Raw genomic sequence first — 71,042 nt, 5'->3', positions numbered from 1 at the left:
AGCTGAAAAAATATCTTATTGTGGCTCTCAATCTGATAAAAGTTCCTGTGACAAAATGACTGAAGATCTGGATAGAGATGAAAGAAATGAATATCACAGCAATGTGAACAGCATACATAAAGGTGCTTGGGGGATGATTACTCCTATTCCTCCCTCACCTTTGTTTGTGTGTCGTGATGAATGTACTTATGGGAATGCTTTTCCTCCTTTGTCAGACTATGTGGTTTGGCCTTCTCTTCCACATATTGTGCCTCTTGAGGAGGGAACTGTGGAAGGGGGAGACAACTGTAGTGTCTATACAGTTGAATCCCCTTCTGGATCACCAATCCATGACTGCATGAGTTGTGAAAAAGAAGTTCCACACAGACAGAAGCAGAAGCTGGAGAGGGTGGAGAATGTGGCGGCAAACAGAATGAGGAAGCGTAATTTGGAAGGTATGGATATGTCCGAGTCAAAAAATCAATTCTCCGCCTTATCTGATTCTGCTATTATATTGCGTGCTGCTCTGATGGGAGTGCAAATCCCTGATGATGACTTTGTTACTGTTGATATCCTGCGTGAATTAGAAATCTCTAGAAATTCGTTACATGAAAAAATTGATGCTAACTCACAGAAAATAACTGTCAATGATGGATTGGGTAATGATGTGCCCCTCTCTTTAACATGGGATGATGATAGTGGGAATATGGACGAACCATTCATCCTGGTTCAGTCTAAAAAAAAAGAAAGAAAAATCATCGCAGGAAATCGGTGATAGTAATATCCCCTAACAAGTCCAGTAGACCTGTGACTAGAAGTCAACATAATAACGAGATGGGTAGGGCTGCTATGGATCCTGGCAGACCTACCAGAGCGAGAGGAAAACCTGAAAGATACAAATGAAAGGGGTTTTTTGGAATTGTAGAGGAGTGGAAAAAAAAGGTATGTCCACCTGCCTGATTGACATGATCAATGTCAATGCTTTAGATTTCATTGGCCTTCAAGAGACTATGAAGAAGGTCTATAATCCTGCATTTTTCAGACAGATTGATCCGAATCATAAATTTCGTTGGGAGTGGAATCCCTCTAGGGGGAAATCAGGTGGCATCCTGTGTGGTATTAGCAAGGATAAGTTTGATATCCTTATGACCAAGTGTGGTAAATACATCCTACAGTTGACCCTGTTCGATAAGAGCAAGAACTGTAGCTGGGCTTTGATGATTGTTTATGGTGCGGCACATGATGAACAGAAGCCTGAATTCATTGTGGAACTGTCATCTATGTGTCACAGTACAAACATTCCGTATCTAGTTGGGGGAGATTTTAATATCATTAGACATTGTGGGGAAAAAAACCAAAAAACATCTATGTCCCATTTCTCGGATGTGTTCAACTCCGTTATACACCTGCTTGGGTTGAGAGAGATTTATATGACTAATGGTTGTTACACCTGGTCCAATAAACAAAAAAACCCGACTCTAGAAAAACTTGATAGAGTTCTCATGTCTCCTGAATGGGCAGATTTATATCCTCTCGCTTCTGTTTATAAGTTGACAAAAGAAATATCAGACCACAATCCTTTGTTGGTTGATGGTGGGAATGCCTCATCTAGATCGCCGGGGAGCAGATGCTTTAAGTTTGATAACGCCTGGCTCAGTAATCCAGACTTTCTCCCTCTGGTTGCTGAGATTTGGACCAAGCCAGTGTATACTTTAAACCCCATCGATTCCTTGAATATTAAACTTAAGAGAATTAAGAAATTCTTTAAGGGCTGGGGCTCCAATTTGTTTGGTCATAACAAGATCAGGAAGAACATTATTAAGCTTGAATTGCAGGAGCTTGAGAAACTGGAAGAAACTGATGGTTTATGCGGGGACGCTTATACTAGGAAGTTGGATATTCTAGTTGAGCTGAATAATATGTATGTGGAAGAAGAACTCCACTGGCATCAACTTTCTAATGAGAGGTGGTTATTGAAAGGGGACAACAACACTGATTTTTTTCATGAAGTGGCGAATAGTCGTCGTAGAAAAAATTCCATGATTTCCCTGGAGTGTGGGTCCACTCTTATTGAAGGTACTAAAAATTTACTTGCCCATGCCACTGAGTATTATAAAACCCTGTTTGGTCCGGCTCCTGGCAACAGGTGTCAGATTGATGCCACTTTGTGGTCTCAGGAAGAGTTGATTTCTCCAGCGGACAACGAGGACTTGACCCGTCCTTTCTCGTTGGAGGCAATAAAAAATGCTCTGTTCGACATGAAATCTAACCGTGCCCCTGGTCCAGACGATATTCCTGCTGAATTTTATCAACACTGCTGGGAGGTGGTGGCCAGTGATCTCCTATGCTTGTTCGAATGGTTTCATGCAGGCAAGCTAGATGTTCGAAGACTTAACTATGGCATCATTACTTTGTTGCCTAAGTCGTCAGATGCTAAAAGTATTCGGCAGTATAGACCTATTTGTCTTCTCTGTTGCCCTTACAAACTGCTCACCAAAGCTATGGACATTAGAGCTAGCAAATATGCGCATAAACTGTTTAGTATCCAGCAAAATGCTTTTATTAAGGGGAGACAAATAGTGGATGGAATCCTATCCCTCCACGAAATTCTGCACTATACCCATGTCAAAAAACAAGTGGGAGTGGTCCTTAAACTTGACTTCGAGAAAGCTTACGATAAAGTCAATTGGGATTTCTTGCTTGATTGTCATAAGAAGCGTGGATTTAACTCTAAGTGGTGTGGATGGGTCTCTCAAATCCTAAAAGATGGCACGATTAGTGTCAAGATTAACGACGAGGTGGGACCGTACATCCAAAGTGCCAAGGGGGTGAGGCAGGGGGATCCTCACTCTCCTTTCTTGTTCAATATTGCAGCTGATTGCTTGACCAAAATGGTTCTCGCTGCTCAAAAGAATGGTCTCATTAAAGGATTAGCTGCTGATCTTATTGAAAATGGTGTTAGTATCCTCCAGTATGTGGATGACACGGTTCTTTGTTTTGAGCACGACATTGACAAAGCTGTTAATATCAAACTCTTGCTATATCTTTTTGAACTTATGTCAGGGCTTAAGATTAACTTTGAAAAGAGTGAGATTTTCAGTATCGGGGGAGATAATGATACTGACTTGGTTTATGCTAATATGTTTGGTTGTCAAGTGGGCACTCTGCCTATGAAATATCTGGGAGTCCCCGTTACATATTCTGCTCTCAGGAATGCGGATCTGGACTTCCTTGATGGTAAAATTATCAAAAAGCTTGATGCCTGGGTAGCTTATGCGGCATCTTCTGGAGCCAGATTGACACTGTTAGGATCTAGTTTGGATGGAATTCCCTCCTTCCTCATGTCAATGCTCCTTTTCAAAAAGACTTTCATTGAGAAGCTTGATAAACATCGTAGACGTTTCTTTTGGAGGAGAAAAAATAAGAAACGTGGTTACCATATGGTTAAGTGGTCAAGAGTTTGCCGATCGAAAAAAATAGGAGGGCTAGGTATTAAAGATCTCCATAAGCAAAATGTTGCCTTATTAGTTAAGTGGTGGTGGAAATTAGATACGAGAGATGGGCTTTGGCAACGTATAGTCAAAGCTCGCTACCTCAGGAACAAAACTGTGGCTAACGTACAGAGTCGCTTTTCAGATTCCCCCTGTTGGAAAGCGATTATGAAAATCAATGACTCATATATGGCGGGTAGAAAAATTGTGATCGAGAGTGGAAACCTTGCTAGGGTCTGGCATGACCAGTGGATCCAGAATATTGTGTTAGTTGCATCCTGGGTGGCAAACAATTATGTTCTTGTCTTTAGGCGTAGATTGGTTGGGGTGTTGGGAGAACAGTGGGACTGGATGGTTACGGAAGCTAGAAAACTCTCGTTGAACACCTCTTCTGATAAAGTTCTGTGGGCCTGGGGCAACAAAGGGAAATTTACTACTAAATCATTATACAAATGGTTGGAAAAAGATCTATCAGGCCCTAATTATAAGATGGTGTGGAAAGCACCTATTCCTCTGAAAATTAAGATCTTTCTTTGGCAGTTGTTCCAGAATGCAGTTCTTACTCGTGACAATATGCGTGCGAGGAACTGGCCTGGGAATCCCATGTGCTCCTTTTGCACTAACATGGAAACTGCGAATCATTTGTTTTTCACATGCTCGCTTGCCCGTTCAGTTTGGGGGGTGCTGGGCATGACGGCTGGGGCGTCATGTTGCCCCCGCTCGCTTTGGCAAAGTTTCGCTTGGCTCTATAAGTTCTTTCCAGGCGGAAATCATTTTTATATGATGATTATTGCTGCGATATGCTGGGGGATTTGGATACTCCGCAATAAAGTTACCTTTGATAATCATACTGTTCGTTCGCCTTTAGAGGCTGTCTTCACTTCCTGTTCATTCTTGTTGTACTGGGCAGGTCTGCTTAAGGGAGAAGATAGGGAGAAGCTTCAGGCCGGAGTGAAGAGGCTAGCGCATGCGGCTGCTGTTCTGGCGGACAGATCGTTTCCTCGAGGCAGGCTCCTCTTAGGAGACAACGAGGGGATCCAGATTGGATGATAAAGTTATGCGTCCGGTCTTTTGCTTAGTCATCTCCCACTGGGGTTGGATGCCCGCTGGGTCTTTTGTCTCCTAGTTTTACTCCGTTTAGTTACAGTAATGTTCCAGCTTGCACTATCCTGGGACTTTTTGGGTTCTTAGTTTGAGCTGTGGCTGTTTGTGTCGTCAGGTTTTCGTCCCATGGCGGATGGTTCGTTCCAGAATCATCCTGCAGTGGGTTTCCTGACGATGCGCCAACTCGCTCTCCTCTTTCGGTTTTCATCTGCGCTCTGGGCGTTTTATCTCATTATGTTAGGTGTGGTGGTTGTACTGCTAAGACAGATTTGGATACAAACTGCTGTATTTCCGTTGATTGAAAAATTAATGGAAAGGGGTGAGAGCCCGGTTGGAAAAAAAAAGGAGGGTGATCCATTGACCAGGTTATGTACTATGTTATCATGCACTCTCGTGGGTAAATTCGATGCATGCAAGCATTATCATGTTTAATTTGTGGTCTTGTTACACAGGATGAAATGATTTGTGAAATCACTAAAGGAGTTAAGGTACACATAGATCTCGCTCTAATCTTATACGAGAGTAAATTTTTGAATGCAACAATCTATCAACGTCGTCCTACATAACTCTACTCCAATTTCTCAGGATGCAGCCGGACAGGACGGAGACGCCGGCCGGCGGCCACGCCGCCGAGCGGCCATGGTGAGCGAGTTCAATGCATAGAGTAATCCAATTGGCTAACTTCCATAGCTTGCACTCCGGCAGTCCAGCTACCTTGCGTCGGTTTCTGCTCTCCTGCTGCCGATCTGCCACACCCCACGTTGCAAGCAAGTCCTCAGTTGAAGAACACATCAATCGACGTCCTAGGCACCCATGATGCATGTACCTAGCGCATGTGTTATCATGCAATGTATGCATGAGAGGAATATTTAGCAACTTCCTTTGTACATATACAATCATCTTTTGTTTATTATACAGTAAAGATTAACAAATGAGACTATTTTTTCCTTCTTATGTTTAATGCAGTATCTGTTCACTCATGAAAAATAATGTATATACTTCTTGATATGAAATTTAGGATACCCCCCCCCCCCCCTCTCTCTCATTAAAAAATGAAGTATATACTAACTTCATATAAGAAAGGAGTATATACTTCTTCACAAATAATGTAGTATATACTCTTTCGTAAAGATGAAGCATTCATTTCATCAAAAATTGTGTAGTATATACTCTCCTAAAACAAACAAGTATACTCCCGCAAAGAAAGCAGTATATACTCCCTCGTAAAAAGAAGTATGCACCGCATCATGAAAAATCATCAGATACTCACTATAAAAATGTAGGAAGTGCATACTCCTTAAAGAGCATCATATACTCACTAAAAAATGAAAAAAATATGCACTATCATAAAGAATGAAAAAAATGCTACATATACTCTAACATGCATATACAAGCAAACTATGAGTATGTGCATGCATGCAAAATATACTGGACTAGAATGCTAGGTACTCCCTCCGTCCGGAAATACTTGTCATTGAAATAGATGTATCTAGATGTATTTTAGTTGTAGGTACATCCATTTCCATCCATTTTGATGACAAGTATTTCCAAACGAAGGGAGTAATAGTTAAGTGAATGTACTTCTGTTACCTCAAAACTAGGATCACACACGTACGCACCTAACTTCCAAGGAATATCTACGCATGCATTTTTTTAAATTAATTTCTAGAGTACTAATTAGGTGGGTCGCTTGGTTGTTGCTAAGGGTATACCCGTTTTATCCAACAAACCTTATCTACTAAGCATGGGAGTACATACTCTTGAGAGTACAAAAGATGAGTCATATATATAAATATATATATATATATATATATATATATATATATTAAAAATGGAAAGAAACAACAAATTGAATTAAAAAACACAGGGGAAAAAGGTCCCAAACTTGGTTGTGTTAGGATGATCTCCACCGCGTGGGCCCAACGGCCCACCGGGCCCTTAGATCCACGCCCTGATCGGGGGCGCTCAACCCACTATGGGTGACGGGCCCCTGTCACCTGCACTATATAAGAGGTGGGGGCCGGTGGCTCGCATCACGAGGTTCGTCCAGCGCCGTACACTCCACCTAATCCCCTACCGATCTATGGTTAGTGCAGTGCTGACGGGAAGCGCCGCCACCACTTCACCCACTACTCTCTGCCATCACAACCGGCCACCGTCGCCATGGCTGGCACCGGGAGCTCCTCGAGCCACAAGGTGAAGGTAGGACCACTGGAATATCTAGCCTACTAGATCCCAGAGGATCTAACAATGGTATCAGAGCCATCTAGGCTAAGAATTTCCGGACAAAGTGCATACACAGAAAGAAAATTCCTTCCTCCCCCCAAAGAACCCTACCAGGGCAAAGACAAACAACAACAACAAAAAGCAAAAAGTTCACCGGCAGAGGGCCTCGGCCCTCGCCGGCAAAGTGCGCCGCCACTCCGGCCGCGCCAGTTCCTCTCGATCCAAACGGGCATCGGCAAGCCGAGCTGTCCGGACGAAGAACAACCCCGCAAGGGGCAAAGGGCACTGCGACCAATCCGCTCGACGGCGGCGCGCTCACCGCAAGGTGGACGCGCAGCCAGCGAGGGGGAAGGCCACGGCGCCGCTGCCGTTCGCTCTGTCGTCGTCGAACTCGAATGGGAGCAAAGGGGGCAGCAGGTTCTCTCTCTCTGCCACAAGGTGTTAAGGATGAAAGAAAAGAAAATAACAGAAGGGGAAAGGGAAAAAAGTGGAGCCTCGCCGCGCCGGGGAGCCTCGCTAGCCGGCGGCAGCTAGAGAGGTCCGCTGCGAAGGGGATCAGGAAGGGCTCGACCCCACTGCTATCTCTCTCTCTGCCACAGAAGTAGGAAGAGGGAGGAAAGGAGGGGTAGAGGAAGGCAGATGCGGCGCGGTGGCTTCTCGCCGCCGTCGCCGGCGACCGGGGCACGGCGCACTGGCCGGTCGGCCAGAGAGAGCGCTCGAGCGAGACGAGAGCGGCGGGTGCGGGACGAATGGCCCAGGGTTGCAAGCGGCAGCGGCGCTAGCGGTTTTGTTTCAGCGAAACGCACGCTGGACCGTCCGATCATCGCGGACGGAGGCGATTGAAACCCTAGTTGGTGCGCTGGGCCGCTGGGCCGAAAGGGAGGCCAGGCTGTAGCCGGGTGCTGGCCGAGGCCACCGCAGCCGCGCGCTGGGCCGAGGCTGCAGCCGCGCGCCGGGCCAACTGCATTTTTTTTATTCTGGTTTGTTATTTGTCCAGTTTTCTGGGCAGATCTCAAATAGTTTTTCTATGCAAATTTTTCCACGAAAATTTTGTTTAGAAAATAGAAAAGTAAAATAAAAATAGAAAAGTTTCTGAAAAAAAATCAGAAAAAGAAATGTTCATAAATTTTACAAAGAAAATAATAAAGTTCATGCATTTTTTATTTGGTCAAAGAAAAGTTTCTGTAAAGAATAAAAGGTTCATGATTTTTTATTCATGTTTTCCGCTGAAAATAAAAATAAAAGTGATCTTTTTAAAGTGAATAGAATTAAAGTAAAATATTAAATTGTTGCTTCTCTAATGCATTTTTGAACCAACCGGTTAAAATTGCTTAGAGAGTAAAAGAGTGCAGAATTGTTTCTGCATAGAATATTGAAAGTTTCCGCTGCAAAGAAAAAGTTTTATCCTCCAATTAAATTGGAATCAACGGGAAAATTTAATTGGAAGAACTGTTCTTACCAATGTTTTCCCCTGTGGGTGAAATAAGATGCAGATAGTTTCCGATATGATAAAAGAAAGATATTTCTTTTAAAGTTAAAATATGGTATTGTTATTTTCTGACCAACGTTGATTATAACAGTACTATAATTCTATGAGTCTTATGTTCAAAACTTAAATCTCTGATAAATTTTGTATCAAAGTGATCACTTTTCAGAGAAGAGTTAAAGATGAAGAAATGCTCTTGAACTAGAGAAATGTATATTTCTTGTTTCCGCTGCAATAAAGTTGATGATGATGATTATTTCTGAGAAAAGTTGTTTAATATAAATATTATCATCACATTGTTTATGAGTTATATGCATTATTTCCATTTCCGCCCAACGATGATATGGAATTAATGTAGAAGAATGAGTTTTATTCTAATTCTACCACAACGGTGATTTAGAGTATAAAAAGGAAGTTTTACAAAAGTTTAATGTGCATATTTTTTAACCAGACCAACGTAGGGTTATTTTTATGCTCATTATTGTTGATTATTGGCTATGTTTTCTCAGACTAAAAGGTTTCATGCTTTCATTCGTGAAAGCGAATGGCTGGGTACTTGTGACCCGAAAGATGACCAGGGAAGGTCATAACGTGAGGGAGTATGTTCTCTCTAAAGAATGGCTTCAAAAGAAAAGAATTCTTGGATATTAATCCAAGAAAGAAAAGAGGTAGATCATTGAGAGTCTTGGTTGACGAATGTCTTTCATGTACTCTCTATGAAGAAGATTTCAGTCAACATGATTTGAGATAAAACAAGCAACATGTATGTTTAATATTTGACCAACGTCGGATCAAGCATGTGTGTCAAAGAGCATTCAAATTTATTACTGAATTTGATGATTGCATATGCGGTCAAAAGAGCCAATTCTGGCATTCATGTTCCTTACAGGGAATTACCTGCATAGCGGGAAAGAGGATTATGGTAAAACCCGCATGGCGGGGAAAGTCTGGGAAAATACCTACGTAACTGGGTAAAGTTGACATAGTATTATGTCAAAAAATACTATATGTCAGGAGAAATTCTGGCAAAGAACTTATCCTGTATGATAGGAGAAAGATATGATGACTCATGTGCTTAATGTGTCTCACTCTAGGAGAAAAGTATGGAGTAGCTAGTATGCTTTCCTAGTATCGACCGTACACCTTATGTGTAATGGTCATTAAGCACTCAATAAATCCAAAGAGATTAAAAGTTACATATGTACCTAAAGATAAGAATTATATGCAAGTGTGACTTGCAAAAGTACTAATCATAAAGAGATAACTTCATTTTGTATGAAGTAATCTGATGAATGAAGTAGATAATCGAAGTTTCCTCAATTCACAAGAGTTATCAATGGTTTTCGAAATTGTGGCAGAAAAGTTCTTGCCACATTTCGAGGGGGAGAAAGATATATGAGATAAATTAAGAATGATGAAACTCCCCTATACTTTAGATAATGTGATGAAGAATGTGATCGTCTGGGGAAGTATGACGGTCATATTAATACCCCTGAAAAAAAGAAATAGTTGTATTTCTGGATCTTTTACAGTTCCAAAAGCAGAGTAAGGAATACTAAGATGGTGCTTAAAGTGCCATAAAGAAGAAAGTTTTAACAGAATAAACCCAAATTATAAAGTTTAAAGATACGCCATTTTTAGTGAAGATGGAGTCATCTGGGGGAGCATGTTGTATGACCTATACAACACATGTTGTTAGCTCTATAAAGGATGAATGAGTAAACATGGATCTTGTGATACAGGTCCCTATAAAACCTATTGCCTCTTGGAAATGAAAGACTATAGAATTAGTTTGCCTCTTGCAATGACAGAGAAACAACATCCCCATATGAAAGAAGGGCCAGTACCTGAGACACTGATGGTCTCAAGGAATGAGAAAATCAGATACTTCTGATTACTATAAAGTCTATGTTAGTGAAATTCAAATGGAGGTTGATCCCACCTCATTTAAAGCGCGCATTCGAGCTTTGAGCAGTGTCTGCTTATCTAAATGATAAGAGACTATGTGAGATGAAATAAAATTGGTGAATCCCAACGATGTTTGGGACTCATAAGTAATTTCCAATGGAGCATAAACAGTAGGCTGTAAAGGGTCTACAAGGTCAATGTGACTCCAAAGGAAATATGTAAAGGTGTAAAACACGACTTAAATCGAAAGGTTTTTGCGCGTTTTGCACTGAATAGATTACAATGAGTGTTGGTAGCACATCATGATCTGAGTTACATCAGATGAAAGTAAAGAACACATGGGATACTGCCTGAAGAAGTCTTTTATGGACTAAAGCAATCAAATGTTGTTTTGGGTTAAAGAAAATGAGAGGACAATTGTATTCGTGCAAAGTTATAGAATGGGAAATTCATTTCCTAATCCCGTGCATGTGGATGACATCCTACTTGCTAGTGGTGATGTCAACCTACTGCAGGAGGAGAAAAGAAGTTCTTATCCTCAAAGTTCAAAAGAATGTTCTCGGTAGAGTGTCTCTCGTTATAAGTATCGAGATTCACAAAGAAAAGAATAAAATGGGGTATTAGGGATGTTGAATGGACATGCTAAGAAAGGTCTCTAAAGTATGCATGCGAGAAACCTACGCCTGTTCTTATAGTCAAGGGTAATGGAACTGGAAACTATGGCATTCCAAGAGTTGATGAGAAAAGATTGAAAACGGATATGGTACCATATGCTTCAGTTGTTGGAAGCTCAATACATTACCCTGACACAGTTCACATATCCGGGTTGTTTTGGCAATGTCCAGTCCATATATAGATCACTGGAATGGAGTCAAAGATATCGGCCTCAAGCTGAAAGAAATAAGTGCTCTCAAAAGATTGTGAGTACAAAGACATGACTTGTGAAATGTATAGCGGAATCCACAATTGTCGCTAACTTTCATACTTGGAGGTTTTTGTGTGGAAAAGCTCCAAAGAATGAAACAATTATCATCAATGTGATGCAAAGATATGTTATAGCTTGATATGAGGCTGGGGGACAGGCAAAATGGTTATGAAGACCTGTACCCGGAGTTGATAATGGTTGACAACAGCGATAACCATTTTAAGGTCTTCTCTCCTATGACAACGAGTCAAGTGTTGATGCCAAACACACTGACACAGAGTTATGCGTTGTAAAGGAGAAAGTCCGGAATTATGAAGAAATGCTTGAAGCATAAAAGCAATAGACAAGTATTTGCAGATCTACTTATTAAAGGCTTACCGCCCAGTGTGTTCGGAGAACACACAGTCGACATGGGTTTTATGGTATAGTCTAAAATTTCCGGACAATAAAAGGGCCCAAGGTTAAAGAATTTGTTTCAAAACAGAGACGTACATTGTGGCTGTCTGATTCTATCGGCAATTGAGCTGTGACGATGAAACATGTTCTATGTATTGATCTGTTATGAAACAAGTAAAGTAAAAGTATAAGGTCAAATGTAAAAGTTGAGATCAAAGGGGAGAATGTTAGGATGATCTCCACCGCGTGGGCCCAATGGCCCACCGGGCCCTTAGATCCACGCCCTGATCGGGGGCGCTCAACCCACTATGGGTGACGGCCCCCTGTCACCTGCACTATATAAGAGGTGGGGGCCGGCGGCTCGCATCACGAGGTTCGTCCAGCGCCGTACACTCCACCTAATCCCCTACCGATCTAGGGTTAGTGCAGTGCTGGCGGGAAGCGCCGCCACCACTTCACCCACTACTCTCTGCCATCACAACCGGCCACCGTCGCCATGGCTGGCACCGGGAGCTCCTCGAGCCACAAGGTGAAGGTAGGACCACTGGAATATCTAGCCTATCAGATCCCAGAGGATCTAACAGGTTGACCCTATACAGGGGATCATTTTCCTTTGCTTATGATCGGATAGAAAAGTGGGCTTTTGATCCAACCTAACATGCATCATTTTTTATGCTTCGCCGCATAACAAATCTATAATTTTGGATGAAATCCAGGGGATGAGGAGTCAAAATGTTTTTTTTTCTCACATGACAGCCTGTGTTTTCGTCTCATTTGAGGCATAGAGTTGTCAAAGGCTATGAAAACGATCCTGGCAAAAAAAAAAACGACTGAAAAAACCATCCATAGATGAATTTTATGCCTCTGCTATTCAACTGGAACCCTGAAATGTACTCCCTCATAGTGTCAAAAAATGCGTTAGATTTCGGGATGGAGGGAGTATGAGCGAAGCATGCAGTGAGTGGTAACATTCTCCCTCGTGTCCAGCAATAATGCATGCACCCATGCAGGACAAGCTAGATCATGCATTCCTCCCATGAATGAATTTTATGCCTCTGCTACTGCTAGCTTAAATCACAAGATCACTTGAAGGACACCACTACGATGTAAATCTGTCAAATCACACAATTAAGTCTCACTTGTACCAATTAGTCACTTTACTCTAGTCTGCAGTACTGTAGTGCCAGCACGCATGAACATCAGTTGGTTACTTGGTTTCTTGCTTGCTTGGTGGAGGTAGCTAGGACTAGACATTGAACAGGAGCAAACAATAGCGATGCGTTGAGCAACCGATATTCAGTTCTTAGCTGTCACTCAATAGTTTGGATTGCTATTCAATAGTCAAATTAAAAAAATATGTACTCCCTCCGTCCTAAAATATAAAAACATTTTTAACCCTACACTAGTGTCAAAAATGTTTTTATATTTTGGGACAGAGAGAGTAGTAAGGTAACACATCGCTCCATACTCCCTTCGTCCGGAAATACTCATCAGAGAAATAGATATGAATGAATGTATCTAGAATTAAAATATATCTAAATACATCTATTTCTCCGACAAGTATTTTGGGCGGAGGGAATATCTAGCAGACGTAGAGTTCTAAAGATCCAGTCCAACCACGACACCGGATCGACTATAAATTAAGTGGCAAATAGATGTGTGATCGATCCAATCCAAGAGATGGCTAATCAACATTGTCTTGCTTAATTTGACCTGTTGTCGTCTCTTCGATCAATCCACCCTCCCTGCCTGCACATGCAAAATATGTAAGCTGCTCTTTACATTGTGTCATCTCACATCAACCATTATACCCCTTGACCATGTTGAATAATTCTTAGTTAACTCCGGACCTCCTCTTCTTAATTCTATAAAGAAATGTTGTAGCTTAATTGTGTATAGATATTCCTCCATTCATCGATTGATGTACTTATACCTCTCAATCGATTGATCGGTCGATGTTTACAGATCCACGGTCGATATTTTACTTGACTTGTTAACTTGTAAGCAGTATTTCTTCCGAATCAACTAGTAGAAAAGTTGATACTATATACAAGTGAGAATGACACTACATCGATAGATACATGCAATTAAGGCGTTCTGGTATGCATATCGATCAGTCGGGGTGGATGTAAAAACTGACTAACCGAAGACCAATCCGATGCCAAAAAAACCAAAATTTCGGTTTTATTGCTGGCACAGGAGAATTCGGTTTTTACCTCTGCTGACCAAACTTACTTCGGTAGGGTCCTGTTTAGTAATAAGGTTAACCAAAAGAAGAACCGCGCATATGGCAGGAACGGCCCAAACAGAGAGCTTCTACTGCTACTGCTTAATTGATTGATGCATGTGTGTGTTTACAGATCCACAATCTGTTTTTTTCTTTGCGGGTCACAATCTGTATTTTACTTGACTTGTTAACTTGTAGCATAAATTCGAGCGTACTTCTTCTGAATCAAGTAGTAGAGAACTTCATATATACTACTCCTAGATTGATAGATACATGAACAGTAGTAGTGAGAACGATACTAGATCGATGGGAAAATATCTGGTGCTTCGGGCACTTAGATGCTACGGTGATACAGACTTTTGGGAACCGTCGGATCTCAGATCCAAGGGCTGCCAGGAGCTCACAAACTTTTTACAAAAAAGCCCCTCTAGAGTCTGCAAATTACGAATCGATCTAGCAGATTCGGCAGCTCCTTACCTGCCGTTCGATCTGAGATCCAACGGCCCAGGAGCCCGTATCACGGGAGCATGTGGGCCTCGGTAGCATGTGATACTCTCCCTCCTAGATCGAAAAATACATGCAATTAAGGCATACAAGTATGCATATCTATCAGCACATCAAGAATCGTATTCCCATCTTTATTCAATAGTAAATGATGACTATTACTAGCCGATGAGTACATGATTGATTGATGGACAACCTACCTACATAGTAGGCATACATCAGGCCAGCCACAAATCTACAATTTTGAATGAAATCCTGGGATGACGAGTCAAAATGTTTTTTTCCCACACATGACAGCTTGTGCTTTTATCTCATTGGAGGCAAAGAGTTCTCAAAGACTATGAATACAATCCCCGCAAAAAAAGGACTGCGAGATAAATCATGCATTCCTCCCTCCCAGTGGTTGGCTAGCATAAATCACAAGATCCCTAGAACGATAATCGAATGGCTTGTAGGTAGCCTACCAAATCACACAACTAGGTCTCACTTAAATAAAACAGTGATTGTGCTGTAGTCAAGGTTTTGGATTCCGAATGGAACATTTTTCTCGAGGGAGGGCGGTAAACTCAGTTACCACGGTAACCACGAAATACCGAAAAAAATTCGAGCGAAATTTAAAATCAAAATTTAAATTTAAATTTTTTAAGATGGGAATACATAAGACTTGAGCATGCAAATATCATCTGCATTAGTAGTAGATCCTTACGACTAGGACGCGAGTGTGCTTGTGTTTTACTTAGAGATATACATTATTTAACTAGGTGGTAGGAGTTTAAATTAAAAAAATTCAAAAGGTTCGAAATTTTCTGCTCGGTATACGCAATTCTCGTAGGGGAGCGGGAAACGCGGTTACCGGGCGGTAACCGAATTTACCGCCCGGTACCCAAAACCATGGCTGTAGTCTGCATAGCGGTGAGTGTATGTGCATTTGTATGAGTGTTTGTCGTCTGCACTTAAAAAAAAACTAGTGATTGTACTGTACTCTGCAGTCCTGTAGTGCCAGCACCCATGACTGTTAGTTGTTTTTTTGGTTGCTTGGTGAAGGTAGCTAGGACTAGGAGTGAACGCTGAACAGGAACACTGAGAGAATAGGGATGCGTAGACCAATGTGTATTTCAGTTTTTACCTGCCACTCAATAGTGTAGATTCCTATTCAATAGTAAAAAGAAAAGAAGAGTAAAGTAACACGTTGCTCTATGTATTTAGCTGATGTAGAGTTCCAAAGATCGTCCGATCCAAGAAATGGCTAACCAGCAATATCCTGCTTAATTGACCTGTTGTCTGATCGATTGATCCATCTTCCCTGCCTGCGCATAATATGTAAGCTGCTCTTTACATTGTGTCCATATCCCACATCACCCATTATATCCCTTGACCATGCTGAATAATTCTTAGTTAACTCCCGACCTCTTCTTCCTAATTATACAAAGAAGTGTAGCAGCTTAATTGTGTACACATATTCCTCCATACATCGATTGATGTGCTGCTACCTCTCAATCGATTGGTCCATCGATGTTTACAGATCCACAATCGATAATTTACTTGACTTGTTAGCTTGTAGCATTAATTTGAGCAGTACTGCTTCTGAATCAACTAGAAGAAAAGTTTATACGTACTATATACTAGTGAGAATGATACATATGGATAGATACATGCGTTCTGGTATGCCTATCGATCAGTAAGGGTGGGCATAAAAACCAACAAACCAACGACCGAACCGATGCCAGAAGTGAAAAAACCAAATATTCATTTTTATTGTTGGCACAAAAGAATTCGGTTTTTACCTCTGCTGACCAAACGTACTTCGGTCGGTTTTGTTTCAGTAAGGACAATGGAAAGAAAAACCAAGTAATACATCAGCAACGGCCTAAAAGATACCTTCTACGGATACTACTAGATTGATTGATCCATCAATGTTTAATTGCGGATCCACAATCGATATTTTACTTGACTTGTTAACTTGTAGCATTTATTTACACAGTATTTCTTCTGAATCAACTAGTAGAAAACTTGATACTATATACTACTCCTAGATCGATAGATAGATGAACAGTAGTACTAGTGAGATCGATCCTAGATTGATATATACATGAAATGAAGGCGTACGGGTATCCATGTCGATCAGCGTATCAAGAATCATATTGCCATATTTATTCAATAGTAAATGATGACTGCTAGCTGATGAGTACATGATTGATTGATAGACAACCTACCTACATAATGCATACACGTATGTTTGTATGTATACTCTGATTCTCCTACGTGTGTTTGTCTGTGTGATGATGGTGATGACAATGATGATGAATAGAAGCACACACAGTAGATGGTTGCATATATGCATGATCAATTTGATTGCTACATGCATGAGATGGATGGGTGAAGTGAACGAATGAAAAGTGTTGGTAGGAGGACCACTAGCGCGCGTGTTGAGAGCAAACACACATCAGTTCTACTTTTTTTTGCGGCAACCCATCAGTTCTACTTGTACTCTCTCGATCCCATTGCTAGCTACACAGATACGAATGAGGACTACTACACGTAACTCCAGCACTGAAGCCGTATAATAATTTGAGAGGGCCATCTAAAAACATTTTAGAGGCTTTAGAGTGGACTGCTATGCCAGACTATAAACAATCTCCATAATTTTCCTTCCATTTGTCTATGAGATACCAAATTCCTTTCCTTTTTCATTTTATCATATCCCCAATCATTTTCCCAATCCCCTCTTTCTTCTCCGCACACCCACTCGGCGTTGCAACTCATTACCGGCTCACGTGTTGCCAGAACATAGCAACTCTGTTGGTTGCCCCTCCAAGGCACCGAGCCCCTAGTCATTTGGGGAGGCCATGACCATGGCCTTCGCATAGTACACGACCATCAAGCGGCAACGCGGTGTGAGTTCTCCAAGTGTTGTATGTCGGCTGGGTAAGAGGAGGGGTGCACCAAAGGGGAGGGTGGCAGCGTGTAATACGATGAGGAAGTAACAAAGACCTCCCCGGGCACTATTCATGCGACATTGGTGAGGGGAAAGACGAGTGCCGTCGCAAGGGAAAGTGGAGGTGGAAAGTCCAAGAGGAGGTCGTGGGGGCAGTGGCAGGAATCGAAGCAGGCAGTGGCGTTGTGTGTGTGTGTGTGTGTGTGTGAGAGAGAGAGAGAGAGAGAGAGAGAGAGAGAGATTATCTTAGTGACATGTAGGCCTTTGCCACCTGGCCAAAGTGGTGTCATGTCAAGTCAAAAACAGGTTTGACCAAGGAATACCACCGATAGTGACTAAATCTATCCGGTATTAAGAGTTGTCGAACGGATATTGCACAAAATAATTTTTAGGGACAAGCCGCATTTCGCGATAAGTTGAGGCACCAAAATGGCACTTTGCTCTATTTACTTTTGTTATTATGCAGCGACAATGAGAAGGAAGAAAAGAAGGCACTCAATAAAAATACAAGCATAAACTGAAACATACCATAAAAAGGAACCATCCCCCCCCCCCACACACACACAAACCGTTTTCATGAAAGTTGCCTCAATTGTCCATCATCTTATTGGCTTATTGAATAAAATAATTTTTCTTTGGTAAGCCAACGAGTGTTAATTCAATCAATAGTTAAATCTTCTCTTTTGGCACACCATCATATTATTTAGTAGAATATTAATTCTCCCATTGCAACACACGGGCAATTGCCCTTCCGGGTTTAATCGTAGTTTATATTTTTGGTGAATCAACATCTGTCATATTATCAATGCAGTTTTTCGGCCTGTTAGTTGTGGTACTCATCCTTTCCGGTCAATGGACACATAAACTATGGATGACACAATAGACGCATTATTTTGTGTACCTCCACTCGTGGTTGTCTTACCACATATTGTGGCGGTCTCGAAGCCTCCAAGAGTCAAACATTTTATAAATATCCTTCTTTATCACAAGCTGTTACCATTTTTTAAAGTGGTGTTGGGGGTCACAGGTGGAGCCTGGTTTGGTCAAAACTGGGTCATGGCTTGCCCAACCCAGCTACAAATAATTTAATACATGGATAAATTGGGTCATAAAGACCATGACCCAGTTTTTCTACATGATGTGGTTTCCTTTAGATGGGTTGCATCTCCACCGTTAGCTGGGTATATGACATATGATTGGTTGTGGAGTTGCTTCTCCCACTTATCTGCACATATATATTGGGTTTATGTATGCTAACGTGGTTAAGCTTGGTTTCATGTTAATAGAAGTCTCCCACAATGATCTAAAAAAATGCTCTTGTTCGAGTCAACTATAGTCACACCTAGAGTATTACTAGCTACTTGTCTGGATATTTAGAAATATGCAATGTTCATCACACGCATGGTGCTCTCCTCACTATGGTTTCAATGTCTGGGATTAAGAAATTCATTTCAAACCCGGCGAGCCTAAATTTGGTGCCAACCATTCAAGTATGTTATTGGTCACTTATTTGTTATCAGTTTCTCTACATGTGTGCATGCATTGTCAGTTTATTTGCCACTAGATTTCATAATTACAAAAGTTTAAGACTTGGTTCTGCCGCATCATCATCACATATGCAAAAGAAGTTCGGTCAAACTCCCCTCCAGCAAATATGATATTTGTTGAGACCATAATGGTTCTCCTAACTTGAATTCCTATATCTAGTCCTGGTGTGTGGTTTATATAGCTGCACTCTTTATTTTTGATAGGTCGGTTTGAATTGATTCTGTATTGGATCAAGTTGTAGAGTCTTAGTTGGTTATTTTGTAAAATGCATAAAATGATGGAAATACATTGATGGTACGTTGTGATGATTTTGTGTTGTTGCATAATTATGTGTCTGTTATAAGTCATTATGTTCTTATGTTGTTGCTTGTTGCATCAATTGGGGATTTGCTGTGTACATACTTTGTTTTGCATGCACCTGTTCGAAATGCTAGGACATCTTTGCACAATGTGGGAATCTTATGTTCATCTGAGCGCCTGAAGGATTGAGCAAGGGGCATCGCCAATTTCAACTTTGCTGACTCATTTGAACCATAGAAGGATTCTAAGGGCAATGCCCCTTGCTCTTCCACTATAACAAGAAAAAAATGATTTACCCCCCCTCCCCCATCCCGGCGAGGCCGAGCCAGGAACGAGCCGTAGCAGGCGACGACGCGCCACTTTTTTTTGGATCTAGTAGTTGACTACACCAGTAACTTGGACTGGTACTTTTTTGTCCTTGTGCTGTCAATTTTTCCTTTTTCTTTTTTTTGTTTGTTTGAATATAGTACTGTGGCATGACTTGCCCCCACACCGAACCGTACCGAGGGGCATAGTTGTACTGACACATCTTTCTTGTATGGACTTTGCCCCATTATCTATCTTAGGGGTGTGGGTGCGTGGGGTGGGGTGGGGGGAAACAGAATAACCGCACTGCGCCTGTCAAACAAGCGCACTGCCGCGTTAGCGCGAGGCCGAGCCGGGGGGGAGGGGGGTCGGGACCCCCCCTCCCCTATCCCGGCGAGGCCGAGCCAGGAACGAGCCGTAGCAGGCGACGACGCGGCGTGCCGCGGCGTCGCATGCGGAGGCGAGTCCGTAACATGACTTGCCCCATTATCTTATCTTATGGGTGTAGGTGCGTGGGGAAACAGAATAACCGCGTTTTCTATCTTTAGGGGTGTGGGTGCGTGGGGGAAACATGACTTGCCCCCGCACCGAACCATACCGAGGGGCATAGTTGTACTGACACATCTTCCTTGTATGGACTTTGCCCCATATCAATCTTAGGGGTGTGGGTGCGTGGGGTGGGGTGGGGGGAAACAGAATAACCGCACTGCGCCTGTCAAACGAGCGCACTGCCGCGTTAGCGCGAGGCCGAGCCGGGGGGGGGAGGGGTCGGGGGGGTCGGGACCCCCCTCCCCCATCCCGGCGAGGCCGAACCAGGAACGAGCCGTAGCAGGCGACGACGCGGCGTGCCGCAGCGTCGCATGCGGAGGCGAGTCCGTAACATGACTTGCCCCATTATCTTATCTTTATTTTTTAGGGGAAAAACATCACCGTTATGAATTGTTTTTTCATTTGTACTTTTTTGATAATTTTTTTGTACTGTTGTGAGTTATTATTTGTACTTTAGCCGTTTGTTTTCACCATATATATTAATTTTTTTTATTTGTATTTGATTTTTGGTATTATCTTTTGTAACTGGCTAGAGATAGTGGGCTTCGCCACGGTTGTGGGCTTTAGGCGTCCGTTTTCTCCCAGTCATCTTTTAACCCTCCCACTCACCTTTTAACCTTCTATCTTCCCCGTTCCGCTCCTCTCCCGTCCCCAAATCGATTCCGTCTTCGTTCCCCTCTTCTTCTCTTCTCGGAGCGGGAGTTGTTACTCCTGTTCCGCCGCGGGAGCGTCGGCCGGAGGGCTCAACCCCAGGGGTGGAGGTCCGGGTGCTCTTTTTTGTTCTTTTTGCTCTGCCATTGACTTTGCTTGTGCCCTCTTATGTTCAGATTTTCTCTCTATTTCTAATCTCTTGCTCTCTTTACTGTCCTAGGCTGCACTCGCTAGGGTTCCTTTGCTGTTGAACGAGCGTTTGGCGGCAGTGATACTGGATTGCGTGGCGGATTTTGTGTTTGCTGGTAAGAGTTTTGCTTTTGTATGGCGTGCTTCGTTTCTGAAATAGTTCAAATCCCTAATTTTTTTTCATGTGTCTTGCAGATCTGGTTCGGCCGATTTTAGGACTGTAGATCTCAATGGGTACATCATCCAGTCCGGAGAAATTGAATGCAGGTGATTTTCCCTGTATTTTGGATGATGTTTTAATAGATCTGGTTTTTATGTTGTACAGTTGTTGTCTTATCGACTTTATAAGTTGTATGTATTTTGATATGTGTTAATTTTGTCCTGGGTTGTATGGCGTGTATGGTTTTGGCAGTTGATGCAACGTGCATACATGATGTAGTACTTATCACCATGTGTATTTTGAACTGCTGTCCTAGCATTTGAATAGGTTGTAGTAGTCAATGAAGAACTAGTATGGTGTTGAAAGAGTTGTGTTTTCTGAAGTTTGTTCTACAAGTGGTGGGTTCATATTGTTTTATTCGGTGAACTTGTAGTGTTCACATAGTTGAACTGATTGATTGTTCTTGTACTTTTTTTGCTAATTATGATGTTGTTGCAGATGTTGGAGTGCTGGTGCCTCCTGATTCTGACAAATCAGAACGCTTTCAAGATCTTGTGAATGTTATTTTTGAGACACCAAATCCTCTAGAAGAACTTGCGAATGTTGCTGGTGTTTCCCTTATATTTGCTCTATTTTTATCAGCCTTTAATACATATATATGCTTAGTTACATCAGTTGTTCCGTTTTGTTTTGTGTCTGATGCAATGCGCTTTATTTATCTTTTGTGTCTGCAATGTTAATTGTGTTTTAATTTTTTATGTGCGTGGTTATGTTATTGGTTTATGCAGTTAATGACAGCCATGGTGTTCCAGAGGACATTGCTGATGTTGTTAAAGATATTAATGATGGAATGTATTCACTTAACGTTGATGATGGTGATGGCAGCTTGCAGTTGTCTGTTACTCATTCTCAAAGTGTTGATGGCACTGAGCCTGTTACCCAAGCTGAGGATGTTCCTATGCAGTTACAGCTCGAGGATGAAAGGATAAGAAAGAAGAAGTATGAATTCCAGAAGAGAAAGGAATTGGAACAACGTCAAAAGGCTGCCTGTGTGCCAGAAAGTGATGTTGATGTTGCTCAAGCTCCTAAATGTGTAGGCGACGAAGGTGGTGACGCGGGTTTTTCAACTGTTCATGTCGGATCTCATGGAAGTGACATGCCTGTGAAGACAAACTTGATGCAAACTCGTTTGACGCAAGTGTTTGATCGTGATGGAGTTAAGGAGAAGAAAGCTGTTTTGAAGAGGAAGATGTCAGATCGAAATCCTGATGGCACACAGAGGCGTAGTCCACGTGTGAAAGCTGTTTCCCAACCTGGTAATAGCAAAGCTGATGCGGATAGTTTTGCTGTGAAAATTGGTCCAAGCAAACTTGGTGGCTCCTCTGTTCGTCGGAGTCCACGAGGTTTGACAAATAAGAAGCCTTCTTCATCTCCTCTTCAAGAGCGGTCTTTGTTGAAAGAAAATAAGAAGCGTAAAGTTCTTCCTGCAAAAGTGAACAAAGGTGTGAAGAAGCGTGCTCGTGTTGAAGCTGAAGATTCTGCATCTGAAGAAGATGATATTGAAGTTGATTCAGAAGATGAATTTGTAGTGGTATGTGTTTTGTACTGCATGTGTCTTGCTAGTTGTACTTGCAATGATTTAATTGTGTTTGGGCTGGTATGCTGGCCAGGTGAGGCTGGTTATTGTTTTGCATCTATTTTGATTGTGGTACTTATGTTGTTTTAATAGTTGAACTTGTGCAAACTTTTCTTTGTTTTACTTGCCTTCATATGCTTGTTTTGTTTCCTATACTCATTGTTTGCAGTGGTATGTGTTTTGTTGTGCATGTGACTTACTAATTGTAATTGTAATGATTTAATTTGTGTTTGGGGTGGTATGCTGGCCAGGTGAGGCTTGTCATTGTATTGATTAATTGAGGGTGGTATTGATGTTGTTTTAATAGTTGAACTTGTGCAATCTTTTTTTTACTTACATTCGTATGCTCGTTTTGTTTTCTATATTCATTGTTTGCAGTGGTTTGTGTTTTGTACTGCATGTGACTTACTAGTTGTACTTGCAATGATTTAATTGTGTTTCGGCTGGTATTGCGGCCAGGTTAGGCTGATCATTGTTTGCATCAATTGAGGGGTGGTATTGATGTTGTTTTAATAGTTGAACTTGTGCAATCTTTTCTTTTTCTTTTTACTTGCATTCATATGCTTTTGTTGTTTTCTATATTCATTTTTTAAGGTGTGGCTTTTTTGTTTTCATTTACAGCCTGTTAGCGTCATGAGTCCGGTCAAGCCGGTGGGAGGCAATGCCAGAAAAGTTGCCTTGGATGAAAGGTGACCAACGGAAATTGAACTTAACTATGCGATGTTCGTTGAGAGAGGTTGAAGATTGTGCTAAATTGCTCGAGAGTCGGCATGTGGCTAGGGTTCATGCATCTGGTTTTGGTTCTATCTTCAGGTGGAGGGTGAAGTCTAACATTTCCCGCCCTCTGATGGGAGTTTTGTACCTAAGGATAGATTGTGATACAATGACTCTTGACATGGGTGAGGCTAATAAGAAGCTTCGCATCACTAGCGATGGTATACAACAATTATTTGGTTTCCCTCGTGGTGGTCGTTCTGCGCCAAGGCCGTCAGAGGACGGATATGATGATGCTCTGATGAAGTTAAGATCGGAGCTTGACATTAGCAGGGACAAAGATATCAAGACAAAGGATTTGAGGAATAAGCTCAAGGTGCTCGTCAAGGATCCTAGCAAAGATGACCTTGCTCTGAAAGTGTTCTTCATTATTGTGTTTATGAAGGTTGTGTTGCCTGGATCTGCCCCGCGTGTTTCCAGAGAGGCAGCAATGTTTGAGGGTCTCGTCTTTGAGGACATGGCTAATATGGATTATTGCCAGCTAATGGTTGATGAGCTTAGAAGGGCTGTTGCCAAGTACCAAAGTGGTCATACCATGGGGAAGGCAATCACAGGCTGTGCCATAGGGCCTGTACTAATGTACCTTGACTGCCTTATCCGTGGCAAAACTACGGAGCCTGACATGTGAGTCCCCCGCATATGTTACATGGATCCTGCCAAGCTTTCTGATCTCGTTGATGCAGATTTGATAAAAAAAGGCAATGCAGATCCAAACACTTGGGTGTTTGGGAAGCTTCCGGTGAGTTTTGTTTGTTTTGTCTCTTGCAGACCTTTTTTTATTTTTAGGTATAGCTATTTTTTGCTGTAGTGGACATGTGTACTGTAGAGTTGTCTATTTATATTTTGTATGGTTTAGGTATGGATTTTTAGTACTGTTGTTTCGTGTTTGGTTGAACTGAATAACTTTGTTCAACTGGCCTGTTGGTAAATACTAACAAATTGGCAATAACAGTTAAAGTTTTATTAGTGGTGTTGATTTTAAATCTGTTAATATCATGATTTATTTCTCCCTATGTGTTGCGTTGATTGATTAACTATTTTTCCCTTTTGTTTGTAGTGGAAAACTCAAGAGGAGGTTGTTTTTTTCCGAGTGTATAAACGGCTAGTCCTGGAGATGCCGTCATCTCAGGTTCCGAAGTTTTCATCTTTGCCTGATGAGTTGAGGGATGGCCGTGGTGTTGAGGGTGCTGGTTATGCCCCCCTGGCCCTAGTAATGCTAGTGCTTCACAGAGGCAGGGTTTTGGTATTGATGTTGCTGTTTCAGCGTTGGAGCGTGCTGAGCATATCTTAAGTAATGTGTGTTCTGAGCTGCAAAAGGTCCCAACGACAGTTGAGCGTTTGAGCTGTATCAATGGTATCCTTCTGAAGGTCATCAATTTAATGCTGAGGAATCTGTTGACTACATTGAGATGGAGAGAATTTTAATCGGTGATATGCGCGACGGTGTCGCTAATCTAGTTCAGAGCTCGGTTCGCCTGTTGAACAACATGAAGCGTTTCAGAACTATGCAAAACTCTCACTGCAAGCCATATGAAGAAAGTGCAAATGTTGTTATCAAGCAGTTTGAGCAGGATGAGGCTGCTGCCACCGACAGCAGGGCTGGTGATGGTACTGAGGCTTAAGTTTTTGACCACGAAACGAATGATGTTGGCTTTGAGCGTCCTGATGTTGATGTGAGTCAGTCCTTGGTGTTTTGCAATTTTTATGTTGTTATCCTGATGTCAGTGTTGTAGTTGAACTTCCTCATGTTCATCTATTTATTAATAATTTTCTTTCATGCAGATTGATCACGATGAGGCTGCTGGCACCGACAGCAGGGCTGATGATGGTACTAAGGCTAATGTTTTTGATCAGCGTACGAACGATGTTGGCTCGCAGCACCCTGTTGTTGATGTGAGTCAGTCCTCATTGTTTGTATGTTTTTACTATGTTGTTCTGCTGTCAGTATTGTAGTTGAACTTCCTGATCTACATCTGTTTATTAATTTTTCTTTTCATGCAGGAGACCAGTCATAATGTTGAGGCTGCTGTTGACGGTGGAGTTAATGATCTATCCACTGATAAGTGCAAGGTTATTTTTATTTTCATTGTGTTTATTAATATTTTCTTAAAATTTCATGCGCACCGATGTGTCTTGCTTGTTCATTTTTCTATCCCACACCGTTTATTGTTGCTCATAATAGCATTGTTTTTTTGTCTCATTACATTTGAATCAGGGTCCTATTGTTGGCGATGAGCCTTGTTTGCCTGTTGGTGATGTCGCTTTGAATGTTAGCAGCAGCAAGTTCGATGATGTTGCTGTGAATGCTTCCAAGGTTTATTTTTCTGTGCACCTATTGGTAGCTTATTTTTTATTGTTAGTTTTGTTCATATTATTTACTTTTTTTTGAATTTTTATTTTCATCAGATTACTATTGTTAAGCGTGAGGTTGTCCTTAGTGGTGGAGATGATGCTCATGATGTTCCATTGAGTAGTGGGTGCAATGTTGGTACCAAAGTTGCTGATGAGGATGCTGGTGCTGCCAGCATACTTGATGCCAAATCGCCTGGTGTTGGTATTGCTGGGAATGAAAATGTTTCTGGTTGTGAAGATTTGCCGCCGGAGAATTTCCCGCCTGGAGGTCTTGATTACGGTGATGCATTGCAATATGCTTCTAGCGTGGAGGAGGTGCCATCCGAGGATGATGATTTACTTCTGTCAATTTCTTCTGACCCCTTGACGCAGGAGGCGCTCTTGTCGTCCCAGGATTTTCTTTCTACAGACCCTGAAAGCGCATCAATATTGGTGTCCTCTCAACATGTCCCATCGTCAAACCCTGAAACTGGAGGCATAATGGTCTCATCACAGGAACTACCGTCGTCGTCAAACCCTGATAGTCCAGGTAAGGACTTGTAAATGGGGTGTACTTCTCAATTTTGGCATTTTGGACATGTTCTCTTGTAGTTGTTGAACTTATTATTTTTCATCATTTTCTGCAAGCAGAAAGTGGTAATGTTGTTAAGGTTGATACGTTTTTCTTCGCTGTTACGAGGTTGCGCACGAACCGTACGAAATGGTTAGTTTGGGATTTTGCCCATACCATTTTTTGTCTCTTTTTCTTTCTCTAGTTTGATTATTGTTGTTGTTGCAGTAGTTTTAATTCATGTAATCTTTTGTGTTTTTCTAGTCACAAGCCGATGTTTCAAAATAAAGAATGTGATGCCAGTGTTGGTTCTATTGCTAAAGCGTTTGTCCCCACTGGCATGCTCAACTCAGACAGTGTTGATGTTGTTTTATATTCTCTACGTCAGAAGTACCGAGACACTGACAAGTTGATAGTTCCCAGATGGGTGACGGTCAGTATTTTGCTTTTTTTGTAAATAGGATGATAACTTGTTTTGCCAATTTTCTAACTATTGTTGTTCTTTTTGTACAACAGACCAAGATCCGTGATGGAAATATTGATTCCAATGTGCTAAATTGGTTCACAAGATCAGGTGCTGATGGTTTTGACCAAGTAGGTGAACTTGGACTTTTTGTACTCATTAACTAGAACTGTCATGTTTTCTTTGCAGTTTTGGGAGGTGTGGGGAATGAACTTGATCTGTGCTTCTTTTATTAAAGCTGTACTTATTGTTGCAAGGGAATTGAACTGATATGATTGTTCCTCAATTTTGGGCGGTGGATATAATTTCTTTATGATTATTTGATTTTTTGTTTGTACTTATGAATTTCAATTTCCCTCTTTTATTTTATTGTTTGGTAAATTCATTTTTCCTCTGCGATTTTTTTCAGCTTCTTTTCCCTACATTTGATCCGCCGTCATTTGTGGCTACCATGAAGCCTAGTGAAGTATCTGGGCATTGGTGCTTGGTTGTTCTGAATTTGAAGTTCCGTCGTTTCGAGTGTCTTGATTCACTCCGTGATGAAACCTGGGGTGATGCAGTTAGATTCTTAAGGAATATGACAGATAATATAAAGAAGCTTTGGAGGGAGTCCGGTGTAGACAGGGCCAAACTGTTCTCACCGGCGCATATTGATGGTTTCTCTTGCGAGTTTGTGCGGGTGCCTCAGCAGGAAACCACGTGAGTATCCGTTTTTAATGATTTTTGCTGGTTGTTTTTGTTGCTGGAGGATGTTGTTCCTGTATTTTTTGGATTTTGTGTTGTATCATTTTTTTGATTTTTCCTTTGTTTACAGGCATGATTGTGGATTCTTTATGCTACAAAACTGCAAGACCTATTATTGCCGGGAGGATGGTGTAATTGAAATGGCCGATTACAACCATGAAGACATTTTGGACATCAGGAAGACTTTGCTGTATACCTGCGCAACTAGCGATGTGTTTGATGTTGACTTCCAGGGTTTGTTTGGCATCGAACCCTATACGTGTGCATGGACTTTTGTAATTTTTTTGCAGCTTGTACTTCTCTATTAGTACTTTCATGAAAGATGTATTTGAACTTACGCTTTGTGCGGTCTTTTTTTTCCAGGTGAGTGGCTAGATCTTGGTGAGCCTGACTACAGGTTCTTTGGTAGCCAGTTCTTGGAGCTCGAGCGCGTAGCTATTGATCTTAGCCAGGGGCGTTCTCCCGAAAAGACAAGATCTGGTGTTATGAAGGGGCGGTTGGGAGCTCTGAGAGGTTTTACGGCTGCTTGTGCAGATAGCCCTACTACACCCAAGAATCCCATTGTGGAATTGATAGACAGTGATGATGATGTGTTTGACAAGATTGCTGGCGTTGGAAGAGTCACGAGGAGCGCTGCTGCCAAAGGTTTATCTCCCCTTGCTAGAATAGTGGCTCGTAGAGCTGGTGGTGCTAGGAAAGATCCCGCTTTGGATTCTGGCAATGTTGTAAGCACGAAGCGTGTGCCCAGAGCTCCTATAAAGTTTTGCTCCCCTGTGCAGCAGCTTCACCCTTATAAATTCCCTCACCTGGACAAGGCTCGCAGGTTGTATAATTTGTTGCTTAGTAATGAATGGCGTGAGAAGTATGGCGAGTGAGTATCTCTCATTATTTTTTCCTCTTCCTTTTCTTCTGTTGTTTGTAACTGCTAGATAAATATGGCCTGAACTGTTCCTTTTTATACAACTCGAACTGCTATGAATGCCTTATCTTGCTTCTCCTTCTTTTTGTTCTTGTGTGTGCTGCAGGAATACATTCTCAATGATACCTCAGCCTGATGGAAACGTAACTAACTTCACTGGGAATCGCATCTAGGAAGTTTTTTCACCTGGGCAAATGATGGAGGGTGATGTAATTGACTTCCTCATTGATGATTGGAAGCAAGATCCCGATAGAAATGCTGATTTCGCATCTGGGAAAAGGATATTGCTGAGTCCATATTTCATCACGGTAATCAATCAGATCGGTTTCTTTATGTTGAACAAGACTGTCTATTGTTTTTACGATTTTTAATAATACTTTGCTTGTTGATTCTTTTTCCGCTGTCTATTTTCTATTTTGGCTTTTTTGCAGGTTGTGCTTGACTGTTCGTTTTACGAGGATGAAAATAAAGTGTTTAATGTGGAGAGTGCAGCGAGAGATTTCAAGAGCTATGTTAAAGCTAATGAAGACTTGCTCAGTGCCGACCTTGTGAGATCTACTAGCTGATTTTTGGTTTTTATTTGTTTGTTGTGATGCTGGTTTTTACTTCGAATATTTAACATCTCTTTTTTGGTCATTTGTTTTTAGATCATGATGCCTCTATTCAAGCCTATGGTTTTATCAAAGGATAGGAAAGTGAGCCACTATTCCTTATATGTCATGAATCGGTACCGAAGTAGCATTGACATCCTTGACTCTTTACCTTATCCGAAGAACCACCATCCTTCGAAGAACACCTATCACAAAGATTGCGAGAAGATTGTGAGTGACATTTATTATCTGTACTGGATTAATATTTTTGCATCTTTGTTTCTGCTGTTTCTGAGACCTAAAACTGTGTGGGTTGTTTTGTTTTTTACAGATTTCTAGATTGGTCAAAGTAATGAAGGCTGTGTATGGTGATGCTCATTACAATGCGAGCAAGCAGCCCAATTGGGAGCTGTTTGCAAAGAAACCAACGTTTGTCAAGGTTCCACTTCAAGGGCCGAATGAGTGTGGCCATTATACTCTGAAGTATGCGGGATGCTATGATGGTGAAAATATAGTTGAGAACATTCGAGATAATGACGTGGGTTTCTTGTTGAGCTTTTCACTTTCTGTTTTTGGCTTATTGTGCATCCTTTTTTTATGTGTCATGATTTTTGATAATTTGTTTTATTGTTTTGCAGCCACGCATTGTTGATTGGAACGTTGAGGATCTGTATAGAGTTGTGTTCAACTGTAATAACCATATTATGGTGACGGAGCTTCCCGAGGAGGTTCAGGCTTTGGCTCCTGATGCATAGGATAAATGGTCATCATTTGCATAGTGAATTGGATAGTTGTGTGATATATCTCTTGAAAACATTGTAGGCTCTATTTTGTAGTGTTTGATGTCTTGTCGAGTACTATGTAATAACTAGTATATTTTATGTTGTGTTTCAAGTGTGGCACAATGTTTCATCGGGAATTCGTTTTGGTTAAGTTTTTTTTGTACTGAAGACTTATATAGTAGTTGAACTGAAAACAATTTTTTTCCAAGTGTATTTTCGAGTTGTTACTCAGAAAGTGAGATTTATTTTATTTTTATGTGATTCCATCCTAACTTGGACCTTTATAGTTTCTGTACTCTCGTTTTCTTGTACTTATGATATAGTTCTGTTAGTACTTATGATATAGTTCTGTTAGTACTGATTTGATAGACATAGGCAAACTTGTTCAAACCCTGACACACATAGCATAAGGTAGCTGGTTCAACATAACGAAAGCAAACTACAAATCTGAAACAACAATACTAAGGACACACACAGCATAAGGTAGCTTGTTCAACATAACAAATGCAGACTTTCATGCATCTTCATCCGCGAAGTTGCAGTGGTAGTAGGGGTCAGCCTCTTGCTCTTTTGAAATATCCCAACCTGTCACGATGTTGTCGATTGTCTTCCATGACTTGTACGTTGCGTACGCATCTATTCCTGCGTACGTGATGAGGTTGTCTGGCAGCGGGCTGTTCCCCCACAGTTTGTGGTCTGCCCTATTCATCTTCTTCTTCATGCCTTCGTAGAATGGGTGGATGACGCCGCCTGCAACATCGGCCAAGGAGTCGTAGTATTTTCTGGTCTTTGGATCTTTCCACTTGCGCTGCATGTCGATGAAGTTGTTGGGGTTGATTTCCAAACCAGACTCCTGCAGCATCCGCTTGTCACCTCCAATGCTGAAACTAACAAATGTGTACAATTTCTCCTCCCGCAGGAAGTCTTTGAGGCGCTTGGGCCTGCAAGGGGGGAGACATACATTTATAGATTAGTCTTCTTTTTTGAGGATTTAATTCTTCTGCTTTTTTTTGTTTTACAAGTGATAATCCATGAGGTAGATGCTTATATATTATGAGTCATGCATGAATGTAGTTCAGAAACTAGTACACAAAGTCCTGAAATTAAATTGAACTACACCGTGTTATTTTTTCTTTTTTGCTATCTTCTTTGCTTTACCAAATGCTTCACCAAATTAGAGAATCATTTTACCAGAGTCAACGATAGATGCGCTGCTTGATTCAAGTTTAGTTTTCTTTTTTGTTGAATAAAAGACCTATACCGGTGCTTGATACATCTTTGTGCATTAATTCTATATCAAGTTCAAAAATTAGTTTGAGAAACATGTGCATCAAGATATGGACCTATACCACTTCACCAAAGATCTTTTAATACATCAATTCTATAAACTATACTAGTGCATCAAGATCAGAATCTATGCTAGTTCATCAAGTTCAGAAATTAATTTGGTGCATAAAGTTCAGAATGCTATAAACTTTTTTTTTCAGATGCTAATCTGGTGAAACAATCCACTTCACAGTTTCATAAATGCATTTAACTTGATAAACATGTAATCGTGTATCCACTTCATAGACTATAGTAGTTCATCTAGTTGGGAAACAATTTTTAATTAAGTTTCTAGTGACTAGTACTGGTACAACAGATGAATGAACAGTAGTATGGGTTACCATTTTGTGGCTGCTGCGATGTGGTACACCAAGCAGAGTTCCTCGACGCATAACTGCAGGACTGCCGCCATCTGTGGAGGTTTTTCCTCGTCGGTGTACTCCACATCAACTCCGATGAAGCTCAGATACAAGCCGCCGCCCTTCATCCTGAGCCTGCTCATCATCTCGTCGGCCTTGTCTGGTTCGCTGGTGCAGACGATCTCCAGCGTATCCTTGCCGTGGAGCTCAACCCCTTTGAGCGTTCTGGTGTACTCGCGCTTCTCGCCGGGGACGTTAATGTCGACGAGGTTGCTCCTCTTGTCCGACGTCTCGGCATGATGATGCTTGGCGTACGGTTCCTCCGCCATGGCCTTCCTCCGGCGACTGTGGGCTTTGGAGTGAGCCACTGGAGGTTTGGGTGCAGTGGAAATGGAAGCGGGAATGGTGCTATGTGGGAACGAGGGAGAGATGGAAGACAATGGGGTTTTTTTGCAGTGCGCCGATGGTGGTGTGTGGGAGGCGGTTCGTCGGGGGCGTGTGTGTAGTGGTCGTGGAGTTCGCCGTTTGCAGTGCGTCGTGGCAACCGCCCAGTGGGTGGCGCGGGTGGTGGCCTGGAAGAACTAACCGTCCAAGACAAATGTTTTTTACTGGTGCAATGATTAGTCTTGTCAAGCTGTACTTACGATCTGCTAAATCCCACTTGCACGTCTTTGTGGTTGTGATGATGGCATTTTGCACTGTTTAGGTGACGTATGGATCTGTGATGTTTTTCCATGTGGATGTTTAAGTATTGTTTTTCTATTGAAGCTTTTATACACTAGTGTATGTCAAAACATTTTTTCAGTGCCCTGGGAGTTGTCGCTCAAAACTTGTACTTATTTTATTTTCATCTGTACAAACCTAAGTTAGGCCTTTATAATTTTTGTATTCTCATTTTTACTGCACTTATGTTTTAGTACTGTGTGAACTGAATTGTAATTTCAAACAGCGCATGGGTTTGAAATTTGATGTCACAGTGGTGCGAGTGGCCTGACTGATCCTGCTGTTTTAGTACTGATGTTGTATGTATGTTTGAACTGATTTTTTTATAACTTAGGTTGGGGGTGGGGGTTTGAGATTATTTTACGAGCAGATCGTTCGTTGTGGTGTGGACAGATTACATATAAATAATAAATTTAGCAGAATTGACAAATAAATTCTATTTGAACTTTTTGAATTTTAGTAGTTGAACTTGTCAGTTTTTATATAAATAAGAAATTTAGCATAATTGACAAACATTATATGTTTGAACTTTTAGATTTTTAGTAGTTGAACTTGTCAATTTTTATATAAATAAGATTTTTAGCATAATTGACAAACATTATATGTTTTGAACTTTTTTAGTTTTAGTAGTTGAACTCGTCAGTTTTTATATAAATAAGAATTTTAGCATAATTGAAAAACATTATATGTTTTGAACTTTTTTAGTTTTAGTAGTTGAACTTGAGAGTAATATTTAATTCTGTTTTTTAAATTATGTACATTTAACAGAAAGGCTATTAAGTTTTGTTCTTTTTAGAGGTTCATTGTTTTTGTATCATATTTTTTTCCTTTTTTCTTGTAGAGGTTAATTGACAAACATTTTTCTGGTGGTTTATATTTCTTTGTCCCGCCCTCTGGTTTGTATAGCTGGGCTTATTTGGTGGGGTGTTTTGTTGACGATGTAGAGGCTATTGGGCCGTTTTCCGGCCCAGATAGCTTGTCCGCGCGCCTGTGCAGTGTGTCGTGCGCGTGCGCTCTGGGTTTAGTCCCACCTCGCTAGTCGAGGGGGCTCCAAACCTGTTTATAAGCGCAGCCGACGCTCACCAGTCGAACTCTTCTGAACACTTACCTGAGTGCTTATACACGGCGCTCGCTCTCTCTTGACCTGTGGGCCCTGGTCGACGGGTCCTGCGTTGTGCGGATTACTAGGGATTCGCCCACGGGCTCGAGTTCAAGTATCTAGCATTGTCAGGGCCTGCTCCTGACCTTGGGCGGTCAATTTTTTTGTTTTGTTTGAATCTAGTACTTGACTCCTCCAGTAACTTGGACTCATACTTTTTGTTCTAGTTCTTGTCAGTTTTGTGTGAGTGTAATCTTTTTCATTTGAGTTTTTTGCCTTCTTTTTGTGTTTGTTTTTGTGATTATTCTCAAGTGTCTTCTGGTGTCATTTTCAGAACTATGGTACTTGCGTGTAGACTAAGTTGTACTGATAGTGCATTCATAGTAGCGCTTACGGCCTGATGCTTCTTTGTACTTTTTATTGTAGTAAGTATGTAATGTTCGATCAAGTGTACTGAGTTGTACTGACATGGAACAACGTTGTGTGATTAGTTGCATCGTAACTAGTACTTTAGAGCAACGACAACGTTCCATTCAGAAGCTACTTTTTCAATTTTGAAATGATGGATTAACAACATACGAAGCTACCAAACCAAACTTATATAATGAGATAAGCAAAACATTGTACTTGATGACATAACTAAACTTGTTCAAACATGACAAGCACGACATAATCATACTGGTTCAACCCAACAAGAGCAAACTACTAATTTGAAACAACAAGATAAAAGGCAAGCACAAGCGGAAGTAAAACTAAGGCAGACTCTGATGTATCTTCATCCCGTAAAGGGGCAATAGGGGTGGTCGTAGAAGTTGTTAGCCTCCCGCTCTTTCGCAAATTCCGAACCATCTGTGATGTAGTCGATCATGAACCATGACTTATACGTGGCGTACGCATCTACTCCTGCGTACTCGATGAGGTTATCTGGCAACTCGCTTGTCCCCCATAGTTTGTAGTCTTCCTGCGTGTTGATCTTGTTCTTCATGCGTTTGTAGAATGGGTGGATGACACTGGCTGCAACATCAGTCAAGGAGTCGTACTCTTTTCTGGTGTATGGAACTCTCCACTTGCGCTGAATGTCGATGAACTTGTTGGGGTTGATCTCCATACCGGACAATTTCAGCTTCTCTTTGTCGCTTTCAATGCTGAAACCGGCAAATGTGAACAACTTGTCATGCTGCAGCATGTCGGTCAGGCGCTTGGGCCTGCAAGGGCAGAGACATTTTGAATATTAGCATTACTTTGATGTTTGAATTATCCATTTTTGTTTTGTTTTACAAGTGATGAATCCATGAATTAGTTGTTTATGTAGGATAAACAATGGATGAATGTACTTCAAAAACTAGTAAAGAAAGTTCTGAAATTAAATTAAGTACATCATGTTATTCTTCTTCTTGGATTATACATAGTTTCAGTCAATGTTGTATGTTCCGCATTGGTACTAGTTTAGTCTACTTTTGTTGAAATAGGATAACACAGAACTAGTGCTTCACCAAGTCCTTAGTTTATTTTCTTACGAAAATAACATTACATCAAATTCAGAAAATACTTCACTACATCAAGTTCAGAAATAACTTTTTTAATACATCGAGTACATAGACTACTCTATTGTATCAACTCCAGAAACTACACTAGTCGATCAACTTCAGAATTTAATCTTCCGCAAGATTTTCCAAATAGTAATCCAGTGTATCAGGTTCAAAAATACATTTATAGTATATCTACTTGAGAAAATGCAGTAGTGCGTCCACTTTTCACAAACCACACTAGTACATCTAGTTGGGAAACAAGTGTGATTAAATTTTCAGGATACAGTACTAATAAAACAGATAAACCATATGCAGGGCAAATGAGTAGGATTGCTCACCATTTTGTGGCCGCTGCGATGTGGTACACCAAGCAGAGTTCGTCGACGCACAACTGCAGGACTGCCGCCATCTGGGGAGGTTCATCTTCGTTGGTGTAGTGCACACCAACGCCGATGATCCTACGAATCCTGTCGCCAAGCTTCCTCCAGAGCCTGGAGATCACCTCGTCGGCCTTGTCTGGTTCGCTGGTGCAGACGATCTCCAGCATCTCCTTGCCGTGGAGCTCAACCCCTTTGAGTGTTCTAGTGTAGTCGCGCTTCTCGCCGGGGACGTTAATGTCGACGAGGTTGCTCCTCTTGTCCGACATCTCGGCATGATGACGCTTGGCGGACGGTTCCTCCGCCATGGCCTTCCTCCGGCGACTGTGGGCTTTGGAGAGAGACGCTGGAGGTTTGTGTGCAGTGGAAATGGAAGCGGCAATGGTGGTTTGTGGGAACGAGGGAGAGATGGAAGACAATGGGGTATTTTTTCAGTGCGCCGATGGTGGTGTGTGGGAGGCGGTTCGTCGGGGGCGTGTGTGTAGTGGTCGTGGGGGTCGCCGTTTGCACTTCGTCGTGGAAACCGCCCAGTGGGTGGCGTGGGTGGTGGCGTGGAAGAACTAACCGTCCAAGTTAAATGGTTTTTACTGTTGAACTGACTAGTCTTGTCAAGCTGTACTTATGACCTGCAAAACCCCACTTGCACGTCTCTGCGGTGGTGATGATGGCATTTTACTGTGGCACCGATTCGTATAGTCAAGCTGTACTTATCAGCTGCTTATCCCACTTGCACGTGTCAGCGTCGGTGTTGGTGGAGGTCTGAACTCCTCTACTGTCGTACTCGGACTGGTGATTGAAGTGTAATTGAACGTACCAAATACCAGCGATACTATGTGTGGTGCTAATGTTTTTTTAAAACAATTTTCGTATTTTTTTAAAAGGATTGTTTATATCAAGATAACCTGTGAGTATTTTTTACAGATAAATTAGATTTTCACCAGTACAGGATGTATTATATTCGCATTTTGCTTGAGGTAATTATTTTTATGTACTGATGGTATTTCTGAATTGGGACTGGTAGGAGCAGGCATAGCTTTGTTTTTTCAAAATGATGTTTTTTTCAGTCGTTCACTGGTGTGTTTGTTATTACTATGCCTTTTGTACTGCCGACTGAGAGTTATCAGTACTGATGTAATACAAGAGTTTAAATTTTTCCTTGACATTTTTTTTGCTGAGTTACTGGTTGACAGTAGCGTTTTGCGTCAGATATATCAAGATAAGTTTTTTCAATTTTATTTTTGACTGCATTCAAAAGGATTATCAAATGGTTTAAATAATAATGTCACTGCTTCACCAGGCACAAATCAGAAATTATATCAGTACTGATGTGTACTCTGCCTTGTACTGACGACTGAGAGTTATCAGTACTGATATGCTACAAGAGTTTAAAATTTTCCTTGACATATTTTTTTCCTGAGTTACTGGTTCACAGTAGCCTTTTGCGTCGGATATATCCAGATAAGTTTTTTCAAACTTATTTTGTGACTGCATTCAAAATGATTATCAAATGGTTTACATAATAATGTCACTGGCGATGACTCCACATGGACTCCAAGGAAATAATGCAAGGGGCCCAGATCCTTGAGAGCAAAAGAGGCTTGAAGATCGGCAAGTAGCTTGGTAGTAGCAGCAGGAGAGGAGCTGGCCACAATAATGTCGTCGACATACACAAGCATGAAAATGATGACACCACTCCGGTTGTAGACAAAGAGAGACGTGTCAGCTTTGGATGCTATAAAACCAAGTTGTTGGAGCCGAAAACTGAGCCGAGAATACCACGCTCGAGGAGTCTGTTTGAGACCATATAAAGCCTTGCGAAGTTTGCACAAATGATGAGGCACCGAAGGATTCATCGTCAGTTTCAGTTTCCTCGCCCCCGACACTGTCATCTTCATTGTCTTCGTCTGATTGGCCGTCATTCTCATCAAACTCTTCTTCTTCATCGTCTTCATTTGATTGCTTGGAACTCTGTACCTTGCCTTGTTTATGTTCAGCTCCACTGACCTCCTTGCCCACTTTGCACGTGCGGGCATTATGTCCGTCAGTTCCGCCACACTTGCGGCAAGTGTAGCTGTTACGTGTGTTGTCTCCATTGGTAGAAAGCTGGGTGGCTCCAATCTGCTTGTTCTTGTTGACAGTGGCATCTGTGCGGAGTGGGCATGTGCGGTAGTTATGGTTTCTCACGACGTTGCAGAATCCGCATGCCCTTACCCCGAGGGGTTTGCCGTCCGGGCCAAATTCCACGCGCTTGATGGGGCGTGGTGGCTTTTTGGCTGTTGCTTTCGCAGCTTTCGCTGCTTGCGTCTTGCTCTTCCTCCCCATTGTGTTTGAGAATATTGGGGGTTTAATCACCCTTTCCTGCTACTGCTGGTAGGATGTGCTATTGTCATGTCGTTCTCCTACAACACCATCAAGCTCATGATCTCGCATGTGAGTTTGTCGGTGCTCTTGAGTGTGCACACGGGCAAGCTCCGGTTGCTGCTGCTCCTCTTCCTCGTTCTCAAACGGGTCAATAGCTCCCATATGGTTCATCTCGAACAACATTGTAGCAATATCCTGCTCAATGGCTTCATTGTCCGCGACACCTCCATTTTCAGCAGAATGCATGGCGTCGAGTTCTTGTTCAAGTTTGTCCATGACGACCCGCGTCCTTGCCATTTGCTCTTGGCTTCTCAAGCTTTTTCTGTGCACCCTCATGTTCAGCGTCAGCAGTGAGCTTTCAATGCAGTATTGGGATGCCTTGTTTGACGCTACTGTCCTCAAGTCATTTCTGTCAAATGCTGGCTGGATGTTCGGGCGTTTGGTGTATCTCTTGAGTATGTATTTCTCTGGAACGCTTTCAGCCTTAATTATCTGCATAATGCACAGGACATGCACGCAGAAAAGACCTGTATTTGTTTTTGGAAGAGGTGCATGTTTTTTGTCATTTCATTCGAACAAAAACTTTGCAAAAAAGTAGTACAGTATGTAACATCTTTTTTGTAGTCCTCACCTGTGTGGTCCCATAGCCTGCACTCGCACTCATATGTTTCTCCCACGGGGTCTGCAACCACCTGGAACGCGTGCTGAGCCCACACAGACAGTTTTTGCGGGTGGTTGTAGCGCACTAGGTACTTTGTGGGCTCTTCCGTCTCTGTCGCCGTGAAGAGAGTGCTCAGTTTTAGCCTATCTCTGATCTCGCTGTACATAGCTCGCGTGTACAGCTTTGCCATCTGGGTGTCAAACCCATAGAAGGTCAGCGTGTTTTGTTCCTTCTGCAGATGCAAGAATGATGACCAAATTGTTAGTTTTCTCGCAGGAAAAACTTCTAATAAAGTTTTTACTTTAGTAAGCATGTAATTTTTTGTCTTACGACAAGTGATAGAGCTATACCCAGTTACCCATCGTCTCCTGGTTCTCTGTCTGCCTCCTGGTTTTGACGCAGGAGTTTACCTGGCTGACAAACCGGTGTAGGTTATGTCTCTCATTTACATAGTTCTTCTTGAGCACATAGTTCATGCTCTCACTTTGCTATGTGGATGTCATTTTGGCGCAGAAAATTTCTTTGAAGTAGGCTGGTATCCATTTCCCACGCTCGTTCCACATGCCCACCATTGTGGCATCATTGTGGAGGTTGTACTTATCCATGAGTCTTTTCCAGGCATCCTCAAACTCAGTTGGCATGAGGGGCCAGTTGAGAATTGATGTGAATTCATCCTTAAGGTCCTCGTGCAGGAAATACAGGTACGCGAGGTGTTCCCTGTACTTCTTCATAATGTGCCAGCGGCATAGCTTATGTACTGTGTTCTTGAAAACATCTGCGATCGCCAATGAGAAAATAGACTCGGAGTGGTCAGCGGATGGTTGTGCATATATACCAATACAATTGACACAACATTTTTACTGTGTTATTTTCCTTTTCTTTTTTGGTAGGGGGTGGTGGTTGGGGGTGGTTTTAGCGGGTGTACCTGTGAGAATGCATGTAGGAGCCTTCCTTCTCATGCACCTTAAAAATGTCCTGAACAGCCACTTGAATGAATCTGCATCCTCATCTCTTATCAGGGCAAAACCAAAGAATGTAGTCTGTAAGTGGTTGTTAGTTCCGACAAACACCCCAAGTGGAATATGGTACTTGTTGGTCTTGTATGTTGTGTCAAACGTTACGCAGTCCCCGAAGTCCTGATACGCTCCTCGGCAGGTTGCGTTCGCCCAGAATATGTTCTTAACTCTGTCAGACTCATCGAGTTGCATGTCACAGAAGAATTCCCTGTTTATAGCTTTCATCTCCCTAAAGAAGTTGACAGTCTTTAGGACATCATCCACATCATCAATCCTTGAATTCTTTGCTTTCCTGCATATAAAAAGTTCATTGAAAAATGCATGTTGAACTGGCGTCAGGTCATGCGTTGCTTGATATGTTTGTACTGACAGAGGAAAAAAGACGTAGGCGGTTTATGGGAGGAGAACAAGTTTGTACTTACAGGTTAATCAGGTCTTTGGCATTCATTTCGAGGAAGTAGCTACCAGGGTCATCACTGCCCAGAATGCTCATGATTTGCGCGTGTTCAATGCCTTTGAACTGCAAGTACTTGACGTACTCCAAGATTGTTTTGTCAAAGTTTTTGTGGGAGTGCAAGAAGACAAGCATTTCTGCGGTGAGCTGTAGCCTGTGGTTGTGTTCCCAGACTATATCTTTTACGACAAATGTTTCATCCTTTTCCTTCTTCAGCCTCATTTTAGCCCCGCAGTTAGTTCTGGCTATCGTCTTGTTACGCTGTCTATTTGCTTCAGACACCTTTGATTCATAAACTCCATGGCACGTGCAATAAAGGTAGGCTCTGGTCTTAAACTGGGGGCCTTCCTTGACAGCAAAACCAGCGTGCTTTGCATATACGTTGTAGAAGTTCTTAGTTTCTTCGAAAGTTTCAAACCTCATCTCTAGCCTTGGCAGAACATAAGCTTCAATGTCAGGTGGCTGCACACAACAGTGACAAAACAAAAATGTTAGATGGGGTGGTCACAGCACCATGGTATGGACTGTGCTTGTATTTTTTTCCTATATGGATACTTACATGTGTATAGCTCTGCGCTGCCTCTGGTGTTTGTTGTTCTCCCTGGTTTATGGGCGCCGGTGGTGTCACCCTTGGCACATGCAGCAATGCATCTCTTGGAGGGAGCAACGATGACGAAGATCTCCGTCTCCCGTTGTACGGACGTCTCTCCTCAGATTCATTGTGATGTTGCTCCTGTCTATATGGCTCATATCTTATACTTCTGAACCTGCTAGAGTGGCCAAAATTTCTGTCTTTTTGCCCTGGTCTTCCCATCGCAACTGCTTTTGCAGCACGGATGATTGATGTTGACGGAGCGACTGGTGGAAGCCTTCTTGTCCTTGGCTTTTTGCATGCGCTGGGGAAGGAAAACATTTGTTGTTGGTGATATTGTTGGCCTAGTTGCAACCCAGTAGCGGCAAAGCTTACATTCCCAGACATTGATGTTTGCTGTATAGAAGGACCTGTCCGTGCTTCTGATGATTGCGGTGTATCTTCAAATCTGCCTGTACTGTTGAAATATCCAGGCGGTATTTCTGGTGTTACCCAACCAGGTGGTGCCCCATATCTGTTTTGCTCATGAAATGCTTGCTGCGTGCGCCGCCTTGCATGCTTCTGCAAACAACATTCAAAAGTTTTTGGGATTAATCTGGTTTCGTTTTCAGTCGAACTGATGAACGTTCATGTTCAAACACGGATGTACTGTTTTTTAGCACTGTTTTGTAAACTGGACATTGAACTCATGCATGACTTCTCCTTTGTTCTTCTGTAACTTATGCAACTACACTAGAAGTACTCCTAGTTTATGTATCATTGAACTTACTGTGTAACTGTGGCACTCTCTCGTCACTATCTACCTGGACTGACGCATATGTGCTATTTTTTTTAACTTGAACTGAAGATAGCATATTAGATGCACTGACAGTAACCTCGACATCCTAATCGTGCATCAATGCACATACATTACAAGTACTGCTAGCTTATGTATCACTGAACTTATTGTGTAGCAATTTTATATTATTTTTTTGTAACAGTTTTGTTACTCGTTCGAACTGGCGCAATTACATGACTTGTACTCTTAGGAATAACAACATACAACTCTCAGCGGTAGCTGAACCTTGTCACTATACCTGGACTGACGCATATGTGTTATTTTTTTTAACTTGAACTGAAGATAGCATATTAGATGCACTGACAGTAACCTCGACATCCTAATCGTGCATCAAGTGGCAGGGGTGTCAATGAACTGATGCTAGCATTTGCAATGTACCATCGGGTTCTTCATAGCAGGACTGACGAACTGATGGAGTGACACAAACGTGGGGAGCAGACATTACCTCCAGTGTACTGTCTTCTTCTTCTACATCTCGTGGGCGTCTTACTGGCATGTTCTTGCGAGGCGGCACCATTGACGCATCACCTGCTTGTGGTGGACATCTGGCGAAGAGGTTCGTAGAGGAAGCACCTTGTGGGGATAACTGCCCCGGAGAAGGAGACCCGGCGACGGAGGGAGGCAGGAGGCGGGGATGACGGCTCCGACGATGGATCCGGCGACGGAGGGAGGCAGGAGGCGGGGATCACGGCCCTGTCGATGGATCCTGCGGCGGAGCGAGACAGGAGGCGGGGATCACGACCCCGACGATGGATCCGGCGACGGAGGGAGGCAGGAGGCGGGGATGACGACCCCGACGATGGATCCGGCGACAGAAGGAACGAGGAGGCGGCGGCGGATCCGTCGCCGGCCAATCACGGCGCCGCGGGCTCCCTCGCTCCGGCTGCCGCCGTCGCTCGCTCGCCCGCGACGGCTGCCTCCGGCGGTAGGAAGCGAGTCGGATTGGGGCTGGGTATTCTGTTACCGGTAACAGAATAGTCCAGCATATATATATATATATATATATATATATATATATATATATATATATATATATATATATATATATATATAGGGTCGCGCTATTCGTCACCCAGGGCGAGGAATTCTTATTCCTCACCCCAACCGGACCACACACTTCACGAAAGACCGGACTTGCGGGGTAAATTTACCTCACGCATCTTTTTTTTCCAGGGATTACCTCACGTGTCATTATACTGCTAAAATAATCGGGAGAAACCCCACTATGGATCGTGGGATGGTGGGAGACTGGGAGGTGTCTGCCATTTTCCAAACCGTCTCTGTCACACAACCTGTGCACCGCCGCTAGCCCCGACCTGCTTCGCACTAGCCATGGCGGCTCCTCTTCTCTAGAGACCGGCAGGGCAGGCCACTCTATCCCTGCGGTGGTGGCTTTGCAGAAGGATAATAGGTCGTCCCACCAGCGGGATCCAATTCAGCGCAAGCGACGGAGCCAAGTCTGACCTCGACTTGAGCGCCAGGGCAGCGCTCGCCCGTGCGGAGGTGCTCCGCGAGCAGCTCTGGGACTATGTTTCTCTCATCTCCCATCGTCATCTCCTTGGTTGAAAGGACCTGGGATCTCGCTGGCCGCCAGTGAGCCATCATGGTATATGTATCATCGACCTCCTCTTCAATTTGTTCACGTCTCCTTCTTCATGCGCTCATGAGCTCAAGCTTCGCCCCTTGCCTCTCTCGAACATCGAACATGGCCGCTTCCATCTACCCTGGTGACTTTCCTACCTATTTTTTATAGACTAATTTTATTTTATTTTTTTGATGTCGTCAAGAGTGCATCAGATTATTTGTGTTATACGTTTGGCATCTAAACGGGGTTGGTAAGTTGTGATGGGGCAATCACTTGTCAAGAAGTTACTCGTGCCTGTTGTGATGACAGCAGGACGAAATTACCATGCCATGTGAAATTTAAAATGCTTATGCTAAGGTCTCAGATTATGAGAATTTCTCCTGCCACGTCTGCCACAAAGCTAGCATGGCTGCGACCGCATCATGTAGCTACTTAGCAATTTTTCTTCAGCTTGTAGTTTGGGTACTGGCTAGATGGTAATTTTGTTGTCTAAGTTCTTCTCTTGTTTCCTGATTTTCAGGGAGATGCCAATACGCAATCCCAAAGAAAGGTACTTGTCTCCAACTAGTGTTGTTTCTTGATGTTGTTTCCTTAAATTGAAGCACGACTAATTCTTTAGTTCAAGAGTTCAATATTTTTGTTGTAGGGATCCAACTGAGCCTCACCTTATAAGTAAGCTCTACCTGCTGTCATCAATGATGATGAACTCCATCAAAACATCTACTTTTTCCTCTGAAGAATTCCCCTTTTGTGAATCAACTTTGGTTCTATGGCCTGATTGCCTTATCAAACTAATTAATTTTCCTTGCCCTTTTTTTGGGAAGCTATGGGGAGAAAGAACTTGCTCTAGAATATAGGTTTGTACCACGTTACATGATGTGCAAATCTCACTGCAAATACGCTTGTATTGTTTAGAAAAGTCCTTGTTCTTTTACTTAAGAGTCATAACTATAGAGCTAGTGCTCCTCCAAACATTATTGTAATGTTAGTACTTAATGTAGATCCTGGAGGTGCTGCTAAAATTTCCTACTAGAGATAAAAGAAATAATTTCTGGGATTTCTGTCTGTTTAGAGTGCATATGTGACTTTCCTATCATCCAGGTATGGATTTAAAGTAGATGTACCTCATGTTGGAGTTGAAGTAAATACTGCACATACTTTTTGTAGAGTTTCCTATCAATTTTGAGCTCCTTGTGTGTCACCAGTGATTTTTCACATAAAAATTACGAACTTATGTCATTAATTTCAGGTAAAAATTATATCACCAAAGGCATCCCCAGGCATGCCACTTTTCACAATTGAAAAAAATGATAACCTTTTAGTCCTCAACAAACATATTGATGAACTTTCACAATTAATAATGCAAATTAGCGGCTGCTTTACTTATCTTGTTTTCTACTGCAATCTGCAAGGAACTCAAAAGATAGTTGTACATTTGCTCACCTGCATCCTGGTCCATATATTGTTTGGGCAATGTAGAATGTCAGAACTTGCTGTTTTTTACAGGTTTGAATAGAAATTCATCAACACATTTTTTTGGGGACTAGAAAATTATCAATCAATTGGATGCCGAATTTTGTAATTCAGGAATAGATGACTCTCCATGCTCTCATATGAACGTGTTTCTAGATCTTCTGGCTCTGTTATGCATGGATCTAACTAGAAGCTTCATTTAGTTGGCATGCCATTGTCTTCAGTTTGAGATTCATGATGTTACTACTTGTTCTATACAGATAAAAGAAATTTATGTGTATATGGGCATTTCCAGTTTCTACCTTAAATATTTGTTTTATTTTCAACCTTAGAAGTTGGTACTTTGAATAATTCTTATTTCCATTTTTCTGGCTGGGTTGTTGTCTTCAGAATACCATTTTTTGTTTAGAATGTTTTCACTAAAGGAAATTTTAATGAAAAACCCCACAGTTTTATTTCTTACTCCAGTTATCTATGTGTTGATTTCTTGTTTGAAACTGTTGGGTATTCATATTAACAAAGCTCCAGATGTTTGACCCATCAGCATTGTGCTATAGGGTTTTCAACTTTTCATGCATGTTCCTTGGCATAAGATGAGATAAGCACTCTTTCATTTTAGGTGGTAACTTAGTAAAGTGATTCAGTATGAACTAATGGAGTACATGGGTGTTGTACAGATGCAGAAGTATCAAGAACTGCGCCCGGAGGAAGCACATGGTGCTATATTGCGGTAATAGCGGGATCATGTCACCTATGAGAACAAGCACAACCACAAGCACGTGCAGCTGCTCAACCTGTTGATGATCGCCGCGAATTTAGAAGCCCAACTGAACCTGCCAGTGCCATAAGATGTTGAAGAACTCTATATTTCTATGCCATGAATTGAACATGTCATTCAGCTCTTCTCTGGTTCTTCAGTCTGACAAATAGAAAAATTTGTAACAATATGGCAAAGATTTCACCGCCATCTTTTTCATGATGTATAGTGAATACTTGATTGGGGCGCAATGCATTTACCTATTGAAATATTCTATCGATAAAATCGTTCCGTGTGAGAGCTTGTCGAATTTCCTTGTAGAAGTACCACTGGAAATTTGTTCTAATTTGTATACTTCAGCAGATTGTGATAGGCTTGTCATTGTCAACAAGTATCTTTGTTGACTGTATCCGAGAAAATTTATGTTTATTTCTTGGATTAAGATATTCTTCCTGTTTGTATCTTCCTCTAGTATTTTGCCTGATGGTTGTCTACCGAATCATCTTGACAGTTATAGACCACAAACAAAAAGATTGCTGATATGCCAATTCAGAATGCACGATATTCTCTTAATACTATCAATGTGAAGGAACTCCTTTCTTCTCAGTTCTCGTCTTCAGCATTCTCCGCGAGGTAAGTTCTATCCGTTTGATTCTGTGGCTCTATTGGAGTAATTAGAATATGACAGTATGTTTCTTTATTCTGCTCTGACATGATAGTATATGTCTTGGTAAATACGTATCTCTGAATCTTGAAACTCTGAAATTCTCGGATTCCAGTGCAAATTCAGTGAAAAAAGTGCATGCCAAAATAAGATGCAGTACACTATATTAAGAAGTAAAGTTCATGCATACACCAAAATCCATCCAAATTAACTCAGAAATTCTCTGAATTTTTAGTATACCACGTAAACTACAGTACGCAAATAACTTAACAAATTTCTTTGAGCTGCAAAATAACTCAACTAATCAGGATTTCCTCTAGCTCAGAAACCTCCTATCTGGCAAAAGAATCATCGCCGGCCCCAATATCAATCACCTCTTCTGTCCTGGTGGGATCATCTTCGGAATTCTTCGCCCCTGCAGGGGTCATCTTTAGTCTTTTCACATATACACACAGTAGGGTTGGCACAGAATTCGCCTCTTTGTGGCATGATTTCCATGGAATGTCCCATAGATGCTTTTTGGACTACTCACACCTGTGATGAGAATTCGCCCCATGACATATATCCCATGTTTGTAAATAAGGTGTAGAGTTTTTTAACATTTTTCTGTGACAATATATCTCAAGCGAAAAGCAGTGTCATAATTCAAAATGAACCAAGAGATATAGCTAACAGGGATTTGCAATGAAACAACAGAAGCATCGGAGCATCACCTTGGTCCAGCAATAGCAAGTATTCTGGCCATGTTGCCATTATTGTCAGAATCACTTCTATCGCAGAAAATGAAATCAATTGAAGTCATGAGAGATGAGTGTGCCCAAATGGAGTCAACTCATCTTTACTTGACAATGATCCTTCTGTATGGAAATATGGAAAGAGTGCTCTGAGGGTAGGTAAAGTATCTTCTTCACCTCGCTACAAGCAGCATAAATATGGACATTGCTTCTGTGGCCTAATGCTCCCAACAGCAGCCCTACCTCGTTAGGAGTTAGTGGGCAGGGCACATACCTTGCCTTCTTCCTTTTCTCTTGGTTATTTGTCTCAGATCTGAACACAAAAAGTTGGCGATAGGTAGCTTTACCTCACTATCAAAGTATTGAGACCTGAAATTGTTCATACATGCAAGGTTTACATCGCTTCCAAATGGCACCTTGATCTCAGCTCTCCTTTTCTCTGCCATAGTAACACCTTAAAAGGCAAGCATATCACTTCAAATCTGCCATAAAGCCATGGAACATATATTGATAAAAAAACAAAAGCATAATGATGCATGCTGCAATATTTTACAAACAAAATATTATTCATTTCTTCTTTATTTTTAATTAATTAGCCTTCATAAGTTTGGTGCTCCATTATCTTTTAGTTATAAACTGACAGGCTCTGAAAGACAACTAAATAGTAATCACTAAATTGTACTGGCATTAGCTGCTCTAGGATAAATAAAATCCATGCTTCATTCTTTCCAAAAGAGTGAAGTGGGGAGTATTCTCAAACTAGAAATGTTAAAACAAAGTTTCTTAGTGGAAAATATTTGGCGGTGATCACAATTAGCATATGAGAAGAAAGTAAACATTGAGACAGAGTCCATGCCTCTTCTATTTTCGGATGAACTAATAAGTCAAACATTGTTTATAAAATCAACTAGCGCGTACAAGTAGTTAAACACTTTTTATACGATTATGTACACACACATAAACCTTCAGCTGCAAAATAATGACCCTCAACATAAAAGCAAATATTTTATCCCAAAAACATATGAAAGAACATACAGTCAAGGGATGGGTGGTTTTAGCCCAAAAAAGACAAAAATAATACTGAATTAATTTTGATAGTGCATCAACAGGAGGTAGATTGAGATGTAATCCCATGGAAACCCGTAGTCAAATACTCCCTCCGTCTCAAAATTCTTGTCTTACAATTGTCTAGATACGGATGTATCTAATACTAAAACGTGACTTGATACATCCGTATTTAGACAAATCTAAGACAAGAATTTCGAGACGGAGGGAGTAGTTTTTGAACAGTCCAACAGTACAAATGCTTCTGAAACCAAAGAGAAACAATCAGCACGACAACAATTAAGCACTAGGTTAATGTCAAAACTCATGTAAATTCTCATTGGTAGCAGAAACCTGAATACCTTGGATCACTTTATTTGTTGCAACGTAGAGAGTTGGTGCATTTAATCACTTTCAACTCATTAGACAAAATTTGTATCTCTCCAGTAGCAGTCCACTTTTTTCACCATGAAAACACTATTTCAGAGCAGCAATAATACTGAACTTTGATACCCAAATAACAAAGGTACCTGCAGGTTTTTGAAGCAAAGATCTCATGTTTTCCCAACTCTAACTACATTTACACATTTTGCAGAAAAGGGAGGGGGGAATATTGAAGTTACTACACGACAATAATCTTAGCAGTGGCATGGTGCCTAAACAACAATTTTTTTTTTACAAAATACTCTTGTCAATTCTACGATCATCTAACATAACCCAACAAAAGAATCATGAGGAGGGGAGCCTGGGAGAGAATTTTCAGACGAGGAAGAGGAAGAGAAATAAGAGGGTGATGGAGGAATACTTACAGGAGAGAACCAAGCAGTCCTCGTCCTTGATGCAGGCGTCACTGGCGATCGTGTATGCAGAGGGGAATGTGGGGACAAGAACATCTCGGCTTGAAACAAGTATTTAGCTTGTAGGATAGCTATGCCCTAATAAACAAAAAAAATACAGGGCTGAGATCAAAATCAAAAATACAATGCTTCACCTCTGCATATGGGCAATCTATATAAATTCAGATAACTGAAGTTCTTACTAAATGTGACCAAACTGGAGCATGGAGCAAATACTTCCCATGGGAGAATAAATCAATACATGCTCCTGGCATGGAAATCAGATCAGTCCACAATTAAATTTAGCTAACAACAGTATACCTATAACATTTTTTAAATAACAACATAAAGAAGAGAAGGTTGCTGTTTTTGCGTGACATGGAAAGAAGATCATTCTACGATTAAATTCGGCTAACAACAGTACACCTAAGTTCTGAGAGAAATGCACCATCAAAAATAAGGGAATAAACTGAATTTAGATAGATAGCCAAGCACAAATGCAGATTTAGGACAACATGTATATGTCGAGCCTATGAGAAACATTACATGGCATTTGAAATATGGAAACATCTAGGTTTGCAACCATCAAATCAACAAATTTTGTTTGATGATTCTCCAACTATGTCAGAAATTAAATGATTAATATGGGATTTCTAAAATACTTTTGAGATTCGGAATGAGATAAATGCTACTGTGGTACAGTAGTGGATTCAAGTTGGGAATAAACTTATACACAGGCCAAAGTCAAATCACAAACCTAAGAAATAAGGAAATATCTAAGATGGTCAGATAAGATGTAAATTGACGCCTGAGCTTCCTGCACAATACTCCTCCTGCATAACACCAATTAATCTAAACATCAGTAATGACTAATAAGAAGAATACAAACGCACGTATGCACACATATACAGAGGGAGAGAAGGAAAGAGGAAAAGAGAAAAACTTGTCCAGAGGGTAGCAGCTAAGACACGAAGGCCATGGAGCCTCGTCCAGCTGGTTGAAGAAGTAGGGGCGTGGAATAGATATTGCTGCTACAACCGCGCATCTTACGCGGGGTCTGCTTTCGCTGGTCGTAGGAAGGGGGCCGCGAGCCTCGCTCCAGATGGAGACCTCCTGCTGTTGTGCGCAACAAAAAAAGAAGTGGGATGGGTTCCGGCGCCGGTGCGACGACGACAGGATATGGCACGAGCTCGAGATCGGGGAATGGCAAGGCAGGCCGGGCCATCGCCAGCGCGATGAAGGAACCGGAGGGTGAAGGCGGGTGGTGGCACGGCCGCCGGCCGACAAGGCTGCCACCCGCAGGGAAGCCTCACGAAACGCTGCTGCAGCAAGCCAACGGGGCCACCATCAGCGTCGCACACACCCGAATCCACCCGCAACTGCCGTCCGCTCGCCGCCGAAATCTACCGCCGCTCACCTCCGAACCGCTCGCCGCATCCGCTCCCAATAGTTTCAGAAATTGCGGGGAGTGGGGTGAGCTCCTAAACGGCTAAAGCCCATGGTAGAAAAACAGTTGGTAGGGGGACTAAATTACCTCGGCTGGAGAGGTACGGGCGGGTGTGTGATGGAGTCAAGTTGCCGCCGGCTGGCTGGGTCATTCGACCGGGGTGAAGAATTACTTATTCTTCACCCTGGGTATTAAATAGATTATATATATATATAGGAAAATGGGTTAGTACTCCTAGGAGTACATACTCCTATCCACGAGTCAGCTTTGAGGCTATCCGATATCCAATTACTTAATTAATTATTTAATTAGATGAAAATCTCAGGGAAGGGATAAAGTGGACTTTGAAAAGTTGTTCCGGAATACTAGGGATAAACACACGTACTGTTGCACGTTTGTTGCCCCGTATATAATCTCATTATTAGGATCTTGAATCTTCTATCCGCACCATGCCGGGCGGCGGTGATACGATGACGGCGGCGACAAGAGGATGAAGTGCGGCACGTGCCTACGGGGAAAACGCACATAGAACGATGCGACGAGCCTCCCTGGCCAACGCAAGCTACAGGAGGGTGATCCATTGATGACGCACCGCGCGTCGTGCTCACGCGACTCACAGGGCGACACATCTGACGAGAGATGGCGCGTTTTGTACGTTGCCGATCTGTAGCTGCGCTCGCTCACGTTCCATGACGGCGAGCTGGTGCTCCGGCGGGATGCTCTCCGTATTATTCTGATCGATGACCGTGGAGTCACGGTGGATGCGCGTTTTCTCCGGGCGGGGGAGTTCATCGACGTCGGCGACATTGTCTCGCTACCGTGTCACTTTGCGAGAATTCGGGCGCGATCTACGGAGACGTGCACGGTCCATGGCGAGGTGCACGAGGGGCGTACGTAGATTCAGGCGAGCGTGGACCGTCCCGGGGTGGCCCCGTCCCTCACCAACCATCCGCTAATGGCGGCAGGACGCGTGGGAACAGCTCCATGGCTACCTGACCGCCAGGCGGGACCCAGCACCGGATCTGGCGTGGAGCCTTCTAGTGCGGAGGAGACAAGGGGAGCTGCTTCACTTTCCCCACCTACCCCAACTACGCGAGACGCACACCTCGCTCCTCTCTTCAAGCACCTATGGGAGCGTCCTAGGGTTTGCATCCCCAATCCATCCCCTCCTGATTCCTTTGGCTGGTGGAGGGGCAAGGCCGGCGGCGACGTTCGATCCTTCGCCCAAGTTGCTGGGGCTGAGCAGGCAGGGAGCGTGCCGCGCATCGTGATGGGAGATCTGGCGGATGGCGCGACAACACTGCGCGGGGTGGATTCGGTGGCGGTCGCAAGGCTCCGTTGCCAAACCAGTCTCGTCATATGGTATGGCATTGGCCAGATCCACCACCGGCGACGTCGGGGGATTCGAGATCTGGTGGTGGTGAAGTTGCGGACAGATGGGAAGCTGCCGCTCGGGCCATGAGTGATTCGAGCAAGGAGAAGATGGCGGGCGCCAAGGAACCGCCTCCACCACCAACATCTGGGCATGTGGCGACCAAGGGCAACACCGAGCTCTGCATCAATTGCTCCCTCCCAGGTCATTTCGCTCCTCGTTGCCCTACCATTCGCTGTGATAAGTGCAACAAACTAGGTCATATGGCCCAACTTTGCCAAGTTCTGAGGCCTTGGGAGTGTACCCCCTTCATGTGTGGTTTTCAATCTCCTGGTCAGGGTTTCTTTTATATACCTGATATGTGTGCAGCTAAGCATAGTGTGGAAAAAACCAATAATGTGGTGATTACTGTAGTTGAAGGGGATGCTACTGTTAAGGATATTGAGCAGGAATTTAATGCTATATTTGCCAAAAAACCTGGGAAAAAGAAATGGCGTTGTACTGCCCGCTCTATTGGCCCTGCTCAATATGTGATGCGATTTCCTAATGCCAGTGAAGTTGAGAGAGCATGCTGTTATGGGAAACGCTTGCCGCTGAAAGAGGGGAATATTGTGGTATGCATTACTCCTTGGACCGCTTCGATTGGAGCTAAAGGCATGCTGGAAAAAGCGTGGGTTAGGGTTCGCAACATTCCCATGGAGAAAAGGTGCACTGACCATGTGGCTTATGCCGGGGCTCTAGTGGGGATTACATTAGAGGTGGATGAATCGACTGTGCATAAACCAGAGTATGCTAGAATTCTTCTTGGATGCATAGATGTTGAGAAAATCCCTCCTTCGGCTGAAGGAGTGCTGGGAGAGAAAATATATGATTTCTTTTATGAAGTAGAAAAAGTTGTGACTATGGGTACTGGAAAAAGTCAAGCCTATACTGCTGTGGACAGCAGTGCATCACCTTCTGTCCCCAAGAAATTAAGGATGGATTCATATCCTGCTTCTTCAACGGGGCAGGGGGAGACTAGTGCTTCCATGGCTCTCAATCTGATAAAAGTTCCTGTGACAAAATGACTGAAGATCTGGATAGAGATGAAAGAAATGAATATCACAGCAATGTGAACAACATACATAAAGGTGCTTGGGGGATGATTACTCCTATTCCTCCCTCACCTTTGTTTGTGTGTCGTGATGAATGTACTTATGGGAATGCTTTTCCTCCTTTGTCAGACTATGTGGTTTGGCCTTCTCTTCCACATATTGTGCCTTTTGAGGAGGGAACTGTGGAAGGGGGAGACAACTGTAGTGTCTATACAGTTGAATCCCCTTCTGGATCACCAATCCATGACTGCATGAGTTGTGAAAAAGAAGTTCCACACAGACAGAAGCAGAAGCTGGAGAGGGTGGAGAATGTGGCGGCAAACAGAATGAGGAAGCGTAATTTGGAAGGTATGGATATGTCCGAGTCAAAAAATCAATTCTCCGCCTTATCTGATTCTGCTATTATATTGCGTGCTGCTCTGATGGGAGTGCAAATCCCTGATGATGACTTTGTTACTGTTGATATCCTGCGTGAATTAGAAATCTCTAGAAATTCGTTACATGAAAAAATTGATGCTAACTCACAGAAAATAACTGTCAATGATGGATTGGGTAATGATGTGCCCCTCTCTTTAACATGGGATGATGATAGTGGGAATATGGACGAACCATTCATCCTGGTTCAGTCTAAAAAAAAGAAAGAAAAATCATCGCAGGAAATCGGTGATAGTAATATCCCCTAACAAGTCCAGTAGACCTGTGACTAGAAGTCAACATAATAACGAGATGGGTAGGGCTGCTATGGATCCTGGCAGACCTACCAGAGCGAGAGGAAAACCTGAAAGATACAAATGAAAGGGGTTTTTTGGAATTGTAGAGGAGTGGAAAAAAAAGGTATGTCCACCTGCCTGATTGACATGATCAATGTCAATGCTTTAGATTTCATTGGCCTTCAAGAGACTATGAAGAAGGTCTATAATCCTGCATTTTTCAGACAGATTGATCCGAATCATAAATTTCGTTGGGAGTGGAATCCCTCTAGGGGGAAATCAGGTGGCATCCTGTGTGGTATTAGCAAGGATAAGTTTGATATCCTTATGACCAAGTGTGGTAAATACATCCTACAGTTGACCCTGTTCGATAAGAGCAAGAACTGTAGCTGGGCTTTGATGATTGTTTATGGTGCGGCACATGATGAACAGAAGCCTGAATTCATTGCGGAACTGTCATCTATGTGTCACAGTACAAACATTCCGTATCTAGTTGGGGGAGATTTTAATATCATTAGACATTGTGGGGAAAAAAACCAAAAAACATCTATGTCCCATTTCTCGGATGTGTTCAACTCCGTTATACACCTTCTTGGGTTGAGAGAGATTTATATGACTAATGGTTGTTACACCTGGTCCAATAAACAAAAAAACCCGACTCTAGAAAAACTTGATAGAGTTCTCATGTCTCCTGAATGGGCAGATTTATATCCTCTCGCTTCTGTTTATAAGTTGACAAAAGAAATATCAGACCACAATCCTTTGTTGGTTGATGGTGGGAATGCCTCATCTAGATCGCCGGGGAGCAGATGCTTTAAGTTTGATAACGCCTGGCTCAGTAATCCAGACTTTCTCCCTCTGGTTGCTGAGATTTGGACCAAGCCAGTGTATACTTTAAACCCCATCGATTCCTTGAATATTAAACTTAAGAGAATTAAGAAATTCTTTAAGGGATGGGGCTCCAATTTGTTTGGTCATAACAAGATCAGGAAGAACATTATTAAGCTTGAATTGCAGGAGCTTGAGAAACTGGAAGAAACTGATGGTTTATGCGGGGACGCTTATACTAGGAAGTTGGATATTCTAGTTGAGCTGAATAATATGTATATGGAAGAAGAACTCCACTGGCATCAACTTTCTAATGAGAGGTGGTTATTGAAAGGGGACAACAACACTGATTTTTTTCATAAAGTGGCGAATGGTCGTCGTAGAAAAAATTCCATGATTTCCCTGGAGTGTGGGTCCACTCTTATTGAAGGTACTAAAAATTTACTTGCCCATGCCACTGAGTATTATAAAACCCTGTTTGGTCCGGCTCCTGGCAACAGGTGTCAGATTGATGCCACTTTGTGGTCTCAGGAAGAGTTGATTTCTCCAGCGGACAACGAGGACTTGACCCGTCCTTTCTCGTTGGAGGCAATAAAAAATGCTCTGTTCGACATGAAATCTAACCGTGCCCCTGGTCCAGACGATATTCCTGCTGAATTTTATCAACACTGCTGGGAGGTGGTGGCCAGTGATCTCCTATGCTTGTTCGAATGGTTTCATGCAGGCAAGCTAGATGTTCGAAGACTTAACTATGGCATCATTACTTTGTTGCCTAAGTCGTCAGATGCTAAAAGTATTCGGCAGTATAGACCTATTTGTCTTCTCTGTTGCCCTTACAAACTGCTCACCAAAGCTATGGACATTAGAGCTAGCAAATATGCGCATAAACTGTTTAGTATCCAGCAAAATGCTTTTATTAAGGGGAGACAAATAGTGGATGGAATCCTATCCCTCCACGAAATTCTGCACTACACCCATGTCAAAAAACAAGTGGGAGTGGTCCTTAAACTTGACTTCGAGAAAGCTTACGATAAAGTCAATTGGGATTTCTTGCTTGATTGTCATAAGAAGCGTGGATTTAACTCTAAGTGGTGTGGATGGGTCTCTCAAATCCTAAAAGATGGCACGATTAGTGTCAAGATTAACGACGAGGTGGGACCGTACATCCAAAGTGCCAAGGGGGTGAGGCAGGGGGATCCTCACTCTCCTTTCTTGTTCAATATTGCAGCTGATTGCTTGACCAAAATGGTTCTCGCTGCTCAAAAGAATGGTCTCATTAAAGGATTAGCTGCTGATCTTATTGAAAATGGTGTTAGTATCCTCCAGTATGTGGATGACACGGTTCTTTGTTTTGAGCACGACATTGACAAAGCTGTTAATATCAAACTCTTGCTATATCTTTTTGAACTTATGTCAGGGCTTAAGATTAACTTTGAAAAGAGTGAGATTTTCAGTATCGGGGGAGATAATGATACTGACTTGGTTTATGCTAATATGTTTGGTTGTCAAGTGGGCACTCTGCCTATGAAATATCTGGGAGTCCCCGTTACATATTCTGCTCTCAGGAATGCGGATCTGGACTTCCTTGATGGTAAAATTATCAAAAAGCTTGATGCCTGGGTAGCTTATGCGGCATCTTCTGGAGCCAGATTGACACTGTTAGGATCTAGTTTGGATGGAATTCCCTCCTTCCTCATGTCAATGCTCCTTTTCAAAAAGACTTTCATTGAGAAGCTTGATAAACATCGTAGACGTTTCTTTTGGAGGAGAAAAAATAAGAAACGTGGTTACCATATGGTTAAGTGGTCAAGAGTTTGCCGATCGAAAAAAATAGGAGGGCTAGGTATTAAAGATCTCCATAAGCAAAATGTTGCCTTATTAGTTAAGTGGTGGTGGAAATTAGATACGAGAGATGGGCTTTGGCAACGTATAGTCAAAGCTCGCTACCTCAGGAACAAAACTGTGGCTAACGTACAGAGTCGCTTTTCAGATTCCCCCTGTTGGAAAGCGATTATGAAAATCAAGGACTCATATATGGCGGGTAGAAAAATTGTGATCGAGAGTGGAAACCTTGCTAGGGTCTGGCATGACCAGTGGATCGAGAATATTGTGTTAGTTGCATCCTGGGTGGCAAACAATTATGTTCTTGTCTTTAGGCGTAGATTGGTTGGGGTGTTGGGAGAACAGTGGGACTGGATGGTTACGGAAGCTAGAAAACTCTCGTTGAACACCTCTTCTGATAAAGTTCTGTGGGCCTGGGGCAACAAAGGGAAATTTACTACTAAATCATTATACAAATGGTTGGAAAAAGATCTATCAGGCCCTAATTATAAGATGGTGTGGAAAGCACCTATTCCTCTGAAAATTAAGATCTTTCTTTGGCAGTTGTTCCAGAATGCAGTTCTTACTCGTGACAATATGCGTGCGAGGAACTGGCCTGGGAATCCCATGTGCTCCTTTTGCACTAACATGGAAACTGCGAATCATTTGTTTTTCACATGCTCGCTTGCCCGTTCAGTTTGGGGGGTGCTGGGCATGACGGCTGGGGCGTCATGTTGCCCCCGCTCGCTTTGGCAAAGTTTCGCTTGGCTCTATAAGTTCTTTCCAGGCGGAAATCATTTTTATATGATGATTATTGCTGCGATATGCTGGGGGATTTGGATACTCCGCAATAAAGTTACCTTTGATAATCATACTGTTCGTTCGCCTTTAGAGGCTGTCTTCACTTCCTGTTCATTCTTGTTGTATTGGGCAGGTCTGCTTAAGGGAGAAGATAGGGAGAAGCTTCAGGCCGGAGTGAAGAGGCTAGCGCATGCGGCTGCTGTTCTGGCGGACAGATCGTTTCCTCGAGGCAGGCTCCTCTTAGGAGACAACGAGGGGATCCAGATTGGATGATGAAGTTATGCGTCCGGTCTTTTGCTTACTCATCTCCCACTGGGGTTGGATGCCCGCTGGGTCTTTTGTCTCCTAGTTTTACTCCGTTTAGTTACAGTAATGTTCCAGCTTGCACTATCCTGGGACTTTTTGGGTTCTTAGTTTGAGCTGTGGCTGTTTGTGTCGTCAGGTTTTCGTCCCATGGCGGATGGTTCGTTCCAGAATCATCCTGCGGTGGGTTTCCTGACGATGCGCCAACTCGCTCTCCCCTTTCGGTTTTCATCTGCGCTCTGGGCGTTTTATCTCATTATGTTAGGTGTGGTGGTTGTACTGCTAAGACAGATTTGGATACAAACTGCTGTATTTTCGTTGATTGAAAAATTAATGGAAGGGGTGAGAGCCCGGATGGAAAAAAAAAGGAGGGTGATCCATTGACCAGGTTATGTACTATGTTATCATGCACTCTCGTGGGTAAATTCGATGCATGCATGCATTATCATGTTTAATTTGTGGTCTTGTTACACAGGATGAAATGATTTGTGGAAGCACTAAAGGAGTTAAGGTACACATAGATCTCGCTCTAATCTTATACGAGAGTAAATTTTTGAATGCAACAATCTATCAACGTCGTCCTACATAACTCTACTCCAATTTCTCAGGATGCAGCCGGACGGGACGGAGACGCCGGCCGGCGGCCACGCCGCCGAGCGGCCATGGTGAGCGAGTTCAATGCATAGAGTAATCCAATTGGCTAACTTCCATAGCTTGCACTCCGGCAGTCCAGCTACCTTGCGTCGGTTTCTGCTCTCCTGCTGCCGATCTGCCACACCCCACGTTGCAAGCAAGTCCTCAGTTGAAGAACACATCAATCGACGTCCTAGGCACCCATGATGCATGTACCTAGCGCATGTGTTATCATGCAATGTATGCATGAGAGGAATATTTAGCAACTTCCTTTGTACATATACAATCATCTTTTGTTTATTATACAGTAAAGATTAACAAATGAGACTATTTTTTTCCTTCTTATGTTTAATGCAGTATCTGTTCACTCATGAAAAATAATGTATATACTTCTTGATACGAAATTTAGGATACCCCCCCCCCCCCCCCCCCTCTCTCTCATTAAAAAATGAAGTATATACTAACTTCATATAAGAAAGGAGTATATACTTCTTCACAAATAATGTAGTATATACTCTTTCGTAAAGATGAAGCATTCATTTCATCAAAAATTGTGTAGTATATACTCTCCTAAAACAAACAAGTATACTCCCGCAAAGAAAGCAGTATATACTCCCTCGTAAAAAGAAGTATGCACCGCATCATGAAAAATCATCAGATACTCACTATAAAAATGTAGGAAGTGCATACTCCTTAAAGAGCATCATATACTCACTAAAAAAGCGCTATAATATACCCTCTCGGCATAAAACAATATGCACTATCATAAAGAATGAAAAAAATGCTACATATACTCTAACATGCATATACAAGCAAACTATGAGTATGTGCATGCATGCAAAATATACTGGACTAGAATGCTAGGTACTCCCTCCGTCCGGAAATACTTGTCATTGAAATAGATGTATCTAGATGTATTTTAGTTGTAGGTACATCCATTTCCATCCATTTTGATGATAAGTATTTCCAAACGAAGGGAGTAATAGTTAAGTGAATGTACTTCTGTTACCTCAAAACTAGGATCACACACGTACGCACCTAACTTCCAAGGAATATCTACGCATGCATTTTTTTAAATTAATTTCTAGAGTACTAATTAGGTGGGTCGCTTGGTTGTTGCTAAGGGTATACCCGTTTTATCCAACAAACCTTATCTACTAAGCATGGGAGTACATACTATATATATATATATATATATATATATATATATATATATATATATATAGTAAAAATGGAAAGAAACAACAAATTGAATTAAAAAACACAGGGGAAAAAGGTCCCAAACTTGGTTGTGTTAGGATGATCTCCACCGCGTGGGCCCAACGGCCCACCGGGCCCTTAGATCCACGCCCTGATCGGGGGCGCTCAACCCACTATGGGTGACGGGCCCCTGTCACCTGCACTATATAAGAGGTGGGGGCCGGTGGCTCGCATCACGAGGTTCGTCCAGCGCCGTACACTCCACCTAATCCCCTACCGATCTATGGTTAGTGCAGTGCTGACGGGAAGCGCCGCCACCACTTCACCCACTACTCTCTGCCATCACAACCGGCCACCGTCGCCATGGCTGGCACCGGGAGCTCCTCGAGCCACAAGGTGAAGGTAGGACCACTGGAATATCTAGCCTACTAGATCCCAGAGGATCTAACAATGGTATCAGAGCCATCTAGGCTAAGAATTTCCGGACAAAGTGCATACACAGAAAGAAAATTCCTTCCTCCCCCCAAAGAACCCTAGCAGGGCAAAGACAAACAACAACAACAAAAAGCAAAAAGTTCACCGGCAGAGGGCCTCGGCCCTCGCCGGCAAAGTGCGCCGCCACTCCGGCCGCGCCAGTTCCTCTCGATCCAAACGGGCATCGGCAAGCCGAGCCGTCCGGACGAAGAACAACCCCGCAAGGGGCAAAGGGCACTGCGACCAATCCGCTCGACGGCGGCGCGCTCACCGCAAGGTGGACGCGCAGCCGGCGAGGGGGAAGGCCACGGCGCCGCTGCCGTTCGCTCTGTCGTCGTCGAACTCGAATGGGAGCAAAGGGGGCAGCAGGTTCTCTCTCTCTCTCTCTGCCACAAGGTGTTAAGGATGAAAGAAAAGAAAATAACAGAAGGGGAAAGGGAAAAAAGTGGAGCCTCGCCGCGCCGGGGAGCCTCGCTAGCCGGCGGCAGCTAGAGAGGTCCGCTGCGAAGGGGATCAGGAAGGGCTCGACCCCACTGCTATCTCTCTCTCTGCCACAGAAGTAGGAAGAGGGAGGAAAGGAGGGGTAGAGGAAGGCAGATGCGGCGCGGTGGCTTCTCGCCGCCGTCGCCGGCGACCGGGGCACGGCGCACTGGCCGGTCGGCCAGAGAGAGCGCTCGAGCGAGACGAGAGCGGCGGGTGCGGGACGAATGGCCCAGGGTTGCAAGCGGCAGCGGCGCTAGCGGTTTTGTTTCAGCGAAACGCACGCTGGACCGTCCGATCATCGCGGACGGAGGCGATTGAAACCCTATTTGGTGCGCTGGGCCGAAAGGGAGGCCAGGCTGTAGCCGGGTGCTGGCCGAGGCCGCCGCAGCCGCGCGCTGGGCCGAGGCTGCAGCCGCGCGCCGGGCCAACTGCATTTTTTTTATTCTGGTTTGTTATTTGTCCAGTTTTCTGGGTAGATCTCAAATAGTTTTTCTATGCAAATTTTTCCAACGAAAATTTTGTTTAGAAAATAGAAAAGTAAAATAAAAATAGAAAAGTTTCTGAAAAAAAATCAGAAAAAGAAATGTTCATAAATTTTACAAAGAAAATAATAAAGTTCATGCATTTTTTATTTGGTCAAAGAAAAGTTTCTGTAAAGAATAAAAGGTTCATGATTTTTTATTCATGTTTTCCGCTGAAAATAAAAATAAAAGTGATCTTTTTAAAGTGAATAGAATTAAAGTAAAATATTAAATTGTTGCTTCTCTAATGCATTTTTGAACCAACCGGTTAAAATTGCTTAGAGAGTAAAAGAGTGCAGAATTGTTTCTGCATAGAATATTGAAAGTTTCCGCTGCAAAGAAAAAGTTTTATCCTCCAATTAAATTGGAATCAACGGGAAAATTTAATTGGAAGAACTGTTCTTACCAATGTTTTCCCCTGTGGGTGAAATAAGATGCAGATAGTTTCCGATATGATAAAAGAAAGATATTTCTTTTAAAGTTAAAATATGGTATTGTTATTTTCTGACCAACGTTGATTATAACAGTACTATAATTCTATGAGTCTTATGTTCAAAGCTTAAATCTCTGATAAATTTTGTATCAAAGTGATCACTTTTCAGAGAAGAGTTAAAGATGAAGAAATGCTCTTGAACTAGAGAAATGTATATTTCTTGTTTCCGCTGCAATAAAGTTGATGATGATGATTATTTCTGAGAAAAGTTGTTTAATATAAATATTATCATCACATTGTTTATGAGTTATATGCATTATTTCCATTTCCTCCCAACGATGATATGGAATTAATGTAGAAGAATGAGTTTTATTCTAATTCTACCACAACGGTGATTTAGAGTATAAAAAGGAAGTTTTACAAAAGTTTAATGTGCATATTTTTTAACCAGACCAACGTAGGGTTATTTTTATGCTCATTATTGTTGATTATTGGCTATGTTTTCTCAGACTAAAAGGTTTCATGCTTTCATTCGTGAAAGCGAATGGCTGGGTACTTGTGACCCGAAAGATGACCAGGGAAGGTCATAACGTGAGGGAGTATGTTCTCTCTAAAGAATGGCTTCAAAAGAAAAGAATTCTTGGATATTAATCCAAGAAAGAAAAGAGGTAGATCATTGAGAGTCTTGGTTGACGAATGTCTTTCATGTACTCTCTATGAAGAAGATTTCAGTCAACATGATTTGAGATAAAACAAGCAACATGTATGTTTAATATTTGACCAACGTCGGATCAAGCATGTGTGTCAAAGAGCATTCAAATTTATTACTGAATTTGATGATTGCATATGCGGTCAAAAGAGCCAATTCTGGCATTCATGTTCCTTACAGGGAATTACCTGCATAGCGGGAAAGAGGATTATGGTAAAACCCGCATGGCGGGGAAAGTCTGGGAAAATACCTACGTAACTGGGTAAAGTTGACATAGTATTATGTCAAAAAATACTATATGTCAGGAGAAATTCTGGCAAAGAACTTATCCTGTATGATAGGAGAAAGATATGATGACTCATGTGCTTAATGTGTCTCACTCTAGGAGAAAAGTATGGAGTAGCTATTATGCTTTCCTAGTATCGACCGTACACCTTATGTGTAATGGTCATTAAGCACTCAATAAATCCAAAGAGATTAAAAGTTACATATGTACCTAAAGATAAGAATTATATGCAAGTGTGACTTGCAAAAGTACTAATCATAAAGAGATAACTTCATTTTGTATGAAGTAATCTGATGAATGAAGTAGATAATCGAAGTTTCCTCAATTCACAAGAGTTATCAATGGTTTTCGAAATTGTGGCAGAAAAGTTCTTGCCACATTTCGAGGGGGAGAAAGATATATGAGATAAATTAAGAATGATGAAACTCCCCTAAGATAATGTGATGAAGAATGTGATCGTCTGGGGAAGTATGACGGTCATATTAATACCCCTGAAGAAAAGAAATAGTTGTATTTCTGGATCTTTTACAGTTCCAAAAGCAGAGTAAGGAATACTAAGATGGTGCTTAAAGTGCCATAAAGAAGAAAGTTTTAACAGAATAAACCCAAATTATAAAGTTTAAAGATACGCCATTTTTAGTGAAGATGGAGTAATCTGGGGGAGCATGTTGTATGACCTATACAACACATGTTGTTAGCTCTATAAAGGATGAATGAGTAAACATGGATCTTGTGATACAGGTCCCTGTAAAACCTATTGCCTCTTGGAAATGAAAGACTATAGAATTAGTTTGCCTCTTGCAATGACAGAGAAACAACATCCCCATATGAAAGAAGGGCCAGTACCTGAGACACTAATGGTCTCAAGGAATGAGAAAATCAGATACTTCTGATTACTATAAAGTCTATGTTAGTGAAATTCAAATGGAGGTTGATCCCACCTCATTTAAAGCGCGCATTCGAGCTTTGAGCAGTGTCTGCTTATCTAAATGATAAGAGACTATGTGAGATGAAATAAAATTGGTGAATCCCAACGATGTTTGGGACTCATAAGTAATTTCCAATGGAGCATAAACAGTAGGCTGTAAAGGGTCTACAAGGTCAATGTGACTCCAAAGGAAATATGTAAAGGTGTAAAACACGACTTAAATCGAAAGGTTTTTGCGCGTTTTGCACTGAATAGATTACAATGAGTGTTGGTAGCACATCATGATCTGAGTTACATCAGATGAAAGTAAAGAACACAGGGGATACTGCCTGAAGAAGTCTTTTATGGACTAAAGCAATCAAATGTTGTTTTGGGTTAAAGAAAATGAGAGGACAATTGTATTCGTGCAAAGTTATAGAATGGGAAATTCATTTCCTAATCCCGTGCATGTGGATGACATCCTACTTGCTAGTGGTGATGTCAACCTACTGCAGGAGGAGAAAAGAAGTTCTTATCCTCAAAGTTCAAAAGAATGTTCTCGGTAGAGTGTCTCTCGTTATAAGTATCGAGATTCACAAAGAAAAGAATAAAATGGGGTATTAGGGATGTTGAATGGACATGCTAAGAAAGGTCTCTAAAGTATGCATGCGAGAAACCTACGCCTGTTCTTATAGTCAAGGGTAATGGAACTGGAAACTATGGCATTCCAAGAGTTGATGAGAAAAGATTGAAAACGGATATGGTACCATATGCTTCAGTTGTTGGAAGCTCAATACATTACCCTGACACAGTTCACATATCCGGGTTGTTTTGGCAATGTCCAGTCCATATATAGATCACTGGAATGGAGTCAAAGATATCGGCCTCAAGCTGAAAGAAATAAGTGCTCTCAAAAGATTGTGAGTACAAAGACATGACTTGTGAAATGTATAGCGGAATCCACAATTGTCGCTAACTTTCATACTTGGAGGTTTTTGTGTGGAAAAGCTCCAAAGAATGAAACAATTATCATCAATGTGATGCAAAGATATGTTATAGCTTGATATGAGGCTGGGGGACAGGCAAAATGGTTATGAAGACCTGTACCCGGAGTTGATAATGGTTGACAACAGCGATAACCATTTTAAGGTCTTCTCTCCTATGACAACGAGTCAAGTGTTGATGCCAAACACACTGACACAGAGTTATGCGTTGTAAAGGAGAAAGTCCGGAATTATGAAGAAATGCTTGAAGCATAAAAGCAATAGACAAGTATTTGCAGATCTACTTATTAAAGGCTTACCGCCCAGTGTGTTCGGAGAACACACAGTCGACATGGGTTTTATGGTATAGTCTAAAATTTCCGGACAATAAAAGGGCCCAAGGTTAAAGAATTTGTTTCAAAACAGAGACGTACATTGTGGCTGTCTGATTCTATCGGCAATTGAGCTGTGACGATGAAACATGTTCTATGTATTGATCTGTTATGAAACAAGTAAAGTAAAAGTATAAGGTCAAATGTAAAAGTTGAGATCAAAGGGGAGAATGTTAGGATGATCTCCACCGCGTGGGCCCAATGGCCCACCGGGCCCTTAGATCCACGCCCTGATCGGGGGCGCTCAACCCACTATGGGTGACGGCCCCCTGTCACCTGCACTATATAAGAGGTGGGGGCCGGCGGCTCGCATCACGAGGTTCGTCCAGTGCCGTACACTCCACCTAATCCCCTACCGATCTAGGGTTAGTGCAGTGCTGGCGGGAAGCGCCGCCACCACTTCACCCACTACTCTCTGCCATCACAACCGGCCACCGTCGCCATGGCTGGCACCGGGAGCTCCTCGAGCCACAAGGTGAAGGTAGGACCACTGGAATATCTAGCCTATCAGATCCCAGAGGATCTAACAGGTTGGCCCTATACAGGGGATCATTTTCCTTTGCTTATGATTGGATAGAAAAGTGGGCTTTTGATCCAACCTAACATACATCATTTTTTATGCTTCGCCGCATAACAAATCTATAATTTTGGATGAAATCCAGGGGATGAGGAGTCAAAATGTTTTTTTTTCTCACATGACAGCCTGTGTTTTCGTCTCATTTGAGGCATAGAGTTGTCAAAGGCTATGAAAACGATCCTGGCAAAAAAAAAACGACTGAAAAAACCATCCATAGATGAATTTTATGCCTCTGCTATTCAACTGGAACCCTGAAATGTACTCCCTCATAGTGTCAAAAAATGCCTTAGATTTCAGGATGGAGGGAGTATGAGCGAAGCATGCAGTGAGTGGTAACATTCTCCCTCGTGTCCAGCAATAATGCATGCACCCATGCAGGACAAGCTAGATCATGCATTCCTCCCATGAATGAATTTTATGCCTCTGCTACTGCTAGCTTAAATCACAAGATCACTTGAAGGACACCACTACGATGTAAATCTGTCAAATCACACAATTAAGTCTCACTTGTACCAATTAGTCACTTTACTCTAGTCTGCAGTACTGTAGTGCCAGCACGCATGAACATCAGTTGGTTACTTGGTTTCTTGCTTGCTTGGTGGAGGTAGCTAGGACTAGACATTGAACAGGAGCAAACAATAGCGATGCGTTGAGCAACCGGTATTCAGTTCTTAGCTGTCACTCAATAGTTTGGATTGCTATTCAATAGTCAAATTAAAAAATATGTACTCCCTCCGTCCTAAAATATAAAAACATTTTTAACCCTACACTAGTGTCAAAAATGTTTTTATATTTTGGGACAGAGAGAGTAGTAAGGTAACACATCGCTCCATACTCCCTTCGTCCGGAAATACTCATCAGAGAAATAGATATGAACGAATGTATCTAGAATTAAAATATATCTAAATACATCTATTTCTCCGACAAGTATTTTGGGCGGAGGGAATATCTAGCAGACGTAGAGTTCTAAAGATCCAGTCCAACCACGACACCGGATCGACTATAAATTAAGTGGCAAATAGATGTGTGATCGATCCAATCCAAGAGATGGCTAATCAACATTGTCTTGCTTAATTTGACCTGTTGTCGTCTCTTCGATCAATCCACCCTCCCTGCCTGCACATGCAAAATATGTAAGCTGCTCTTTACATTGTGTCATCTCACATCAACCATTATACCCCTTGACCATGTTGAATAATTCTTAGTTAACTCCGGACCTCCTCTTCTTAATTCTATAAAGAAATGTTGTAGCTTAATTGTGTATAGATATTCCTCCATTCATCGATTGATGTACTTATACCTCTCAATCGATTGATCGGTCGATGTTTACAGATCCACGGTCGATATTTTACTTGACTTGTTAACTTGTAAGCAGTATTTCTTCCGAATCAACTAGTAGAAAAGTTGATACTATATACAAGTGAGAATGACACTACATCGATAGATACATGCAATTAAGGCGTTCTGGTATGCATATCGATCAGTCGGGGTGGATGTAAAAACTGACTAACCGAAGACCAATCCGATGCCAAAAAAACCAAAATTTCGGTTTTATTGCTGGCACAGGAGAATTCGGTTTTTACCTCTGCTGACCAAACTTACTTCGGTAGGGTCCTGTTTAGTAATAAGGTTAACCAAAAGAAGAACCGCGCATATGGCAGGAACGGCCCAAACAGAGAGCTTCTACTGCTACTGCTTAATTGATTGATGCATGTGTGTGTTTACAGATCCACAATCTGTTTTTTTCTTTGCGGGTCACAATCTGTATTTTACTTGACTTGTTAACTTGTAGCATAAATTCGAGCGTACTTCTTCTGAATCAAGTAGTAGAGAACTTCATATATACTACTCCTAGATTGATAGATACATGAACAGTAGTAGTGAGAACGATACTAGATCGATGGGAAAATATCTGGTGCTTCGGGCACTTAGATGCTACGGTGATACAGACTTTTGGGAACCGTCGGATCTCAGATCCAAGGGCTGCCAGGAGCTCACAAACTTTTTACAAAAAAGCCCCTCTAGAGTCTGCAAATTACGAATCGATCTAGCAGATTCGGCAGCTCCTTACCTGCCGTTCGATCTGAGATCCAACGGCCCAGGAGCCCGTATCACGGGAGCATGTGGGCCTCGGTAGCATGTGATACTCTCCCTCCTAGATCGAAAAATACATGCAATTAAGGCATACAAGTATGCATATCTATCAGCACATCAAGAATCGTATTCCCATCTTTATTCAATAGTAAATGATGACTATTACTAGCCGATGAGTACATGATTGATTGATGGACAACCTACCTACATAGTAGGCATACATCAGGCCAGCTACAAATCTACAATTTTGAATGAAATCCTGGGATGACGAGTCAAAATGTTTTTTTCCCACACATGACAGCTTGTGCTTTTATCTCATTGGAGGCAAAGAGTTCTCAAAGACTATGAATACAATCCCCGCAAAAAAAGGACTGCGAGATAAATCATGCATTCCTCCCTCCCAGTGGTTGGCTAGCATAAATCACAAGATCCCTAGAACGATAATCGAATGGCTTGTAGGTAGCCTACCAAATCACACAACTAGGTCTCACTTAAATAAAACAGTGATTGTGCTGTAGTCAAGGTTTTGGATTCCGAATGGAACATTTTTCTCGAGGGAGGGCGGTAAACTCAGTTACCACGGTAACCACGAAATACCGAAAAAAATTCGAGCGAAATTTAAAATCAAAATTTAAATTTAAATTTTTTAAGATGGGAATACATAAGACTTGAGCATGCAAATATCATCTGCATTAGTAGTAGATCCTTACGACTAGGACGCGAGTGTGCTTGTGTTTTACTTAGAGATATACATTATTTAACTAGGTGGTAGGAGTTTAAATTAAAAAAATTCAAAAGGTTCGAAATTTTCTGCTCGGTATACGCAATTCTCGTAGGGGAGCGGGAAACGCGGTTACCGGGCGGTAACCGAATTTACCGCCCGGTACCCAAAACCATGGCTGTAGTCTGCATAGCGGTGAGTGTATGTGCATTTGTATGAGTGTTTGTCGTCTGCACTTAAAAAAAAACTAGTGATTGTACTGTACTCTGCAGTCCTGTAGTGCCAGCACCCATGACTGTTAGTTGTTTTTTTGGTTGCTTGGTGAAGGTAGCTAGGACTAGGAGTGAACGCTGAACAGGAACACTGAGAGAATAGGGATGCGTAGACCAATGTGTATTTCAGTTTTTACCTGCCACTCAATAGTGTAGATTCCTATTCAATAGTAAAAAGAAAAGAAGAGTAAAGTAACACGTTGCTCTATGTATTTAGCTGATGTAGAGTTCCAAAGATCGTCCGATCCAAGAAATGGCTAACCAGCAATATCCTGCTTAATTGACCTGTTGTCTTATCGATTGATCCATCTTCCCTGCCTGCGCATAATATGTAAGCTGCTCTTTACATTGTGTCCATATCCCACATCACCCATTATATCCCTTGACCATGCTGAATAATTCTTAGTTAACTCCCGACCTCTTCTTCCTAATTATACAAAGAAGTGTAGCAGCTTAATTGTGTACACATATTCCTCCATACATCGATTGATGTGCTGCTACCTCTCAATCGATTGGTCCATCGATGTTTACAGATCCACAATCGATAATTTACTTGACTTGTTAGCTTGTAGCATTAATTTGAGCAGTACTGCTTCTGAATCAACTAGAAGAAAAGTTTATACGTACTATATACTAGTGAGAATGATACATATGGATAGATACATGCGTTCTGGTATGCCTATCGATCAGTAAGGGTGGGCATAAAAACCAACAAACCAACGACCGAACCGATGCCAGAAGTGAAAAAACCAAATATTCATTTTTATTGTTGGCACAAAAGAATTCGGTTTTTACCTCTGCTGACCAAACGTACTTCGGTCGGTTTTGTTTCAGTAAGGACAATGGAAAGAAAAACCAAGTAATACATCAGCAACGGCCTAAAAGATACCTTCTACGGATACTACTAGATTGATTGATCCATCAATGTTTAATTGCGGATCCACAATCGATATTTTACTTGACTTGTTAACTTGTAGCATTTATTTACACAGTATTTCTTCTGAATCAACTAGTAGAAAACTTGATACTATATACTACTCCTAGATCGATAGATAGATGAACAGTAGTACTAGTGAGATCGATCCTAGATTGATATATACATGAAATGAAGGCGTACGGGTATCCATGTCGATCAGCGTATCAAGAATCATATTGCCATATTTATTCAATAGTAAATGATGACTGCTAGCTGATGAGTACATGATTGATTGATAGACAACCTACCTACATAATGCATACACGTATGTTTGTATGTATACTCTGATTCTCCTACGTGTGTTTGTCTGTGTGATGATGGTGATGATAATGATGATGAATAGAAGCACACACAGTAGATGGTTGCATATATGCATGATCAATTTGATTGCTACATGCATGAGATGGATGGGTGAAGTGAACGAATGAAAAGTGTTGGTAGGAGGACCACTAGCGCGCGTGTTGAGAGCAAACACACATCAGTTCTACTTTTTTTTGCGGCAACCCATCAGTTCTACTTGTACTCTCTCGATCCCATTGCTAGCTACACAGATACGAATGAGGACTACTACACGTAACTCCAGCACTGAAGCCGTATAATAATTTGAGAGGGCCATCTAAAAACATTTTAGAGGCTTTAGAGTGGACTGCTATGCCAGACTATAAACAATCTCCATAATTTTCCTTCCATTTGTCTATGAGATACCAAATTCCTTTCCTTTTTCATTTTATCATATCCCCAATCATTTTCCCAATCCCCTCTTTCTTCTCCGCACACCCACTCGGCGTTGCAACTCATTACCGGCTCACGTGTTGCCAGAACATAGCAACTCTGTTGGTTGCCCCTCCAAGGCACCGAGCCCCTAGTCATTTGGGGAGGCCATGACCATGGCCTTCGCATAGTACACGACCATCAAGCGGCAACGCGGTGTGAGTTCTCCAAGTGTTGTATGTCGGCTGGGTAAGAGGAGGGGTGCACCAAAGGGGAGGGTGGCAGCGTGTAATACGATGAGGAAGTAACAAAGACCTCCCCGGGCACTATTCATGCGACATTGGTGAGGGGAAAGACGAGTGCCGTCGCAAGGGAAAGTGGAGGTGGAAAGTCCAAGAGGAGGTCGTGGGGGCAGTGGCAGGAATCGAAGCAGGCAGTGGCGTTGTGTGTGTGTGTGTGTGAGAGAGAGAGAGAGAGAGAGAGAGAGAGAGAGAGATTATCTTAGTGACATGTAGGCCTTTGCCACCTGGCCAAAGTGGTGTCATGTCAAGTCAAAAACAGGTTTGACCAAGGAATACCACCGATAGTGACTAAATCTATCCGGTATTAAGAGTTGTCGAACGGATATTGCACAAAATAATTTTTAGGGACAAGCCGCATTTCGCGATAAGTTGAGGCACCAAAATGGCACTTTGCTCTATTTACTTTTGTTATTATGCAGCGACAATGAGAAGGAAGAAAAGAAGGCACTCAATAAAAATACAAGCATAAACTGAAACATACCATAAAAAGGAACCACCCCCCCCCCCCCCCCCCCACACACACACACACAAACCGTTTTCATGAAAGTTGCCTCAATTGTCCATCATCTTATTGGCTTATTGAATAAAATAATTTTTCTTTGGTAAGCCAACGAGTGTTAATTCAATCAATAGTTAAATCTTCTCTTTTGGCACACCATCATATTATTTAGTAGAATATTAATTCTCCCATTGCAACACACGGGCAATTGCCCTTCCGGGTTTAATCGTAGTTTATATTTTTGGTGAATCAACATCTGTCATATTATCAATGCAGTTTTTCGGCCTGTTAGTTGTGGTACTCATCCTTTCCGGTCAATGGACACATAAACTATGGATGACACAATAGACGCATTATTTTGTGTACCTCCACTCGTGGTTGTCTTACCACATATTGTGGCGGTCTCGAAGCCTCCAAGAGTCAAACATTTTATAAATATCCTTCTTTATCACAAGCTGTTACCATTTTTTAAAGTGGTGTTGGGGGTCACAGGTGGAGCCTGGTTTGGTCAAAACTGGGTCATGGCTTGCCCAACCCAGCTACAAATAATTTAATACATGGATAAATTGGGTCATAAAGACCATGACCCAGTTTTTCTACATGATGTGGTTTCCTTTAGATGGGTTGCATCTCCACCGTTAGCTGGGTATATGACATATGATTGGTTGTGGAGTTGCTTCTCCCACTTATCTGCACATATATATTGGGTTTATGTATGCTAACGTGGTTAAGCTTGGTTTCATGTTAATAGAAGTCTCCCACAATGATCTAAAAAAATGCTCTTGTTCGAGTCAACTATAGTCACACCTAGAGTATTACTAGCTACTTGTCTGGATATTTAGAAATATGCAATGTTCATCACACGCATGGTGCTCTCCTCACTATGGTTTCAATGTCTGGGATTAAGAAATTCATTTCAAACCCGGCGAGCCTAAATTTGGTGCCAACCATTCAAGTATGTTATTGGTCACTTATTTGTTATCAGTTTCTCTACATGTGTGCATGCATTGTCAGTTTATTTGCCACTAGATTTCATAATTACAAAAGTTTAAGACTTGGTTCTGCCGCATCATCATCACATATGCAAAAGAAGTTCGGTCAAACTCCCCTCCAGCAAATATGATATTTGTTGAGACCATAATGGTTCTCCTAACTTGAATTCCTATATCTAGTCCTGGTGTGTGGTTTATATAGCTGCACTCTTTATTTTTGATAGGTCGGTTTGAATTGATTCTGTATTGGATCAAGTTGTAGAGTCTTAGTTGGTTATTTTGTAAAATGCATAAAATGATGGAAATACATTGATGGTACGTTGTGATGATTTTGTGTTGTTGCATAATTATGTGTCTGTTATAAGTCATTATGTTCTTA

The 71,042-nt window shown here is 42.1% G+C and overlaps 7 protein-coding genes across 7 annotated transcripts in view; 4 read left to right on the top strand and 3 right to left on the bottom strand.

Moving 5' to 3' along the window:
• Nucleotides 1–4,715, top strand: part of LOC147967911 (uncharacterized) — a 6,288-nt gene extending 1,573 nt beyond the window's left edge. The window contains exons 1-2 of the mRNA XM_087522583.1: nucleotides 1–434; nucleotides 4,381–4,715. The exon at nucleotides 1–434 is cut by the window's left edge and continues 1,573 nt beyond it. Of these exons, the coding sequence (XP_087378709.1) occupies nucleotides 1–434; nucleotides 4,381–4,520 (574 nt within the window). The 3' untranslated portion in view covers nucleotides 4,521–4,715. The remainder of the gene's footprint in view (nucleotides 435–4,380) is intronic.
• Nucleotides 4,716–26,470: 21,755 nt separating this feature from the next.
• On the top strand, nucleotides 26,471–27,362 carry LOC147967910 (uncharacterized). Its single transcript, XM_087522717.1, has 3 exons — nucleotides 26,471–26,629; nucleotides 26,713–26,790; nucleotides 27,069–27,362. Exons 1-3 carry the CDS (start codon nucleotides 26,471–26,473, stop codon nucleotides 27,360–27,362), a joined length of 531 nt encoding a protein of 176 aa, XP_087378843.1.
• Nucleotides 27,363–30,208: 2,846 nt separating this feature from the next.
• Nucleotides 30,209–31,708, bottom strand: LOC147967909 (uncharacterized). Its single transcript, XM_087523311.1, has 2 exons — nucleotides 31,362–31,708; nucleotides 30,209–30,635 (listed from the first exon to the last, which is right to left on the bottom strand). The coding sequence occupies exons 1-2, from the start codon at nucleotides 31,706–31,708 to the stop codon at nucleotides 30,209–30,211; spliced, it is 774 nt and encodes a 257-aa protein (XP_087379437.1).
• A 2,268-nt stretch (nucleotides 31,709–33,976) lies between these two features.
• On the bottom strand, nucleotides 33,977–35,415 carry LOC147967908 (uncharacterized). The gene is made up of 2 exons (XM_087523310.1): nucleotides 35,069–35,415; nucleotides 33,977–34,406 (listed from the first exon to the last, which is right to left on the bottom strand). Exons 1-2 carry the CDS (start codon nucleotides 35,413–35,415, stop codon nucleotides 33,977–33,979), a joined length of 777 nt encoding a protein of 258 aa, XP_087379436.1.
• A 2,053-nt stretch (nucleotides 35,416–37,468) lies between these two features.
• Nucleotides 37,469–41,546, bottom strand: LOC147967907 (protein FAR1-RELATED SEQUENCE 5-like). Its single transcript, XM_087523309.1, has 8 exons — nucleotides 41,475–41,546; nucleotides 40,567–40,752; nucleotides 39,568–40,061; nucleotides 39,055–39,437; nucleotides 38,699–38,904; nucleotides 38,480–38,539; nucleotides 38,080–38,361; nucleotides 37,469–37,960 (listed from the first exon to the last, which is right to left on the bottom strand). Exons 1-8 carry the CDS (start codon nucleotides 41,544–41,546, stop codon nucleotides 37,469–37,471), a joined length of 2,175 nt encoding a protein of 724 aa, XP_087379435.1.
• Nucleotides 41,547–50,928: 9,382 nt separating this feature from the next.
• On the top strand, nucleotides 50,929–51,975 carry LOC147967906 (uncharacterized; the record flags this gene model as incomplete). The annotated part of the gene is made up of 1 exon (XM_087523308.1): nucleotides 50,929–51,975. A coding segment is annotated over exon 1 (1,047 nt), but the record flags the coding sequence as incomplete, so codon positions are not given.
• A 2-nt stretch (nucleotides 51,976–51,977) lies between these two features.
• On the top strand, nucleotides 51,978–56,810 carry LOC147967905 (uncharacterized; the record flags this gene model as incomplete). The annotated part of the gene is made up of 2 exons (XM_087525434.1): nucleotides 51,978–52,383; nucleotides 56,329–56,810. Coding segments are annotated over 2 exons (546 nt in total), but the record flags the coding sequence as incomplete, so codon positions are not given.
• Between the last annotated feature and the right edge of the window lie 14,232 nt (nucleotides 56,811–71,042).

This window comes from Triticum urartu, chromosome 5A, assembly GCF_056163025.1.
Source record: "Triticum urartu cultivar PI428250 chromosome 5A, HENAU_Tu73, whole genome shotgun sequence".
Lineage (NCBI taxonomy): Eukaryota > Viridiplantae > Streptophyta > Magnoliopsida > Poales > Poaceae > Triticum > Triticum urartu.
The sequence above is the reverse complement of the archived record's forward strand: the minus strand, read 5'-3'. Positions and strand labels throughout refer to the sequence as shown.

What these genes read in the sequence shown, in the direction of transcription:
- LOC147967910 (XM_087522717.1), top strand. Translation starts at nt 26,471, where the DNA reads ATGTTTCAAAATAAAGAATGTGATGCCAGTGTTGGTTCTATTGCTAAA. An exon ending in TAGTTCCCAGATGGGTGACG is followed by an intron (nt 26,630 to 26,712) that starts GTCAGTATTTTG and finishes TTTGTACAACAG; the next exon opens with ACCAAGATCCGTGATGGAAA. An exon ending in GTGCTGATGGTTTTGACCAA is followed by an intron (nt 26,791 to 27,068) that starts GTAGGTGAACTT and finishes GATTTTTTTCAG; the next exon opens with CTTCTTTTCCCTACATTTGA.
- LOC147967907 (XM_087523309.1), bottom strand. Translation starts at nt 41,546, where the DNA reads ATGGTGCCGCCTCGCAAGAACATGCCAGTAAGACGCCCACGAGATGTA. An exon ending in AAACATCAATGTCTGGGAAT is followed by an intron (nt 40,062 to 40,566) that starts GTAAGCTTTGCC and finishes TGTTGTGTGCAG; the next exon opens with CCACCTGACATTGAAGCTTA. An exon ending in TCCTACATGCATTCTCACAG is followed by an intron (nt 38,905 to 39,054) that starts GTACACCCGCTA and finishes TGGCGATCGCAG; the next exon opens with ATGTTTTCAAGAACACAGTA.
- LOC147967909 (XM_087523311.1), bottom strand. Translation starts at nt 31,708, where the DNA reads ATGGCGGAGGAACCGTACGCCAAGCATCATCATGCCGAGACGTCGGAC. An exon ending in ATCGCAGCAGCCACAAAATG is followed by an intron (nt 30,636 to 31,361) that starts GTAACCCATACT and finishes CCCCCCTTGCAG; the next exon opens with GCCCAAGCGCCTCAAAGACT.
- LOC147967908 (XM_087523310.1), bottom strand. Translation starts at nt 35,415, where the DNA reads ATGGCGGAGGAACCGTCCGCCAAGCGTCATCATGCCGAGATGTCGGAC. An exon ending in ATCGCAGCGGCCACAAAATG is followed by an intron (nt 34,407 to 35,068) that starts GTGAGCAATCCT and finishes CTGCCCTTGCAG; the next exon opens with GCCCAAGCGCCTGACCGACA.